Below are 72089 nucleotides of genomic sequence, written 5' to 3'. Positions count from 1 at the left end.
TTTGCTGTAACATGTCTTGACACATAACAGTGCAGTATCTGTTTTTTGAAGAAAAGCATATTTTTTTTTTTTTCAGGTAGGCTACTCAAACACTGAAAACAGAAAGACCAGAGAAAATTGACACAAAGATTAAATGTTTACATATAAGTTGTAAAATGATTAGTGCATTTATGATATATCAGGCTAATATTACGTATTTTGTAGAGACATAAACCATCTCTAACTGGGAGTCCATTTCTCAGATTTTTTTATTATGTGCAGGCAGTACAGTATTTACCTATGTCGAGTATCTATTATACCTAGGGGTGAGAACTAGAAGAGCAAATGGTTTTCTGGTTCTCACCCCTCGATTTATTCTCATTGGCAGCAGGTGAAGCTGTTTGTGTTTAATCGTCAAACACTCTTTTCACACCATTGACAACACCATGTACAACTTTTTCCGGCGCCTTGACGATCTCTTTCGCTCCTCCGGCCACCGCGCCGGTCACTGGAGACACCAAAAGAACAGCAGCAGCGCCGACGGCTTCAGCGGCGGAACCCGAGCTGAACATTTTCCCGCCGGCCTCTACGGTGCTGTTCGCGGCTCCTTTCACAATCCCCAGCGGAACGTCCGCCACGGCTCTGATTTGTCAACTGATTTCAAAATTGATAATCACTGAAGACTGGAGTAATGATGCTGGAAATTCAGCTTTGTATCACCTAAATACTTTTCAACATTTTTTAAAAAAATAGAAAACTGTTATTTTAAATTATGATAATATTTCAGAATATTACTGATTTTAATCTAATAAATGCAGCTTTTCAATAACATAAAGGAATTCTAATGGCCCAAACACTGAATATATAGTTACATGTACTTTACTCTACAAAATTAATAAAAACATTTAACTCATGGGTGATTACATTATTTATATTTTATGTCTTTTTTTAAATATTAATCCATGGCACAATATTCACATTAGTTTTAAATTAATTTTAACATATCATAGATTTCTTACCGTCAGCAGACACCCTCTCAGGAGCTGAAAAGTGTAAAGTTGCTTTTTATAAACCTGTAATGTACATCAAAATGAGCGTTTTGTGAAAGTTATTTTGCATGTTAAACATGCTATAGGCCTACACATCCTAAACAAAGTCCTAAACTGACAAAGTCAAATGTTACCAAAAAGCCTGTCAATACTAACCGGAGGTCACAGATGGTGTTGAAGTTGGTGTTTATCAGCTGAGCTTCTTTAAATCAATGTCGAGTGTCTCTCACAGATCATCTCAAGGGTCTTTAAAGGCACAGTGGAGGAACTGAGATCAAATGGTGGGTTTCACTGATGCAAATTGAAACCCCTGAGTAAACACATTAGGGAAGCTGATGGTCAAGATTATTTTAGACTCAGAGGAAGCTTTTCTTTGGTTTTCCAGCATCGGGCTGATGAGAAACATGATCCTCGTCATCCATGAGCCCATCAGATTGAATGAGACACCACCAGTTGAAATGTTAGGAGAAAACCACTGATCCTATATGATTATTTGTACTTTCACAGCCCTTCCTGTAAACTCGGGTGATTAATAAAGCTGTTCTTTCTCCATTTCATGGGGGAAAAAAAAAAAACTACATTTGATGGAAGGTGCTTATTATCTATGGGGTGGTTTTGTTCACTCTTAGCATAAAGGAGAAGTCCACTTCCAAAACAAAGATTCACATATAATGTACTCACCTCCTTGTCCTCCAAGATGTTCATGTCTTTCTTTCTTCAGTCGTAAAGAAATGATGTTTTTTGAGGAAAACATTTCAGCATTTTTCTCCATATAATGGACTGATATGGTGCCCTGATTTTGAACTTCCAAAATGCAGTTTAAATGTGGCTTCAAACGATCCCAACTGAGGAAGATGGGTCTTATCTTGTGTAATGATCAGTTATTTTAATAAAAATAATACAATTTATATACTTTTTCATGCCAAAAGCTCATCTTGTCTTACTCTGCCTGGACTGTTTTTGTTCTGGTTCATGACAGTTAGTGTATGTCGGAAAACTCCCATCTCATGTTCTCTCTCAACTTCAAAATCGTCCTATATGCTGTTTTACCTGTTTTTTAAGGGTGTTTGATCTTCTTTGCATGCTGACTTTGCAAATACTGTGTCCGTACTTCTGCAGTGATGTGAAATGATTTGTGATGTGCAGTGATGTAAAATGATAAGACCCTTCTTCCTCAGCTGGGATCGTTTACAACCACATTTGGGATTGTTTAAAGCTGCATAGGGCACCATACCAGTCCATTATATGGAGAAAAATGAGGAAATGTTTTCTTCAAAACACATAATTTCTTTATGATTGAAGAAAGAAAGACATTAAGATTTTGGATGAGTACATTATATGTGAATTTTTGTTTTGTAAGTGGACTTCCTTTAAATAAAAGCTCAAAGAATTCTGCTCTTATCAGAAAAATCTGAAAATCCCTGACATATATTTTTATTCAGCTCCACAGTCTTAAGTAACTAAGGTTTTCACACAGTTAAGACAGATGGGACGATGTCAAAAGTGGTGCTGAAGTGAATGTGTTCCTAATATTATGGATTTAGAGTTCTGGTATTATGAGAGAAAAAAACAACTCTGTTTTTACAAAGAAGCCCTAATCTGTCCCCAAAATCACTCCCATATCCTGTTTGGTATATTGATGTTTATTGTGTTATGTCTTACATTGGCTACATTTGCTCAACGCTTCAAAAACACATTTAAATCACTGATCAGTGATCACTAGTTGAAATACAAACCCATCTCCAGAGAGCAACGCACTGGTACACTAGTTTGCTAAATTTGCAATGAAATACCATTGTTTCTATTGATTTGAGGTACCGGAAAGGTTCTCTCAACTACAGTGAAAACAGAGAGACTAGAAACAGTTTACACAAAAGACAAAATATTTGACATTGTTTAATTAGCATAGCATAATTGTGAAAGGATCATTGCTCACTAAGGTGATAAGTTTGGGTAATTTATAGAAGCAATGTCAAATCATTATTACCTCTGTGTGGAGCTATAAAACATTGTCTTATTCATATACATATTCATTCTTACAAATGTTTGTCAAATTTTAAGATGATTTCTCAGAAAAAAAAAAAGTTATTGCATGGCATTTCTACATAATATGAGTTTTAAAGGTTTATTAGAACAAAACTTTCAACTTTCAAACTTCTTAGTCATCTAAAACTTTCTCAATGCCGTCTGCAACACCCTGCACAACTTTTCCTGGTGCCCTGATGATCTCTTTCGTTCCTCCAGCCACCGCGCCGGTCACGGGAGAGGCCAGCAGACTGAAAACAGCATCCACTCCTTCACCAGGTGAGCTGACCCTGTCAATTTTACTGCTGGCTTCTATGATGCTATCAGTGGCTCCTTTCACCATCCCCACCGGAACGTCCACCACGGCTTTGACCACGCCCACCGTTCCCTCCGCCAGGCCCGACGCCACTGCGCCCACTGCTTTGAAGAAATCCATCAAGTCTCGGGATTCCTGCGAGACAGCATGCATATTTAATTATTAAATGTAGTTTTTTTTTTTTTTTTTTTTACTTTTCTACTATAATATTTGTGTCCCTATTTTGTTCACCCTTTCGAATTCCTGTAGTCCTGGAAATATTAAGGAGTTCAGCAAGTTATTTAATTACTTAAAAAGTCGTGGAAATTCAAATGTTTCTGTTCTAATTAAAAGGGCAGAAACTGCATGTCCTCCACAAAAGTTCTATTTTTTATATTTATTCATCATCATATTGTATTGCACACACACACATGCACATATACATATACTGTATGTAGCCTACAATGAACAAAATTTATTTTTTTAAATGAAGACAACATTTTTATATTAGGATGAATTATCCCTTTAACAACTAAGTATTAAAACTAATAGATTTCCTACCTCTAGATAATATCTTGAGAGTTTCAAAAAGTCTTCGTAAAGGGTTTCTTAAACTTGAATACACCTGTAAATACAATAAATAAAATTAAATTACTATACATTCTAAACATGCTGTTCTAAACATGATAAAATCACCTACAATGTACAGTGTGTCAGTACTGACCTGAGGTGACAGATGGTGTGATGTTGGTGTTTGTCAGATGAAGTTCTTGAGGAGTGAACTGACTCTCAGATCGTCTCAGGGGTGTTTATATACACTGAAGAACTGAAACCAATTGGTGGGAGTGATCGTGTCATGGTAATTTTTCTTTGGAGTTGAGTTTTGGACGAGGATGTGAACTATTAACCCAGCCAGCACCTGTAAGGCTCTGTGTTAATGTTTTAGAGAGAACAAACAGCATCAGCTCTTTCACATTAACTTTAGTTCATCTGCTTAAGTTTCTTAAATGCACACGGCAGTTTTTCTGGCATCAGGCAAATTTGGCTGATGAAGAACAACATTTTGAATGATAAAAATGTTAATTGTGAGGAAAATGAATAAACTTAAATTCACTGTCACTTTCTGTTTCAGTGCTGCTCTTTCACCTATTAAAAGCTGATATGAAAGTGAAGTAACCTGTACTTAAGTTTTACCTCAGATAAGTAATTACTGATGCAACAACATTAGCTAATAAATTCATATCAATAAATTCATGATCAGTTCCTATTACTACAGTAAACATAGTAAAAACAAAACAAAACAAAAAAAAAAAACACTCTTCCAGTGTTCTGTAGTTTAATTCACTTTATTTTTGCCTGCAAGTGGTCCAAGTGTTGTGTCTTAAAATTTGGTTTACGTCAGATAACTGCCTCTTTACCTTTCTCTAAAATCTGAGTCAATAAAAGTCAATGCAACCATTACATGATCACATTCAGGAATGTAAAACACAACTATTTACTTTTTTTCCAGTGGCTCAATACACACAAAATAACAACTTGTGATTTTAGTATCATTTCATCCATTTATGCTTAATAAACATTTGTAACTGTAAGTGTGCAGTCACAATGTGAGTGTCCAGTTTATCTCTCCAGCCTAAATAAACACGCCTGAAACAGCAGAAGCAGGCTAAACACAAACGAGATTAGTTGCATCAGTGAGTGTGAATCATTAGCTGATAAAGCAGTAATCAGGGATCAGAAGATAAGATACAGCATATATGGCATCAAATCCCCGGGCAATTATGTGACCGCGGGTGCATTACCAGTGACATTGTCATCAAGTTTATGCTTCTTATTTCTTTATTTGCTTTTTAAGAGTGCATATCTTTCGCGTCCTCTAAGAATCACCCACTTACCCATAATCCTTTACACATAATCCAATTCACATAAAAAATTTGATGGACTCAATGCATGCTGACTGCATATGTATTTCCACGAAAATCTCAGTTCTTCACAAGCTTCTGGTATATTGTGTTCTCCCATAGAAAACTCTGGTTGTAAAAAAAAACTGTTTCTGTCATATTTCGAATAACCCCAATCACATGGAAATACATTATAGTTATTATACTATAGTATAATACACTGTTAGACCTTACCGGAATTGTTACAGTAACATACTGGCAACACTGTTGCCAGCTAGTTACTGTATGTCTTTTTACACTAAATTACTACAACTGTTTGAAGATACATCATTAAATTCTCACTAGAGGAGAATTAAACAAAAACACCATTAACATTTAGTACAGAACCACTTTCACTTCATTTCTGTCATCTGTTTAAGATCTTACTGAGAATTAACAGCGGTTTAGCTCTAGTTCAGTGTGGTTTGATTATGTTTTTAAGTCACCATTATGTTGATTAGTCTTTAGTTGGATTTCTGACCCTTGACTTTCTTTTGCATTGTTATCTTTTTCTCTAAATGCACTAGTGTTTTGCAATGTATATATGTTTATGCCATGATATTGAAAGAGTTGTGGAAATTGATAGAGTTGTAGCTTAATGTTCTTCTGGTGACAGAAGTTGCATCAGAAAGTAGTTAATTTAAATAATAATAATGTTAAAGATAATATATTTTTAGAGAGACTGGTAAAAGTAATACAGCTGTTGTGATGGAAAAATCTCTGTAAAAGTTCTTTTTTGGCTATTGAGACACAGTTACACTTGACTTATAAACCTTACCAGTGGTAACAAACATGAGTTTGGTACTATGCACTTAGCATGCATTGCAGCATGTAGCTTTTCAGTTGATTGATACCATTGCTGAGATTCATACATATTCATATACACATTATCAACTATACAAAACACAGCATTTTGGATAACGAAGGGCTGATTCTCTAAGTTACAGTTTTCTAACTGAGATGTGTCCACTGTCTCATAGGCTACATCTTGTTTGGAGAAGCTCCAAGTGTTACATATGTCAATAACTCTACATATGAATTACATATGATATTGTTCCTTTGTGAAAGGACTTCAAAGTCTTTGAAATTTTCTCTTGTTTTGTTTTTTCTTTGCCATTGTCTATGTAAGTGAGAGCCTCACCCAAATCCTGTTTGTTCATGCTTCTGTCACGATATTTGTACAGGGCTCATTCCACAAAACCGGTTCCTTTTGAATCCCTTAGAAACAATAATAATAATAAAAAAATATATAACAACAAATAAATGTGCAATTATAACAATACTATGTCATTTTAATTAAAATTTAAATAGCATTTACACTGGTAAAGGCAAGGTTTTTGGCCTATCCTTCACTGTTTTTTTCTTTTTCAGCAGGATCAAACTGCATATTGTTCTAAACATAGTCTCATTGTTAAGCAACATTTTTGCATCATACAATGTCAAAACTGTTACTATTTTTAACATGTTAGTTTAAACAAAACAAGTAAAAATCCTTTCAAAATGTACAATGTGTGGTTTTGTAAAATTTGTTTGAAATTGTCAAACCTGTTACTTTTTAGAGTAAAAAGTTTTGACATGTGGGTAACAGGGATGACTTAGATTAGGTGTCACCCTGTTTTTAAAGATCATCTGTGTAAAATTCAAGCATTTTATACATAAAGGTCACCCTCGGTATATTATTGAGCTAATGCCTGTATCATTCAGTAGAATATGAGTTCTAATTAAACTACAGTATCTAGTAATGCTTGAGTCGGTAACAGGGTTGACAAAAATATCAAAACAGGAAGAAAAACAGTCATAAAATAATAAATTGCATAGCCTGAGATAGCACAATGCAATTTCTTGACAATTTAAGGTGTCTTCATTTCATCTATTTATTTATTTATTGATTGATTGATTGATTGATTGTATATAATTTTTCACTTTTTCCAAGTGGAAAAGTAACCCAAATTAACCCTCCTTACTCAGTAAACTGGTTCTGTATTTTCTTCATGATTAATAAATACCTTTTATCTGCCTGCTAAAATGATAAGAGACTATTTTGCAGTGAAAAGTAAAACTGAAAGTACACAGTGCTCTGCCTGACAGAAACAGCCCTGATTTACAAGAAGAGACCCCAAAAAAAAAAAAACAGGCTAAGACGTTGTGTAGGAAAATACTGTTATAACACAAAATGTGATGCTTTAATCTTATTCATCTCCAGGCTTATCCACAGAATTATATTGATTATATTAGAATATACTTTAACTAAAAGTCATTCCTCCCTCAATTTTGTTGTTAATTTTAATTTCTACTTTTTATTCTTCTGCTCTCTGTATTCTGTCAAAGACCATTTTCTCAGGAAACACTCATTATCTGCAATTAAATTTCATCCACTGAATATCATTAGTTCTGTCATATTTGGATATGAGCTACACGCCAGTAAAATCATTACACATATTTTATAAACCGAATATGCAACCCAAAGTAACCCTCCCTACTCAGTAAACTGGTTATGTATTTTATACATGGTTAATAAATACCTTTTATCTGCATGCTAAAATTACAAGAGACTATTTTGCAATAAAAAAGTGAAACTGGAAGTACACAGTGCTCTGCCTAACAGAAGCAGCCCTGATTTACAAGAAGAGACCCACAAAAAAAAAAAAAAAAAAAAAAAAAAGGTAATTGAGTTTCTTCCTCATTTTGTTTTGACACTATTGAATCAGTGGCCTGTAGTGCAATAATGTAAGTGAGAGACTCTTATATCCTATAAAGTGAAATAGATTTCCTGCAGTGTAAAGGGAAAAGGAAGTAGTCTGCAAGTTCTCTGTGGAACAGGAATTAGCCCTTGTTTACAAGATGCATGAACATCAGTGCTGTGTCAGTGGGCTCTTTCACTGTGTTGGTCATTTCACATGCATTGTTCTCTAAATAGGATGAAAAAATGCCGATAACATCATATGTAGCCCCTGAAATACGATTTTAGCAGGGGAAACCCGAAAAAAAAAATGTGTATTTTATCCACTGCAATGCGATTTTAATGGGGACTCCCCAAATGCCATTGGGTTCGTTTTGAGAAGCAACTGGGTGGGTTTTGTTGTGAAAATCTTTTGTTGTGGCAGCTCTGATCAAAACGAACATGCTCTTCGGCCACACTTCTTCTGCCCAGGATAACGGCATAGCCTGTGTTGCGAAACTGAGACACATCTGAGTATTGTAAACAATGTCAAGTAAGGAGGTAAGCACAATGTTCCGCCATCTTGTTTTTGTAGAGCGGTGTGGGAGTCACTTTCTTAAGGGAGGGTTTCACTTACAATAACAAACACCTGTCCCAACTGAACACAAAAGCAAATAGCAATACCAAACAATAGCAAATAGTTGCCTGCTGATTCTAGGTTCATGTATAAAACTGTATACAGCATTTTCTATCTTAAATGCTTATGTGTGTTCATGGGTCAGAATTAATACACTGCAAAAAATGCTTTTCTTAATTAGATTTTTTGTCTTGTTTCCAGCTAAAATATCTAAAAATTCTTAAATCAAGAAGGATTTTCTAGACAAGTAAAAAATGACTGATGCAAGTCAAAATTAAGTGAGTTTTTGCTTGAAACAAGCAAAATAATCTGCCAGTGGAGTAAACAAAATAATCTTGTTTTCTTCTTGAAACAAGAAATCTAAGAAAAGCATTTTTTGCAGTGTACATAATCTTGTTTTAAGACTATTTTACTTACCCACTGGCAGATAATTTTACTTGTTCTGAGTAAGATTCACACTTTTTTCCCCTCAGGAAACAAAATATCATATATCATATTGCTTATCTAGTGAATGCATCTTGTTTTATGGCTGTTAGCAGTTTTTGTTTTTCTCTCTCCTTCTGTGCTCCGAAGGACACAAGACAGTGTTATATTATCTGGGTTGATCATGGCATGATATTTGCTCTCCATTCATATTGAAATCAAAAGTAAAACCACACTGAATACAGACAAACACAGACCTCCATAAATTTACAATCATAGTTATCTGACCACATATCATGGGTAGTTAAATACACGTGCAGCCTTTGGCCTATATTTGGTATACTGTGTTTATTGTGTAAGTTTTGTACCTGTGAAAAGCTTCCCCATTACACATTCTGTTTTCAGCATTGAAACAGTAGTGAAAAGTTGAAATTACACTAAATTGCACAAGATTGCAAAAGATGTTTTTCTTAGATGTTTTTGTCTTGTATTAAGCCCAGATATCTAAAAAGTCTTAAATCGAAAAGGATATTCTAGACAAGTAAAAATTACTGTCTTGTTTTTCAGAAAAAAAGAAAGAAAAAAAAAAGTCTAAATGAAGTAAGCAAAATAATCCTGTTTTCTGTTTAAATTAAGAATATTTTGCTTACCCCATTGGCAGATTATTTAGCTGTTTCTGAAAATAAGACAATAATTTTTACTTGTCTAGAAAATCCTTCTTGATTTTTAAATATTTTGGCTAGAAACGCCAAAAAAAAAAAAAAAAAACTATGTAAGAAACACTTTTTTTTTTACAGTGAAAGTCTGAAAGTCTTAAATGTGGCTTTTGATGTTTATATTTATGCATATTAATTTAGCAGATCCTATACAAAGTGACTTGAGAACAATCTCCAACAGCTGCTGTTTATATGAAAAAAAAAAAAAATAGACTTAGCTTGTTATACTTATGAGTTAATACAGGGTTAACAGTGCCACCTACTGTTAGAGATACGACATTGCACATAAACCTATCCTGAGAGCCATCTCTTCAATACCAGGATGGAAATTTTCAAGAACAAAAACAATCTCCAAAAATGCAGACACAACCCCAAAGTGATAATAATACCAACAGACACAAGTCCAAGCATGTTATCTGTCATCTTTAGGGTAGAAAATAGAGTTTTCAACCTGATTTCAACTTGATAATGTACAGTGAATGTACACAGAAGTTCTGCTTAACTTTATCTAGTTTGACTTTATCTCCCAACAGCAGCCTTGACCGATCAACAGCTCCCACGGGGCCTTGGAGTTTTTGATATCGGGCAGGATGTGAGTTTGCGAGGCAGGTCTTGTCTTAATTTTTACCCAACAGCTGAATGAATTGCATTGAAATTCACTGAATGTCTGAGATGCGTTGAATCGCTTCTTTCATTTTGAAGGCCGCGGGTCTCCAGCGCTCCACGAGACATTGAAACGCGTGTCCTCGCTGAGAGCTGTCGACCACAATGGTGTTTTCATCAGATGATTATAGCATAATATCTCACATTAAAACCATGAATAATCATAAAGGGGCAGAGTCCTTATTTCAGGCCTGTTCTACACAAACAACTCATTTGTGGAGCAATGCAGCGTTCAGGGATGTTTTTAGAGGAAGTTGCCCATTAGCGTGATGATGTGGATAATGTCACGGCTCGTGACTGAATGTCTCCCGTGTCATTAAACACGGAGTAACAAGCAAAACCCTTCATGTGATCGGTGAGTAACAGAAAATGGCTGTATAAATAATGGTGGAAATGATCATAACGAATCAAGCTCATTATCTGTCTCAACAAAACAGACAGAAATTTAACTGCAGGCATCCAGTCTAATTTTCATTATATTTATGTAATGAATTAAATGCATTCAGCTATTTTAAGACATATAGGCATACACACAGTGTATAACTTGAAAAAAAAATGTTGCATGAAGAAAACAAATTTCAGTATTCCTAAAACAAAATGTGTTTTATATTTAGATTTTGGTGTGAAAGACCCAGACATGTTCTCAACAGGTTTCGTGAGAAACCTCGAAAACAGTAATCACAGAGGCTGACCCTCATTCGTCTCTTTGTACCTTGTTTTTTTTTTACATTGTCTATGTCCTGTCATCACTTCTTTTCTTTCTTCCACCGTTCATGTGTGATTAGATCTCTGTCTGGCCTTGCGTGCCAGTCCTTTTCCTCCTGCCCTCCATCGTCTCCCGCAAACACCTGTCCGTCTCTCGTCTCTCCACACGCCGCTGTGCTTCTGCGTAACTTCAGCTTATCACAATGACTTCAGTTTGATCTGATCCAGGCTTTTTACGTAGTATCTGCATGAGTCAGCAGAGCAGACCATGCACAATTTAAGCAGGAAAAATTGTGTAAAATCATAATCAGTTGTTATAGGATCAAACAGCACAATCATCTTTTTTTTCAGTACAGGTTAATAAACTTCACATCAGATGAACACAGAATAAACGCACACACGGCTGAATGTTTCATTTGACAAACAGGTGTGAATATTACTGACATTTAACATGGTGTTATAAAACACACATAGAGCTGGGCTGCTGTTGTTTAAGGCCTGTTCACTCTGAAGGATCTGAGGATCCTCAAATGTTGTGTTTTACTTTCTTTTTATTGTTCATTCATTAATTCATTTATTAATTTATAATCATATATATATATATATATATGTATGTATGTATGTATATATATATATATATATAATCATTAGTCATTTATCATTTATAAAATTGTAATTATTTTATCACTTATTCACTTATTATTTTTAGTATGTTTCTATATTTTATATTTCTTATTATTTTCCTTGCTTATTCATGTCTGTTACTTTTTAGTCTCATGATTGTGGGGTTTCATGACCTGTTTTGTCTGTATGAATATGAGATAAGAGGGAATGTTTATGGAAACTCAAGGTTCGTGGGATGTTGTTGTTGTTCAGTATAACACTACTACCCTACTGCTGAATTTGTGTTTGTCAGATGAAGTTTGAGCATTGAGACATATGCAACTCAGATTGCACAATAAACTCTGCTGCTTTTTTACCATCATCACTTAGAAGATAGAAAATAGAAGAATGTTAAACACTCGTTTTGGGTATTTTTTGGTACCTTGCTTTTAAAGGAGAGGTCCATTTCCAGAACAAAAATTTACAGATAATTTACTCATATCCTTGTAATCCAAATTGTTCATGTCTTTTTTTCTTCAGTTGTAAAGAAATTATGTTTTTTAAGGGACTGATATGGTGCCCCGATTTTGAACTTCCAAAATGCAGTTTAAATGCAGCTTCAAACAATCCCAAATGCAGTTGTAAACGATCCCAGCCGAGGAAGAATAAGACTATGTAGTGAATCGATCGGTTATTTTCATTAAAAAGATACAGTTTAAATACTTTTTAATCTCAAGCGCTCGTCTTGTCTTTCTCTCTCTGAACTCTGTGTATTCTGACTCAAGACAGTTAGGGTATGTTGAAAAACTCCAATCGTATTTTCTCCCTCAACTTCAAAAATCATTTCAAAATCATCCTACATCGCTGCAGAAGTACCGACCTAGTCTTTGCAAAATGAACATGCAAAGAAGATCAAACACCCTTAACAAAAAAGGTAAAACAGTGATATAGGGTGATTTTAAAGTTGAGGGAGAACATGAGATGGGAGTTTTTCGACATACCCTAACTGTCATGAACCAGAAAAAAAACAGCCCAGGCAGCGTCAGACAAGATGAGCGTTTGGCATTAAAAAGTATATAAATTGTATTATTTTTATTAAAATAACCGATTGTTACGCTACGATTGTCTCGGCTTATTTAAACTGCATTTTGGAGGTTCAAAATCGGGGCACCATATCAGACCATTATATGGAGAAAAAAAATGTTTTCCTCAAAAAAAAAAAAAAAAAAAAGTAATTTCTTTGCAACTAAAGAAACAAAGACATGAACATCTTGGATGACAAGGGGGTGAGTACATTATATGTGAATCTTTGTTTTGGAAGTGGACTTCTCCTTTAAACATGAGAAGAAAGGGAAGCAGACACTTGAGTGGCGCGTGAAGGACAGTCCGTGTCCCAGGCACATTGCAGAGGTTCTGTTGCCATGCCTACAGCACATCGCCACAAAAAACAAGGTAAAAAAAATGGTAAATAGAACCGCTACTGTCCTTATCATCTGCGCTACACACGGATACACGTGCAAGTATCTTGTGATGAAAGTTTTTCTTCAGAAAGAAGTCTCACATGCGTTTCATTTAGGGTTTCAGATGTCGACAGTGTCTCAGATAAGATCCCAAAAGATCAGAAATCTCCAAATGAACTCAGATATTACTGACTGCAGCCCAATTATTGTCTTTGGAAATATCTCAGAAGTAGCTTGTTTTTGCATAATATTTACTGCTTCACATATTGTACATTTACGTGAAAATATCTCATCTACTTTAAAATGTATGGGTCAGTTTAAACATACTGAAACATCTTACTTAAATTCTCAAATATTATGCAAATGAAAACTCCAGTAAAGTCTCCTGAGGTATGAAAGAGCAACTTCTGAGCAATAAACTTGTTCCCTCTCTCTCTGTGGTTTATAGAGCTCTGTCCTCCTGCATTATAAGTGAACTACATTCAATCAGCGATGACCTTCACGTACACAAAGCGCTCCTCCTCTGCACATACATTCACAGAGTTACAGGCAGATGTGTGTGTAGGTGTGCAGGTACGGGATGGATGGAGGCTGAATGTGTTGGCTGTTAGTCTCAGACTGTTTGTTTGTGTTCCTCATGTGTTTGGCAGCCTGAAACAAACCCAGCGCCGCTCCAAACAGCCTGCTGTGGTTTAATTTCTAGGGTCACGACGATTCCTGTTGCATCACACCTGAGAGGAGAGACTGAACATTTTAACAAGCCGCTGTAATTACCAAGCATCTGTGAGATCAGATGTGCTCTAAATGTCTCTTGCAATCATCCGCAGTACAGCTCAGTCTCGAACAGATGAGCAAAACAAACTCGGTGCTTACCTGCTAACCGCATAGGCTGTGTGCACTAATCTATTGCAAAAATAGTTTCCTGCACAATATTTACTGCTTTACAAGCTGTTTTACAATAAAATATGCTGTAAGCAAAACATTTTGAATAAGTCAAGATATACTAAAAAGCCCAAAAATATTGCTAATAGAGATTTTAAAATGTATTTACATATATTTTTGATAGGTTTTAGTTACTTTACCCATATACAGTATTTTGCCAATTTTTCAATCTACTGTAAGCATGTAATTGAAAATCATTAAAATTGTTCCAAATATATTGCGAAAATATAGCTGCAAGTGATTTTCCAGAATTCAAACATTTTTAAGGCATTTAAGCAAATATGGAAAGTACATTACATTTAGCCAGCCTGTAACCACCTAAATCAATGATAAAAAAAACAAAACAAAACAGGTAATTTGCCATAGAAATGTTTATAGCCACCTGTAATTAGATCTTTGTTTAGAATCACCTGTCGCATGTGCTCACCAGGTTTTCGTGAAGTTTTGAGTTTTCATTAAGGCTTTATAGGATTTTGTGTAAATTTGTTTGGACAGGCCTCTTTTCTAAACAACCCTGTTATAGCTTCCCAAAAGGTTAATTTCAACCGATTTTAATAACTATTGACCTAGAGAGTCCAGAGAATTGCACTGCAGTGTTTTTTTCCAAACTTAGGACCTAGCAAAAGTAGCTTTTTTACTTCTCTAGAGGCAAAGTTGTCCGGAATGGGGAGGTCTATATCATATGATATGAATATCGCGTACATGTACAGAATATCGCGTACATGTACACATGTACACAATGTACAATTGTTTTTTAGTGATATGCACCCCCCCTCCACCCCAGTGGCTGATTTCTTTTAAATTTCTCAAAGACCATTGGGGCTGTGAGTCAAACAGACCCACCAAGTTTCGTTCCAATTGGCCTCTGTTAACCTTGTGTAATAAGTGCTCAAACTTCATCGGCCAATGGCGGCCATTGGGAGTTATAGGCATTTTACTAAAAGTGTCCCTGCCCCTTTTGAACATTTTAGTGTATTTAGTGTTTACCCTTTGCAACGGTGAGTTGAAAGTTCAACTTTTTTTTGATGATAATTGATATTCACTCTCCAGAGAATTTTTCTGCACTGGTTTGGTTCAGATCACGCAAAAATCCTAGGGCTAGTTCACAAAATTACGTTTTTCAAAAAATCCAAAATACCCAAAAATTTCAGGCCAATTGGAGCGAGCCTTGGTGACGTTGTAGACGTGTGAGTACTACTAGGGCTGCACGATTAATCGCACGATGTCGTGAGGCGCGTTTAGTCAATGAAGCCGGTACTTTGATTAGTAGTAAAGCTCCATCACGTGCGTTCAGCTGGAGCGGCAAGTAATACACAGAGCCGTAAAGCACTGACAAGCTACGCCAAAATCGCGCTCAAAATCGAATTCGATTTTGAGCGCGATTTTGGCGTAGCTTGTCAGTGCTTTACGGCTCTGTGTATTACTTGCTCTGTGTACTGAACGCACGTGATGGAGCTTTACTACTAATCAAAGTACCGGCTTCATTGACTAAACGCGCCTCACGACATCGTGCGATTAATCGTGCAGCCCTAAGTACTACAATCCCACCAAGTTTCAAGTCTCTACAACTTACGGTTTGGCCTGCATGATCAGTTTTACATGGAGATTGCTGATCCTTGGCTATTCTAACAATTACAACAGAGTCTCTGCAATACACGCTTGAGCTCCTTATAAAACTCAAAATATTTTTTTAAGATATGCTTACAACTATTTTTTAGTGAAATGCAGTTCATGTATTCCATATGAAAGTGTTCATACATACAGCATATTTCATAAATTGAGCAAGCATTATAGTCGTATGCCATATCAACCGTGCTCAAGGCCAACGAAAACATCAGGATGATCTTTAGAAAATGAAACAGTGATCGTCCTCCTAATAGTGGGTCAGTGTTTCATCTCAGCGCTCTCATGTATCTAACCCATCATTGTGTCCACAGATCTGAATAGGTGTAATTATGAATCTACTCTCCAGAGGACGAATAACAGCCTCCACTGCCTTTCAGTCTATTCATTCGCATAAATGTCAGCCGGCGCAAAAACAAATATCCGACTCGCTCTCACGCACATTAACCCTCCACAGACTGAACACGGATCAAAGCTGAGGGTGACAGAAACATCCATACAAACCAATGAGATGATGACAGGCCTGAATGTGACAAACATATAGAAATACTGCATAAAGTTCACGCATGGTTTCTTCTTTACATGATAGAGCTTTACCCATGCATTTGTGGATGGAGCAGGAAATTGTGTTCACAGACAGTGATCTCTGAGCCCATGGAGTGATTTCCACTGCAGATCTGTGTCTGTTTTTAATGCAGGGCTGAAGATCACAGGCATCCAGTACTGATTTTTTGCACTTTTGCCACTTAATGATATTATGTTCTGCAGATGATGAGATTTTTGAAGTCTTTGCAGTTTTACGTTGAGTGCTGGTAGTAACTGATTACATGTAATCTGGATTACATTATCCAACAAAATAAAGGGGAACTATTAAACAAAGACCACTTTTATAAGGTGTTTGAACACAGTTGAGTGGCCGCACTGTGTGAAAACAACCAGTCTATACTGGCAAAAATCCTGAGTGAGAACCCTGATTGAGAAGCAGCAGTCTGCCATTACTGTTTTCTTGCTGTAGCTGTAGTGTTGTGTTTTGGGATGCACTAATGAACACAGGCGTCTCCTTAGACTCCCTCCATCTGAGCCGCTGAGGACACTGGTTAAATTCCATTTTCGAAGGAAATGTCCTGGAAAAAAATTGGTAAAGTTCCCTGTATGACATTTTCAGTGTGTAAGATCTTTTCTATTTTGTTTTTGCTGGCTCTTGAAGCTCCGTCCTCTTCTGAAGAGGGGGCCAGGAGAACCAGCTCATTTGCATTTAAAGGGACAAACACAAAAACAATGCGTTTTGGCTCATACCCCAAAAGTGGCCATTTTAACAATCTATAAAAAATTATCTGTCGGGTATTTTGAGCTAAAAACTTCACATACACACTCTGGGGACATCAGAGACTTATTTTACATCTTGTAAAAAGGGGCATAAAAGGTCACCTTAAAGTACTAGTAATTAGAGTATATTACAGATTACAGTTACTTTTTTATGGATTACATGATTACATTTTATTGACACAAGGGCAGTAAATTACTCATTATGTATTGATTCTTATTCTTTTTTCTCTTTTACATTTTCCTTTCTAAAAATTGTTTTTTTTTTCTATGTCATAATTGCAAACCATGCTTCTGAATTTGAAGGAAAAAAAACACTTCTCAAGCAATTAGACCGTAAAACAATTAATTATGCAAGTTACTAAACACTGCTGATATAGTTGTGAAACACTGTTGTCATCATATCCAGAGTGACCTTCATTAACTATTGAGTCTGGACAAAAATATTTTTAGGCTTGTACGTGTTTGTACAATGCAGGGATTCCCATACATTTTTTTTTCAACATCAAGTATTTACTTAAAATATGAGGAAGTTAATATTTTAATATTTGATTTTTTTTTTTTTAGTTTATTTTACATTTTTATGATTCATCAATTAATAGCTTTTTATTAACTCACTATTTACTCACAATCAGCTCTGCTGATGTAATGTTTAATGTATGTTTTATGTTGTTGATATAAATATAGTATAATATAATATAATTGATATAAATATATAATATTATTTTTTATTTATTTATTTATTTATTTATTTTTATTTTTTTTTTTATCAGAATGGTACATTTAATGGTAAAGTTTGATTTAAAAAATGTACACATAGGTAAACTACAGTTTTCATCATGTAATCTGTAATCAGTAACAGACTACAATTGGTAAGTAATCTACCCAGCACTGGGAACATTATTCGATGCAGTTTTTCACAGAATGGTGAACCTCTGCCCATCTGTATTTCTGAGAGTCTCTGTGTCTTAAAGGCCCTGTCCACACAAACACAGGTCATTTAAAAACCACAGCTTTTTCTATGCAGTTTGGCCATTCGTCTACACACAAATGCAGTATAGGTCACTGAAACCAAACCTTTTTGGAAACTTCTGCCAGGGTGGAGAATTTTATAGACTCCGGTTACAGTGTTGCTGTGTAGCCAGTGAACTGGAGATTTTGGCTTGTGATGTTGGAATGCGCACATTTTTGAGGCTTCTGATTGGCCAACATGACTTTGTTTTTTAAACTGAGGAAAAATTCGAAAAATCTTGGTGAGATTAGGCCTAAGATACTCTTTTTGTACCCAGTCATGTTACTGATCTGTTGCCAGTTAACATAATTATTTGCAAAGTAGGATTTCCTTTTTAGTAACACTTAATTTTCCAGTAATTTGCTGCACCCATCCCACCTTTTTGAGATGTGTTGTGGCCATCATATTCAAAATGACTTTTTATTTATTTAAATGGTGTATTTCCTCAGTTTAAGCATTTGATGCTTTCTATGGTCTATTGCAGATAAAATATAGCTTTTGTAAATCACTGCATTCTGTGTTTATTCACATTTTACACAGCTTTTTTTTGGAATCAGGCTGATCACTCAAAGCAGTAAGTAAATTGTTTTACTTGCCTTGAAAGCTGTAACTTAATAAAACCTACTAAGTATAGCAACTAAGTAAAGATAACTAATTATATCTAAGCATAAACTATTGGATTTTATAGATAGATAGAAAGAAAGAAAGTACAGCAGCAGTTCTCCGTTTCTTCTCTTTCTCACAGCACATCCTGTGCGGTAGCAGCATGTAAAGAGTCTTATGCAATCAGAGAGAGTCAAGGCTCTATCATTTCATCTAAACGCCCACAGGCTCTCAATAATTTATTTATTTTGAATGAATGAATCGTGACACACTTCTCGCTACTTCATTACGCGGGTGAGGTGGCATCTGTTAGCACAGCTTTTCACCGAATCATCAGACTGACTCATGACGTCAGGCTTTGTATGAAAATGTTTTATTCAAAATATAATACAGGATCACATGCATTCAACAAACCAATCTCTCAACAGGCTTTTCAGTCATTCTCAGTGGATTTTTATCAGAAAGACACCATAAAAACGAGGCTCTGAGCAATAAAAGTGGCCTCAGGCCAATTCAGTTTGTCATGTCTCAGACATAATCACAGTATTTTCATTCAAGTCATTAAATATGGCCTTCAGGTCTTCAGCAGGGTTTGTAATGAGGATTCTTCAATTACTGTTTGATGTTAAATCAATATCAGTGCTGCATTGTTCCTCCCAGATTAAAATGCACTAAGCAGAATAAAATTGTACAAGTATATGACTCCGTACATCAGTAAAAATGGTTTTAATTGCGTTGCAATGTCAAAGTAATCATTAAAATGCAATGGTCAGTTTTATATATATGTAAAAAGGATTGTGGTCCATCTTCAAAGGATGAAATATTGTCAGTGTTCTTTGTTGAAAGCTGAAAGATCTCTTTTTCTCAGTCTTGATTGCTTTATTGAATCTGACACTTGTCCATCGCTTTGCTCTGTTTTCTGTTGCCTTTGGGACCGAGGACCAGCCTCAGGTCTGTGCCGAAACTCGGTCTGCGGGCCAAAGGATAGAGCGCCCCGCACGGAGCATCGCAAACGGCCGGTTTGCTCCCTTTCTCCACCTGCCGCGCCGCCCGGAGCGCCTGGTACGAACGGATGGACACTTTACGGTGCTGCGAGGGTCCGGTCTCGACGGGGAGCCCGCCGCGCCGCGCCAGCGCCTCGAACACCTGCTCCAGATTCACACTGTCTTTGGCGGAGGTCTCGAACAGAGCACAGCCGTTGCCAAACGCGCGGAGCACTTCAGTCCGCGACACGACGCGCTGCTCGGAGGGCAAATCCATTTTGTTCGCGCAGACTACCGTCGGTACGCAGACTTTCTGTTTGGATCGGTGCAAGGCCGTTTTAGCAGCGACAATCTCGGCGTGCAGAGCGCGAACTTCCTCAAATGAGCTGCGGTCGTCGAGACTGAAGACGAGCAGGAATATATCACCTGAAAAACACGGAAGAGACGAGAAAGGGTCAATATCTGACGTATGGAAGCATAATTTTCACAAAAAATGCAGTGTTATCGGAAATAAAAGTGCAGATAAGAAGTTGAGATTCAAACCAAAGTTTGACACTCCTGACATCAATTATATGATTTAAGAGGTGCTATAAATGTGTTTATATTAAGTAACAGGTAACATAATTATGATTTATATTCCATGTTCTAAATTAAAGATGCTGATTCGCTCAAATTTACGTTTATTGAAGAAAAGTAGAATTAATTTGATGTAACTAAATTTGTGCTTGGTGCCATTGTTTATGTATTTATCTAAAAACATAAAATCCTATTGCTTTTCTATCGGAAGGTTAATATATATATATATATATATATATATATATATATATATATATATATATATAAAATCTGAGACTGAACCTGTGAATGATACTTAAAGATGATTATAAAACAAGTACATCCATTCTGTCCCCTCACAAATAACTTAGTGTGACACCAAAAACTTCATACAGTAAAAATAAAGCCTTCATAAAGACATATACAGATTCTAAGATAGTATTCGAAACGTTTACGCACCGGTCAGGATGGACAGTCTCCTCTTGGCAGGGAAGCTCCTCTCGCCGGACGCGTCCAGTATGTCTATCTGGTAGGTTTCCCCGCGAATTTGGTAGAGTTTCCGGTGGAAATCTTCACTTGTAGGCTCGTATCGCTCCTCAAAGCCTTCGCGCAGAAAGCGGCGCAGAATGGAGGTCTTGCCGACCCGCGGCGCACCGAGCACCACAATCCGCCTGCAGTTTTGCGGTTTGGTAACTTGGGGTTCATTCGCCAGCGGCTGGAGGCGAGCGTGCCCATGTAGAACCAGTTCGGCCAGTTGGTCCAGCGGGGATTTTTTGTCGACGGGCGCCGGGAGCGCTTTACCCAGACTGGACGCTCGCACCACCCTCGCCTTCTTCTCCTGCTGCTTGAGCTGCGTCGTGGCCAGTTTCAGGATTCCCATTCCTGCTTTGGAGAGCGTGCTGACTTTCAAGCCGGTCGCGCCGAGTCTCTGCGTCGCGTTTTTGTACGCCAGCAGGACGCTTGGAGAGCTGGTGCTTGGCAGAGAGCGCGTCTGGTGCTGCTGGATCACCTGTAGGGCTGCAGCCGCTTTAACACTCTGGTCCATGACGGGACACATTGAAGACAGGCAGATCTGTTTTATGTTTATCGGATACATCCACCTCTACCTGTGCGCTCTGGATAAGTACTTCGGTGAGCTCGGCCGACGCGCTACTTATATACCCGCGCGCACGTCATCGGTATGATTGACAGGTGCGCCACGCGTGTACCAGCAAGGAACAAAACGTTTTGCCGGAGCAGTGCACGGTGATATAGGCCAGCTATCATAATGAGTACAGACTACAGCTTTGGGGGGTCACTAGACCCCTTTTACTGGGGCACGTGCCCCAGTATAAATCTCAAGTTTAGGTTTTAACAATTTACTTTATTTGTCATTCATTTACATTTAATCTCGGCATAATCTCGGCAAAAAACGCAATGTAGTAACCTAATTCACCGAAACCACAAACTCGTGCCGTCCACGTCCGCGCATCAGGCTTTCAAGAAAAAAAGTGATACAAAAAGTAATGGGGGCCTGTGCCCCACAAGAGCTTTAGGTCTAGCAACGCCCTGCTACAGCTGTGATAAAGTCTGTTTGCTGGGCTTTAATTAGGTCAGAAACTAAAACTAATATTAAAAATAGCATTAATAACATTCAAATAAATAAATAAATAAATAAATACACAACCTCAAATAGAAAATGTAATGGAAAACATCAGATTAGAAAATATAATGGTTTAATAAATATTACAACTATTTTTTCCTTGTAGTTTTTTTTTTATTTTTATCGATATTACCTAAACCAAACGTGTCTTTTTTACGTTTGTATTTGAAAGACTGGTACGTAAATAAATAAATAAATAAATAAATAAATGCAATCGTGTGGATTCTGCAGGGGTCCTGTTTATTTATTTATTTATTTATTAATTATTTGTCACATGACACAAAATTGCCTCCTATTAAACTACATTATTTTTAGAATTTTAATAAGACTTTTTGAAATACCAAAATAGCTAAGAATTTGAAAACGTGCGTCATAGGACGTCATTTTGTATGAACTGCGTTGTAATGCATTTTTAAATGTATATATATATATATATATATATATATATAAATGCAATTGTTTGGTTTCTGAAGGGGTCCTGTTTTTTTTATAATTATTTATTTATTTATTTTGTAACATGACACAAAATTACCTCCTGTTGAGCTACATTATTTGTAGACTTTTAATAGGACTTTTAAAATACCAAAATAACTAAGAAATTAAAAACGTGTCTTTTTATTTATTTTTATTTGTTTATTTATTTATTTATTTATTTATTTATTTGTATGAATTGCGTTTTAATGCATTTTAAATTTTTTTTTTTTCAATAAATAAATAAATATCTACGATATTAATTAAAAAAATAATTAAGAAATTAAGAAAATGAATACATTGGAAACACAGTGTGTTTCTGTGGTGCTGTACCCCTTTTTCTCTTATTTAAATCGAACATCTACAACGGAGAAATACTGTAAAATATGATTTTAAAACTTACCTCATCCTACCTAGTAATTTTTTCGCCGTAGCTGGAACCTGAGCGCGCATCTGTTGCTACGGCAACGCGTCGGTTTACGGAAGTGGTGTGCAGTAAACAGCAACAGCAGCAGGTGTAAACTTTCACTACGATATTGTCTGTATGCTGGGTTTTGCTAATTAAACAGCTCTTTACCAACATTTAAGAATCACGCCTGATGTAAGCTGAAGTTTTACGTCTTGCTTTGTTTGTTTGTGCGTAGCTGTGGTTTGTTTGAGCTCTGGCTTCATGGCGAGTGTCGGAAAATCAACCAGCAGGATTTCTAAAAGAGAAACGAGGCCTCGATCTCCATCGGGTATTGTTATATTAACTTTTTAACATCTTAAGTCCTTCTCAAATAGGTCTAAGTGATAAAATCGTCCAGTTTTTGATCCAGTTTATAATCATGGAAGATTAACAACAAACCTTAAGTCAGATCAGAGAGTCAGTCTGTGCTTGTGCTGTTTATTTGATGTAAGTGATACTTGTTTATCGTCCAGTTAAATGATCTGAAGACATTTCTAAGTGTCAAAGTACTTTTTGCGGTCACTGTGTGTATATAAGCTGTGACAGAGACACTGATGTGTGTGTGTGTGTGTGTGCACCTGGTATTTATCACGTTATGGAGACCAAATGTCCCCACAAGGATAGTAATACCAGTAAATTTTGACCTTGTGGGGACATTTGTGAGGTCCCCATGAGGAAACAGGCTTATAAATCATGCAGAATGAGTTTTTTTGAGAAAGTAAAAGTGTGCACAGTCTCCTGTGAGGGCTAGGTTTAGGTGTAGGGCGATAGAAAATAGGGTTTGTACAGTATAAAAACCATTACGCCTATGGAATGTCCCCATAAAACATGTAAACACAACATGTGTGTGTGTGAATATGACAGGATATGAAGACATGGTCTCCGGTCACTCTCACTTTCTCACTTCCCGCAAACGGTCATTGTGGTCCTGTCAGAGAGAGAGAGACAGAGCAAAACAAGACTTCTCCTCATTTGTTGTCCTCTTGTGAATCCTCCATATTTTGAGCTCAGTCTCACCTCTTTTCTTTTTCCTCCGACATCCCACCTGTGAAACAATACAGGATGTTCTGCCTCCTCAAAAGGAAAGACTGGCAGCAGCAAAGGACATTGGGATGTGTGTGTTTGAATAGGGGGAAAAGTTATTGTGTTTTTACCATGGCAACGCTGAACCTTCTCCAGAACGCTGAGGATGCGCAGGCTTATATAACAGCATGCCAACTCTACATGACTGTGTGTGTGTGTATGAGTACACTGGGTCAGCTAGAGTCAGTGTGGAGCTTTATAGTGACTCATTAGTATTCGCTCTCAACTGTGTGGGCTGCTCTTCTCTCTCTCGGTCTAATAAACACACACACATTTGTTTATCTAGTGGGAATCTCCATGGACTTCTATTGTTTTATAATAAACTAATGATATTTTCCATGCCTTACCCCTAAACCTAACCTTCACACAATTATATTATATTATATTATATTATATTATATTATATTATATTATATTATATTATATTATATTATATTATATTATAGTATATTATGTTTTATTGCACTAATATAAATTTTAAATTCATTAATATTAACTTTCTACATTTCTTTTAAAATATATTGTCAGTTTTTCAATTTCTTCAGATTATATTTGGAATATTTATATGGAATTCCAATTGTATGGACTATTTATATGGAATGTATATATTTATATCCATAATATAATCATTTTTGTTAAATCGCACTAATTTAATAACAATGAGTTTTAAATTCAGTAATACTAACATTTTAATTTTTTCATTGTATATTGGCAGTTTTGTAATAGTTTGCGATATTTATATAGCATATTGCAATAAAATGTAATCATGTATTGTTATATTGTGCTAATGTTATTTTTTATTGTATTAGCGTTATTTTTAGTTGTTGTCAAAGTTTAATATATTTATTGTATTTTTTTTTGTTCAAGGCAATATTATAATTGTAATATATAATATAATATAATATTATATAATATAATATTTTTGTTATATTTTACTAATGTAATAATAATAATAATACACTTTGAATTCAGTAATATAAATTTTTCTTTTCATTATATATTGTCAGTTTTGTAATATTTTGCAATATTTATATAGAATATATTACAATAAAATGGAATAATTTGTTATGTTGTGCTAATGTTAATTTTAAATGTATTAACATTTTATTTTTGGTTTTGTCAATGTTTCATTTGTTTATTGTCATTTTTTTGACAATATTATATTTGCAACATAATATAATATAATATAATAAATATATATTTTTTATATTGCACAGATATAATAATATTTTTTTAGTTCAGTAATATTAACATAATTTTTTGCATTGTTTATTGTCAGTTTTGCAATATTTTGCAATATTTATGTACAATATATAATACAATAAAATGTAATAATTTGTTATGTTGTGCTAATGTTAATTTTAAATGTATTAACATTCTTTTTTGTCAATGTTTCATTTGTTTATTCATCATATTTTTTTTGTTCAAGACAATATTATATTTGGAATATATAATATAATATAATATAATATAATATAATATAATATGATATAATATAATATAATATAGTAATTTGTTGTTATATTGTGTTTATGCTAATTGTTATACCCTAATTATTATTATTATTATTTTTTTCCTAAATGCAATATGTTTGCTAACTGTTTATAATATATTGAAAATACATAAATTAATTTTTAATTTGTTTTCCGCCACTTTTGGGGAATATTTTTTCCCCAAACTGGAACTGAATGTAATCACACACATAAAAGGCTAATTTACAGCCGTTGTCTGTTTCCATGCGCCTTCGAGGCATTTCCATAGCTAAAAGGCGCTGTCATATTTGATCATATATCAGATGTCATTATTTGCCCTCATCGCTTTATGTCAGTGTTTTTGTCTCGATGCTTTGATAGTCACTTACTGACATTTACACTAGCAGTGCTTGTGTTTTTCTCCTTTTGTTGATATATGTTTTGTTTTCTCTTTATCGTAAGAGGCGTTGTTTATAGAAATGACATACTGCGATGATCTTTTAGCAGTAGCAGTGTTTGTGTGAATATAGAGTGTTTTTATATGTGTCTAATAAAGTTTAGATCTCTGAATATTTGTTATGATGAATGAGGAAAGTAAATTTGCAACCATTCACACTATGTTCAAAAGTTTGGGGTCACATTTGTACTATTTTTTTCATTCAGAAAGGATGTATTAAATTGCTGCCAGTAATGACTTTTATAATGTAAGTAAATGCTGTTTTGAACTTTCTACTCATCTGTGAATCCTGAAAAATAAAATATGTCATGGTTTCCACAAAAATATGAAGCAGCATAGCTGTTTTCAACTTTGATAATAATCAGAAATATTTCTTGAGCAGCAAATCAGCATATTAGAGTGATTTCTAAATGATCATGTGACTGAAGACTGGAGAAATGATGCTGAAAATTCAGCTTTGATCACACAAATAAATTACATTTTAACAAATATTCACATAGAAAGCGGAGATTTTAAATTGTGATAATATTTCACATTTTTTGAGTATTTTTAATCAAATAAATGCAGCCTTGGTGAGCAGAATATTCAAAAATATATATAAAAAAATCTTACCCATCCCAAACTTTTGAACAGTGCAGATTATAGAAAAAATACATGCATGTTTTTGCATAAGTCAAAGTGTTTGAAAAGCAATTAAAAAATTTAAATGAATAACATTAAATGTCACAAAATCTTGATATTAATCACAATATATTATTATAATTGATTGACAGCCCTGGTTTAAATATTCATATATTCACACATCTGTGGGTTTGTGTTTTCTCTCGTCCTCCTCTCCTCTCGTGTGACAGATAAGAAGCTGACGAGAGGCTGTGAGGAGATCTCATCATCATCCTCATGTGTGGGTGAGGAGGATCACAGTCCCGCTCTAAACGGACACGACATCCAGAGTCTGGCCATCACAGCTCAAGACCTGGAGAGGGTGAGCGTGTGTGTTTACACCTCATTCACACTCATACTGATGTTACGGTTGGAGATGTTTCTGTATCTTCTCTTTCTTCTTTCTTTGTAGCTGCGAGTCCCTAAACCACCTTCAGATTCCCAGAAGCCCAAATCGATGACCCGCGCGTACGTCCGTAAGACACGCCCACCAGACGAGGTCAGCAGAGCGGTTAGAGTCACTGTAGCGAGGCCCCTCCCACAGGACGATGCCCCGCCCCATCCGTTTGAATATGCAGGTTGGTGGGTGTGGCTTCAGGTCAGAACACTAAACGAAGTGTGATTGATGTTTTAGTTTCTCTCTCTGTGCAACAAAGGTCCCGGTGGGCCGCGGTTTGATGCACACGGGATGGTGCTGCCGCACAGCATTCTGGGAAGCCTGGAGGATTTCAGGATGGAGATGCAGCTGCGAGGAGAGACGGAGGTGAGGGTCACGGACAGCTGAAGTGGCACGTCATTTCAAACAAGCCAGTGATATTTTAGGGAACACAATGGGTTATGGGGTTGCAATCATTATTCTCGTCCTAAAAGTTTTCGGTATTGTACTGAAATCTCACGTTGCACTCCTTCTCAGCTGGTGCAGCGGATTCCAAACCAACAGAAACGGCCCCCTCTATGGATGGAGGATGAGAATGACAATTATAAAGCGGAAGTTCATTCAGAAACGGGGTGGGACCATCAAAGCCACGCCCTCCAGCACTGGTGCCGCCACATGACGGAGAGACGCAGGCAGCAGGACTTCATTTCACGTGAGTCCATCTGCCGTTTTTCTGTCGTAGGGTTAAAATTCTCCAAATTTGATTACATGTACATTTTTTTTATGCTTCTCATGAAATGTATACTGATTATTTTACTGAATCACTTTTTTATTTTAATTTTTATATTGCACGTATTTCTTGTAAATTATGTATGTGCTGTTAAAAAAATAGAATAAAATCTGCACATAGTTTTGTGTCACTTTTGACCAATGAGTCTTTGCAGAATAAAAACATAATAATAATTTCTTAAAAAAAAAAAAATAAATAAAAATAAATATATATATATATATATATGCACATATTTTTGTGGGGGTAAATATGTTTCAAATAATATTTGACTTTGATGAATAGGTGAATAGAAATTTCAAAAGAACAGCATTTATTTTAAGCATAAATATTTTGTACCATTATAAATGTCTTTACAGTCACTTTTGACCAAAGAGTCTTTGGAGAGTAAAAGCATTAACAAAAAAAAAAAAAAAAAGAAGAAGAAAAAAAAAATGGAAAGAAACTGCACATAGTTTGGTGGGGAAAAAAACTGGTAAGTGTTAATATGATATAAGATATGCTGTTAACTTAATAAAAAAGTAAATATATTTTAAATTTGCCTTGACAGTATTGCGTATAATTTTATAATATATATACATATACATCTATTTAATAATTTAGTCATAACTTATTAGTATTTATTTATTATTTAGTATTATTAATATAATAATAATAATAATTATTATTATTATTATTATTATTGTTGTTGTTATCATAATTTATTCATTTTATTTAATACATTACTATTAAATAATAATTTATTCATCCTGGATGCATTAAATTGATCAAAGACATTTAAAGTGCGCAACAATGCTGTTCTTTTGACCTTTCTATTTATCAAAGAATCCTGAAAAATAAAATGTGTTACAGTTTCCACAAAAATATTGTGCAGCACAACTGATTTGATATTGATAATAGTCAGAAATGTTTCTTGAACAGAAAATCACCATATTAGAATGATTCATGAAGGATCATGTGACACTGAACACTGGAGTAATGATGCTGAAAATTCAGCTTTGATCACAGAAGTGAATTACATGTTAACACATATTCACATAGAAAACAGCTATTTTAAATTAAAATAATATTTCACATTTTTACAGTTTTTACTGTGTTTTTGATCAAATTATTGCAGCCTTGATGAGCAAAAGAGACCTCCTTCATAAACATTTAAAAATCTTACCGACCCAAAATTTTTAAATGCTTTTGAATCCTATTTTGGGGTGTTTTGGCATTAAAAAACAAACCATAGAAGACCACCTCTCAGACCACTGAAATGATGCATTTTAAAGTTTCTAAGTCTTTGTCTGATGGGCTGCGGTATGTTTATATAACTAGTCCAGTGGTCAGGTCTCTTCTGGTCTCCATATATGGAGAAGCTTTGCTGAAGTGATGAGTCAGTAAAGACTGCAGCCTCTCCAGACCATATCAAAGGCCATTTCCTATAGCGAACCGTAATATGTGTTATTACATAAAACACTATCAGACTCCTCAGACAGGGTGTTTTGTAACAGGATTATTTGCAGTAATGGTCTGTTATGATGATATTCGTCTGAGCTAACGCATCAACACAAAGGGCCCGTGCGGCGGCTGCTGCTGTTCCTGTCGTCACGCGCCGCTCTCATGCTGTTTGTTTTGTAGGGTTCCTGCAGAAGCCGGCGGGGTCTTTACTGATGAACCGCTCCAGCGCATTCAGACGGGTCCAGGAGCAGAGGGATCTGATCAGCACAGCGCTGCCCGCTCTGAGCGCAGGACATGTGAGGCTCCGTCCCGTTTATACTGAGTCCAAAACGCGTGTCGGGTGATAAATCTCCTTAGTGCTGATCTGCGAGCAGCGAGAAGACATTCACAGGCGCTGGAGGTCACGACCTGGTTTCCATGCATCATTTTAGTATTATATCACATCGTGTGGGAAGAAATCGATCGTGTGAAACAGTGACTCCTTCTCCTCTTGCTTGCTTGCTTGCTATATATATTTTTACCTTTTCTAGCTCTACTTGAGTTTGGACTAAAACTGGAATGTTTCCAAGAGAGAGTTATCTGAGTTTTTGCACCAAGATTTATGTGGGAAAAAATGCTCCTGTATATTTTAACATCTGATGTATTTCCTAACCTTTTATTCTAGGCCTAATTTTTAGCATTCAAAAGTTTGGGGTCTGGAATATTATTTGAATATTTCTGAAGTCTCTTTTGCTCACCAAGTCTGCATTTATTTGCTCAGAAATACAGTAAAACTGTAAAAATGTTAAATATTATTAGAATTTAAAATAGCTGTTTTCTATGTAAATATCTGTTAGAATGTAATTATTTCTGTGATCAGAGCTGAATTTTCAGCATCATTACTCCAGTCTTCAGTCTCACATGATCAGTCAGAAATCATTATAATATGCTGATTTGCTGCTCAAGAAACAGTGTTGAAAACAGTTGTGCTGCACAATATTTTTGTGGAAGTCATGACTTTTATTTTTCAGGATTCACAGATGAATAGAAAGCTCAAAAGAACAGCATTTATTTGAAATAGAAATCTTTTGTAACATTATAAATGTCTTTACTGTCACTTTTGACCAACGAGTCCTTGCTGAATAAAAATATTAATTTCTAAAAAATAAATAAATAAATAAAATCTGACCCCAGACTTTTGAACGGTAGTGTATAATCACATAAAACATGAATTGATACTGATTTTATTTTTTATGTAACAGCCTAATTTAACATATCGAACATTCATTTTAAAAAATGAATTAAATTCGCTTCATTTTTATAAAATTATTACATATAAAGGCTCATACTGGCTCAATAAAAATAAATTAATAAAATAAGTAAAAATTAATAAAATAAATAAAGTTAGTAATAAATAAAATTACTAAATCAATAAAAATATAAATTCATAACATAAAATTTAATAATAAAAAACAGTAAATGGTGCTAGTAATGTCAAGATCATGGATTTGATTCACAGGGAACATCTAAACTGACCAAAGAGAGACCAAATGTAGATTTTTTTTTTTTTTTTTAATTGAGAAATTGAGATTTACACATCATCTGAAGGCTGAATGGATAAGCTTTCCAACGATGTATGGTTTGTTAGGATAGGACAATATTTGGCAGAGACACAACTATTTGAACATCTAAATATTAGGAAAATCACCTTTAAAGTTGTCCAAATGAAGTTCTTGGCCATGCATATTACTAATCAAAAAATAAGTTTTGATATATTTATGGTAGGAAATTTACAAAATATCTTCGTGGAACATGATTTTTACTTAACATCCTAATGATTTTTGGCATAAAAGTTAAATCAATACAAATGTACACGTGCTACTTAGGACTGGTTTTGTGATCCAGGTTCACAAATGCGCTGTAAGTCAGTTTGTACTAGGTTGTAAGTCATCTTTTCCTATATCACACCGAATGAATGAAGTTTCAGTAAGTCTCCTGTCCATCATAATATTCATGTTCATCATTTGCTAAAGCTCATGTTGTTGCTGGTGTGTGTTTCAGGGTCGTCGTGTGGGCAGTGAGTTCTGGAGCGTCCCGCAGCATTACGGGGACGAGATGAGCGGGATCACAGCCACTCTCACCCAAACCCAGAGAGGAAACTGCCCCGCCGTCACACGCGTCACACAGCCGCTCAGCACACGCCTGGAGACAGGTACACACGCTAACACTAACACTACATGAACCTGTCTCTGATTGATAGTTTAGATATTTTTATGAAGTAAAAGCTCCTCAGTCAACTGGTGCTTCACATGTCTGTTTGCTTTCAAATCTTAACTGATTTTTTTTTTTTTTTTCAAGTAAACAAGAATAACTTTAGTCATATTTCCAGATGAGCACTTACTGGACTGAAGCAGGTTGGCTTTACTTGTTTCTCCATCAAACAATTTTTAGAAAAATCAGTGAGTTTTGAGGAATGTTTGTTTCCAGAAGCTTTACTTTCATTGTTCCTCAGTGGAGGAATGATCTTCCCAAGCCTCCAAAACATCTGACATGAGGAATGTTTGTTTGTTCATCTCTCAATCAATATTGGATTGAATTGCATGAGCCATAAAAGCAAATATGAAATCAAATATGATCCTCAAAATGTGCGAAACTTCTTAAAACATATTTTGTCTAAAGGTTCAGTATACTGTTCCATTAAAGTAGAAGTCCACTTCCAAAACAAAGATTCATATATAATGTACTCACCCCCTTGTCATCCAAGATGTTCATGTCTTTCTTTCTTCAGCCATAAAGAAATTATGTTTTTTGAGGAAAACATTTGTAAACGATCCCAGCCTAGGAAGAAGGGTCTTGTCTAGTGAAACAATCTGTTATTTTCATTTAAAAAATACAATTTAAATACTTTTTATTCTCAAACGCTCGTCTTGCCTTGCTCTCGTTGAACTCTGTGTATTCTGGCTCAAGACAGTTAGGGTATGTTGAAAAACTCCAATCGTATTTTCTCCCTCAACTTCAAAAATCATTTCAAAATCATCCTACATCGTTGCAGAAGTACTGACACAGTCTTTGCAAAGTAAACATGGAAAGAAGATCAAACACCCTTAACAAAAAAGGTAAAACTGTGATATAGGATGATTTTTTTGAAGTTGAGGGAGAACATGAGATACCCTAACTGTCATGAACCGGGACAAAAACAGTCCAGGCAGAGTAAGACAAGCGTTTGGCATGAAAAAGTATATAAATTGTATTATTTTTATTAAAATAACCAATCATTACGCTAGATAAGACCCTTCTTTCTCAGCTGGGATCGCTTACAACCGCATTTGGGATCGTTTGAAGCTGCATTTAAACTGCATTTTGGAAGTTCAAAATCGTGGGGCACCGTATCAGTCCATTATATGAAGAAAAATGCTGAAATGTTTTCCTCAAAAAACATAATTTCTTCATCTATGACAAGGGGGTGAGTACATTATATGTGAATCTTAAGGAAAGGAAAGGGAAGGAAAGGACGTGATGTGACGTGCGGCCAAGTACGGTGACCCATACTCGGAATTTGTGCTCTGCATTTCACCCATCTAAGTGCACACACACAGTAGTGAACACACACACACACCGTGAAGACACACCCGGAGCAGTGGGCAACTATATTGCTATCGCTATTGCCCGACTCCCTAAACTTAATTTTTGGTTTTAAAAAACAAATTTATAAATTATAAATTCATATTGTCTTTCAAGCTCACAGAATCAGGCTTTTCTCTGGAAGATCTCACCGGTGTTGCATAAGCACAACAATAACTGCAGAATGCACATGTGTGTCTTGAGAAAATGAATGTTTTTCACGGATGAATTTGTTCTTTGTAAACAACAGTGCATATTTGTAATCTGTTCCACATGTCCTGTCTCTATAGCAACAGTCGCTCCGATTAATGGCGGCGTTTATTCTGAACCTGTTCATCACGACAAATGAAAACCCATCATGGTCATCGCCCATCAAAGGAAACTGACTGAATTACACCAGATTGTTGTTGATTCACGTCTTTATAATAGACAAGAGGCTAATTTGCAAAAAGATTCACTCAAATAAAAGGAAATTGTTTGTTTGCCATTTCAGGCTTTCATCAACACAAATCAACGCAGTCTTTACATACACAAAATATATGACTAGACAGCTGCTGTGATGTTCTCAGATGTTCTCTATTGTGTTTGTTTGTAGGTAATGTGCCGTGTGAGGCGGTGAACGGCGCCTGGGAGCAGAGTTTGTACCTGCAGAAGCGTCTTCATGAGCTCAAGGACGTGCTGAAAGACTTCAGTCCTCCTGTAAGACACACAGAGCTGATTTCTGTCAACTACTGCATTCTGAACATTTCTGCATTTCTACACGTTTATTAAAGAGCAGGTCATATGGGTTTTCAAAAAATAACTTTTGCAGTTTGTAACGTGGCTATTCTTCACTGAGGATGAAGGATAGCTTGCGAAGTTGTTAATCAAAAAAGTGTATTATACATAAAGATATTGTCTCTCAAAAGAAAGCCTTAACGAGACGTCATATTTTAGAATCTTCTGCCTGTTATCGATCTAGGTCACTGGGTAACATATTAGCATAATCCCCGCCTGTCCACGAAATACAGTCTGACCTGCACACAAATACTTTGGCTAGTTAGTGTGTTTACATCATGTCAAGAAGACGCTGTGAAACCGAGTTTATTTTGCTTTAATTGCCGAAAGATGATGATGTAAAGAATCAGTTGTTAAAATTATTTTTTTTTCCACGATACCACAGCAAAACAATTCAAACCTTTTGTTGTGTGCTTGTGATTTTACCAAGGACTTTTATCTTCGTTAGCTTCTAGTCTTCTTTATTTGGACTAACAAACGTCTCCGAACCACAACCCATATGTACGATTTATACATATGATATATGATTTAATAATTGAGTGCTCAATTATCTATTTTTTTGTGCTAATATGTGATGTATACATAGTGCAGCTTTAGGTTTCCAGGTAAACCATGATATTACTGTCTTACTGAAATAGGTCTGATAATTTGCTGTGAACCCACTATTTCCTAAGAATGTGTTAATTAATGTTGACTGTCATTGTTCTAATTACTTTGTTTAATAATGAATGTAACTTAGACATATTTTGGTTTACAAACTGTGTTGTTTTATCAGTTATTCACATTAACACTTGTAACACACAGGTGCATTAGGGTTGCCAAGTTTTTACAACAAAACCCGCCCAATTGCTACTCAGAACTAACCCAGTCAAGTTCTGGGATCTAAAACACATGCTTTTTGTCTGGGTTCCTCTGGTAAATTAACATTCCAGGAGCTAAATATGACGTTATTGGGGTCGCTTTAATTCGCGGACATCAAAAACAACCGCAGACTTGGCAACACGCTCACTAACAGTATTCATCTCTGTGCCAATCACAACAGGCTTGGCCAGTTGACCAATCAGGGCAGAGTAGGCTTATGGAAGGGAGGGGTTTACAGACATTACATTCAAAGCTGCTTCGAACAAACCGTTGTGAAATCATTGAGAATATATTCTGAGAAAATTACAGAAATTGTTTTCTGACTCCAACACAATATTATGACACTTTAAAAAACCATATGACCTGCATTTTAAGACATTATTATGTCTGTGTATTAGCTGTCATCTGATTTGAGGACTTTTTGTCCTTTTTTAGACATTTGGTCTTGATATGTCAACAAAACCTGCTCAATATGTGAACACAGTCTATTGGAGTGTTAATTGATAACTGGTGAAAATGAAACCAGTTTATGAACACATCTTCATTCCCTATAATAGACAGGTAAAGGATTTAAGCATATATGAAGGGTATATGTCCATAAAGGATATATAAGCATATTTAAATTAGGTGTTTATCTGGTTATGTGTGTGAAATTGTGATTAAATAGACTCATTCCTGTAGCTCAAACACTAGAGAAAGACACAAGCAATGCCAAGGTAATGGATTTGAGTCCCAGGAAATGCATGAAAACCTAACCTTGAATTAGTCATTTTCTATAGAAGCATTTGCCAAATGCATTCCTGTAAAAAAAAAAAAAAAAAAAAAAAAAAAAAAAAAGAAAGAAAGAAATTAACATTTAGATTCTGTATGGCAAATATTTCTAACAATATACTGCATCAGTACGATTTTTTTAAATAATACTTTTTTTCATCAAGGACGCATTAAATTGATCAAAAGTGACAGTAACAACATTTATAATGTTGCAAAAGATTCGATTTCAAATAAATGCAGTTTTTTTTTATTTATCTGTGAATCCTGAAAAATAAAATATATCACAGTTTCAATAATCAAAAATGCTTCTCGAACAGCAAGTCATACTAGAATAATTTCTGAAGGATCATGACACACTGAAGCCCGGAGTAATGATGCTGAAAATTTAGCTTTGCATCACAGGAATAAATTACATTTCACTATATATTCACATAGAAAACAATCATTTTGTATTGCAATAATATTTGCAATTTTTACTGTATTTTTGCTCAAATAAAAGCAGCCTTGGTGAGCGGACGAGAACTTTAAAAAATCTTACAGACTGAACTTTTGAATGCTTCTAAGTTGATGGAAGATGTTCATGCTTATGAAACATAATGGAAAGCAGAAAGTGTCTACAGAACAAAGTTTGAAAGGTATCTGTACATTAAAGGTTTCAAACTACAGATCTTTTGTGAAGAAGAAAAAGAAGAAGAGTCATCTTAGCCATTTCAAGCACTGAAGGTACAATCACAGCAAAGAAACACAGAGTGAATGACAGGTTGAAGATGTTCATTAGCAGTCTATCCTTCACATGTGCCTGTGCCCAATCCATACCTGCACGTGTAAAACGTGCCGTCGCTAAACGCACTGCCTCACACAAGCTTGTTAAAGGACCGCGGCAGCATACGTTATTTATGCGCATGTGATTTCACCTAAATACTAGATGAGTGTCTCTTCTCCAGGTTATTATGTGATGTTCTCCACTCATTTAGTCGTCTGGATGGACTGAACGTATGTCTGAGGCTGCTGCTGCTGCTGTTGTTGTTATTGTGTGAGTTGTATTAGTATTCAGCAGCACACATGTACCCTTCAGCCCCTGGAGAGCAGATCCACGCATCTCCTGCACCGATTACTAGCGATTATCACCGAAACACCAGCTCTAGGATGGGAACACATCAACACACGTCTGCTAGCGAGACGCCGGATGTGCTGTGATCTTGTGTTCCACATATAGACCCTTTAGCTCTTGTTTAATAGGTTGACGACTAAATCATGCTGCATTTTAAGAAGATAATCCCTTCGCTTTTCAATTACTGTGTGTGGTCACTCTGTTTGTTCTCAATGGACTCGTTGTACTTTTCTGCCACTTATCTGCATATTTGATTTCTAAACAGCTCGGTTTTCTAAAACAAAACCTCTCAGCTGATCATCACAAACACTCACGTTCAGCTCGAGTGTTTATTAATCAGTGGATTTATTGAAACTCTTATCTCACAGTAGTGTCTCAAATGTTTCTCCTTTGAGAAATTAAGACCCAAACGAGTCACTAGTTGTCATTCCGAGTTGGGACAGAATGCATGAAATGACTGAGGTGTTATTCTGTGGAGAAACATCTCTGTTGCTAAGCTCTTATCTGTGCTGTTTCTGCTCTCAGGAGGCTGACGGTCTGGAGGTGGTCGGGTCTGGTCTTCCCATCGCCTCATGTTCTCCTCTGCCGGATGAGAGAGAAGATGAGGATGAAGAGCAGAAGGAAAACCAGTATGACTCCATATCCTGTGACTCTCTTCTTAATTTGACCTGTTTGTGTTTGACTTTTCTTCATTCTCCTCCAGAGCCCCTCTGGCGGCGTATGAGGATGTGCTGATGGACGTGGAGCTGCGTCCCGCTCTCAGGGTTTGTGGGGATCTGGCGCCCTGGACCGGCAGCACTTCCTCCCACCAGGTATGAAGAGATAAAATGGCACTGCAGGTCTGAGGTGGGCGGCAGGATGAAGATCTTATATCACCACATGAGTCACTGTACATCACCACAACTCTATATGTCACGATATATAGAATAAATGAACAAGTGAAAGAGACTCCATCTAAATGTAAGACCTTAAAAACTTCAACATTCAAAGTTGAGAGCTTCACAAATTCAAAGAGCTGCAAAATGTAAACTAGATTTACAATTCTGTTTGGCATATGAAAATTATAAATATAAATTTATTTGTTAATTATTAGTAAAAATGATTGCTTAAAATTGCTTTTAAATTTTGCGTTTTAAATTTTAAATGTTGCCTGGCAACTGTAAAAATGTAACTAAGCCTTCAACTTAACAGATTCAAACTTTTGAATTTGAATTTTTTTTAATTCTTTTTTTTAAAAAAATCATTATGCCACCTAAACTTCTAGTTGGTGTATGGTGTAATGGTGTAAAACACCCCTTAACCGTGGTAAAACACTCTCAGGTGGCTCATTGCTGTAGTGTAAACACTAAACACACAAGATTACCAATCATACGGTATGTCACGTGTGTGTGTGTGTGTGTGTGTCAGGGACAGGAGGGCGTCTCTGTCAGGCTGATGTTTGAGACGGTCACAGGACAGAGTGTGAGCGCTGATCTGGAGTTAAAGAACGAAGGAAGTACCGCGATTTACTATAGCTGGGAGAAACTGACGCAAACGCACACACTCACCCAACACTTCTACTTCAACAGCACTACAGGTACACACACACATCAGAAACCTCATTGCAATCATTATTTTAAAATACTCTCTTCTGTTTACTACGGCTGCATTTATTGAATAAAAAATACAGTAAAATCAGTAAAAAAAAGTGAAATATTATTACAATTTAAAACAACTGTTTTCTATGTAATATCTGTTAAAATGTAATTTATTTCTGTGATCAAGTCTGAATTTTCAGTATCATTACTCCAGTTTTCAGTGTCACATGATCCTTCAGAAAATCATTCTGATATGCTGATTTGCTGCTCAAAAAAATCATTTATTATCAATGTTGAAAACCCTTGGTACATTTTATTTTTCAGGATTCTTTGATGAATAGAAAGTTCAAAATAAAAGCATTTATTTGAAAGAGAAAACTTTTGTACTATTATAAATGTCTTTACTGTCACTTTTGATCAGTTGTCCTTGTTGAGTATAAGTATTCATTTCTTAAATCTTAAGAAAAGTCGTAAGGGTCAATCTTTTGAAATTGAGATTTATACATCACCTGAATGCTGAATAAATAAAAAATACTTTCCGTTGATGTATGGTTTGTTAGGATAGAACAATATTTGTCCGAGACTACTATTTGAAAATCTGAGGGTGCAAAATAATCAAAATATTGAGAAAATCGCCTTTAAAGTTGTCCAACTGAAGTTCTTAGCAATGCATACTACTAACCAAAAATTAAGGTTTGATATATTTACGGTAGAAAATTTACAATGGAGCATGATCTTTACCTAATATTCTAATGATTTTTGGCATGGATTTTGACCCATACAATGTATTTTTGGCTATTGCTACAAATTTGAATGAATGAATGAATGAATGAATGATCGCATTTTATATAGCGCTTTCATTGTGTATTGCTATACACCCAAAGTGCTTTACAATCATATGGGGGGATTATTTGCTACTCAAGACTAGTTTTGTCTGGTATTGTGGTCTTATTCTGCACACTAAAACACACTGATGTGTATCTGGTCATCTCTGTCAGCGGTGATTTTGCCCGGCAGCACCAAACGCATCAGCTTCATCTTCAAGAGCGTGTCTGCGGGCATCATGACTGAGGTGTGGCTCCTGAACACACACCCGGTGCTGATGGGCGGAGCTTCACTGCGGGTCACTCTGAGGGGCGTGGCTTTAGAGCAGGACAACAACGCACAGCAGAGAGCCGCACTGGAGGTGTGTGTGTATCATTTAATTCAATGAAAACATGTATTCATTTAAAATGATACTCTGTGTGTGTGTGTGTAGAAGGAGCTGGAGCAGAAAGCGTCCGTGTCTCTCTGTGGACGGATCGTCAGGGATCTGCTGAGAGGAGTTCACACTCCAGAACGGCCCAGTTCTCCTGCTGATCTCTACATCACAGACGAGGAGCTGTTCAACACGCTCAACCCTCACGTACGTGATCACAGCAACATACACAGCATTACACACACACTGATCTCACTGCAGGACGGCCCTCATTACATGACAAAACGACATTATGAAACTGATATTTATAGCTCTGACATCAAATCAGATGAGCTGTGTGTAAAGCTGCTGCATTGTTAAAAAAAATCATTATAAAAAATAAAGGTACATATACATATAGAAATCCAGTTAATGGGCTGCATTCGTTGCCAGAGGAGTTATTTATTGTGACTTTTTTTAAAATAACTTTTAATAATTTATATATAAAACATTTATTTTTATGTAGTATTTTATCTTTTATTTAAATTAAAATTTTATATATTTTCCCTCTTTCTGTCTACAAAATGTACATTTTTTAAATTAAATTAATTATGTAATAATACAATTTATTAAATTAATTAATTAAATTAATGAAATAATTAATGATAATAATTTACTTTAGTTGTTAGTGTTTTAAAATAGGTATAACAATATTATTTTTATATATTTTTGTCTCTCTATATAAAACATTTTTCTATAACATTTTATTTAGTTTTTAGTGTTTTATAATTGTTTATATTCTCTCTCTATATATAAAATACTCTATATAAATAATATTTGTATAACATGTTAAAACATATTTATGCATTTTAAAAAAATATATAATAAGTAGTAGATAGAAGTAGTAGATGCTGTGCGTTACATAAGGGATAAAATACATTGCTGAAACCATCCAAAGACATAAAAACATATATTTAAATCAGTTTAGCATACAGCTTCATGGCATGTGGAACCTTTCAATGCATTTCACCAAAGCTGGATTTTACACGGTAAGAATCAGAAACGCTTTCACCGCAGCTGTGAGTCAGACACCATCGATTTACACAGAAAACCTTGAGATCCTCATCGGCCCTCAATAAAAGCTTGATCAAAAGACTGTCTTCATCACAATAAGCATATATAATTACAAAAACAGCACTGTGGTGAATTTAGTTTGGAAGATGATTACATTTAATGTAACTAATGTACATAATATGTTGATTTCCTTGCTTTTCCTGCCATTAATTGAGTAATGTTTGCACCCTAAAGCCTTACATCACAACTACAACAGCAATCATCTTTAATATGAAAGAATATAATAGTCATTCTGCCAGGTTACTGTGTAACAGAGTCATGTATTATATTTGGCCAGTTGTGTGTTATTACCAAAGCTTTAATTTTTTTTTTTCCATTTATAATGGAAAGAACGAAGGCTTCAAGCACATCCACAGCTTTAGTCTGCTATAAACTGCAATGTTTGAACATGTTCCTCAGTTTTTTTGCTCGTTGTTCGGTCTGTACTCACAGCAGCTTGTTAAACACTGCTCACGTCCACACAAACGGCGATAATCAGCTCCATTAAGCGGATAATTGCTTGAGTCGTGTAATTTAGGCCAGAACATGACTGAGGCTCCGGGTACAGCTCAGCATGTGTCGGTCCCTCATGTTCCCGCCAGAGAACAGCGTTATTGAGCCCTGGAACTGACAGACCATCCTCGCAAAATGAATGCGGCAGAAACATATTGTTCTGATGGTTTACAGTTGCGTTTTTTTGTGTTATTCTATGGCTGATGTGTTTTGGGCAGGTGCAGTACCAGCGTGAACCTGTGGAAGCGCTGCGGGGCTTATGGGAGCAGGTCAATGGGTCAGGACACATGTCGCCGTGGGATCTGTCATTAAACACACTCGGACAGGTAAGGCATAATTCATATGAACTGACTGCATGTGCTTTGAGGGTGATTATCAGGATGCTTAGGCCTCAGTATGTGATTTATAGTTATATATCTTTATATTATATTATATATTATATAAAACATGCATACTCATGTATTTAGATACATGTATACTAATTTAATTAACAATATATTTCATTATTATATTATTATATTTTCAATATTATATATATATATATATATATATATATATACTATGTAAAGAAAACATTCTCATTGCTATAATGTGAAAAAAGCTATATATATATTATTTATATATATATTTCATATATATATATATATATATATATATATTGTAACGAGGTGAAGAATCACACAACAAGGTTTTGACATGAAAGACCCCCGGAGGGTGGATTTAATGATATTTGAGTGAAAAAATAGAAGTGAAGTGGCAGTGATGGGTGACCAGTGGTGGTGGCTTCCGGGTGCTCGTCCTCGCTAGTGCTCTCCTCAGGTGCAGTGGTAAGGTGCAGGAAGGTCTGGAACGGCGTGTCCAGGGCTCAGCTGCTATCTGCGGCAGGAGAGAGAGAGAGAGAGAGAGATTAGGCGTCTTGCTGCGTTGGGAGTTGAAGCTCGTCTGAGGCGTCCTCTCCTCTCTCCCTTATGCGGCTCCGGCGATTGGCAGCAGCTGAGCCGAGTTGGGCGCTGATGAGGTGCGCCAGGTGTGTGTGATTCCGGCCAGGGCAGCGGTGAATGGAATGGACACCCGTCACAATATATATATATATATATATATATATATATATATATATACATATATACACACAGTGTTGCTATTTTTATGATACTATTATTATTGTTGAGTAAAACACAACAAAGTTACTTGAAATAAAATAAATGTTAACCAAAAAAAGAAGAATGTAAATATAAAAAGCATACACTTTTTGTTTAGTATAAGTTGAAATACTAACTTAAATTAAAACATAAAAATGTAGACAAAACAAAAACTATATAGCCATATTTAAAATAAAACAAAAACTATAAAAAAAAAATGACAAAAAGGCACAACAAAATTACTGAAACTTTAAAAGTAAAGTGAAAAAAATTATATAAAATAAAATCTAAATCAAAATATTATTAAAAACTGTAATACTATATCAGGGATACTAAAATAACTCTGGTACTAATTAATTTATGTTCTATTGTGATTCTTTTTATTAAATTAGGCTTCATTTTTGCTTAACCTTTCAGGCTTTAATATTATTTTTATATACATTTTGGTGAGGGATTGCCAAACTCCTTTGAACTAAAATATTTCTTGAAGTCTTCCTGAGATTTTAAATTCATATGTCAATAATTTACCAATACTTTCAATAAAATATTTAATCATTTTTAACTATAAGTTTTAATTTAATTTAATGTATTTATTTATTTTCAAATTTCTATGATTTAATGAGTTACTAGTGTTTCATCAGATCACAAATAGGTAACTCCTAATTTAATGTAAATAAATAAATAAACACAAACACATACAACAAATTTGTATTGTTGTAATGTGCTAAAAATAATGTATGTCATGGCTGTATTTATTGTACTGCCTGCAATTATTATATGTTATATCCTATGCAGTTCTCATTTATATATGTTGATATATATGTTCATATATGATTGATAATAAAATATGAATATAGTGAAACAAATATTTTGTACTCCCAGAAGAAAGTGTGTAGTTCCTGTCATCATTTACCGACTGTCAAATATGTCTAAACCCATATGTCTGTCTTTCTTCCGAGGAACACAATCTTCACACAGCACTTTTCAATAAAATGACAGTTCAAAGTGACCTTGAAAGCTCGGAAACGTATTGTGTAGTTTTATTAAGCTGTATGGTTGTGTTTGTGACGGCCACACTGAAATGAAGCCACTGAAAATCTCTATTCACTGTCACTGCATGGAGAACAGCAGTGTGAACATTCTGTAAAATGTCTCACTTTTGAGTCATTCACACAGGTTTGGAGTGTCGTGAGGGACAGTAAATGATGTTTAGGTGAACTCGGTGTGTGTGTTCGTCCACTAGGTGCTGTTGTCTATGCCTGAGACTGAAGATGAGAGCAAAGAGACGGGTCTGAACCAGTTTAACTCACTGATCCTGGAGCTGCAGCGACCGCAGATACACAGCGCACCTGTGACAGCGCATGACGTCAGGTGAGACACACACACACACACATCTCGTGATGATGATGAAGATGATGATAATGATCACAAGTGTGTGTGTGTGTGTGCAGTGTGCAGTTATGGAGGGAGCTGCTGGACGGTTTGGTCCTTGAGTCTGTGAGACTGAGACACACACTGGGCCTTCAGGAGAACAACACCTGGACCGACACCTGTGAGGACAAAACACACACACACACACACACAAACACTCATGCTGAGGTCTGACATTAACTGTGCTGATCCACAGCGGAGGAGGAGGAGGAGCGGAGTAGAGGAGCACTGCTGATGAAGGACGAGAGGAGACGAGTGAGTGTCAGAGAGCTGCAGGAGACGAGAGGAGCAGCACTGACAGCAGTGGAGGTGAGAGAGAGTGTGATGATGCTGTTCACCAGCAGAGGACAGCAAACCTCACCGCACACACCACTGTCTGATGTGCTGCTACTTTACTGGTCACTGATCAGATGCAGTGTTTCACCTGCTGGAGCAGAAAACAGCTGACACAATCACACTTTTTGAAGGAGGAACTTCATTCTCATCTCCAGACTGGGAGACAGGAAGAAAACACCTAGCAACCACCCAGAACACCGTAGTTACTGCATAGGGACAACTTGGAACACCCTAACAAGCAGTCAGGTCACCCTAGCAACCACCTAAAACACCCTAGCAAATGCACAATAGCCTCCCAAAACACCATAGAAACTGCATAGCAACCACTCAGAACACCCTAGCAACCACCTAGAACCCCCTAGAATCTGCATAGTAGCCTCTCACAACGCCCTTGAAAATGCATAGCAACCAGTCAGTTCGCCCTAGCAACCACCCAGTACACCATAGAAACTGCGTAGTAACTACTCAGAACACCATACACCATACACCAACCCTAACAACCACTAAGAACATCTTAGCAACCACAGAGACGACCCTAGTTACTGAATAGCAACCACTCAGAGCACCCTAGCAACCAGTCAGGTCATCCTAGCAACCATAAAGGATAGCTTAGCAACCACAGAGAACACCCTAGTTACTGCATAGCAATCACTCAGTCAGGTCACCCTGACATTTTAGCAACCACTCAGATTAACCTAGCAACTGCATAGCAAACACTCTGAACACCCTAGCAACAGTAAGGTCACCCTAGCAACCAGCTAAAACATCTTAGCAACTAGAACCCAGAATTCCCTAGCAAATGCACAGCAGCCTCCCAGAACACCCTAGAAACTGCATAGCAACCACTTGGAACACACTAGCAACCTGTCAGGTAACCCTAACAACAATCAAGAACATCTTAGTAACCACCCAGAACACCCTAGTTACTGCATAGGAGCCACTCAGAATACCCTAGCAACCAGTCAGGCCAACCTAGCAACCACCAAAAACATCTTAGAAACTAAACGCCAGAACTCCCTAGCAAACGAATAGCAACCACTCTGAACACCCTAGCAACCAGTCAGGCCAACCTAGCAACCAGCAAAAACATCTTAGAAACTAAATGCCAGAACTCCCTAACAAACGAATAGCAACCACTCGGAACACGCTAGCAACCAGTCAGGCCAATCTAGCAACCACCAAAAACATCTTAGAAACTAAACGCCAGAACTCCCTAGCAAATGAATAGCAACCACTCTAAACACCCTAGCAAACAGCCAGGTCACATAGCAACCATCAAGATCATCTTAGCAACCACAGAGAACACCCTAGTTACTGCATAGCAACCACCAAGAACATCTTAGCAACCAGAACCCAGAATTCCCTAGCAACTGCATAGCAGCCTTCCAGAACACCTTAGAAACTGCATAGCAACCACTCAGAACATCCTAACAACCAGTTAGGTCACCCTGCCAACCACCAAGAACATCTTAGCAACCACTCAGAACACCTTAGCAACCACAACCCAGACTGACTGAATGGTGACCATCCAGAACACCTTAGCAACTGTGCATGTAATCACTCAGAACACCCTAGCAACAACAATACAGCCTCCAAGAACACCCTAGCGATCAGGCAGAACATCTTAGCGACCATCCAGAACTGTAGCAACAGCACAGAATAACCTAGTAAGCAGTCAAAAAGACCTTAGCATCCAAGAACATCTTATTAAACCTCTATCGATCACATAGCAACCATCCAGAACTCCCTAGCAACTGTGCAGCAACAGTGCAAAATACCCTAGGAACCAGTCAAAAACCCTAGCAACCAAAAATGTATTAGCAAAACCCTATCAATTGCATAACAAACACCTAGAGCACCCTAGAAACTGCATAGCAACCACCAAGAAGACCCTAGTAACCATCAAGAACACCCTAGCAACTGAACAGCAGTCAGTCAAAACAGAACATGCTAGCACCCAGGACATCAGTGCTTAGCTACTTCATAACCACACAGAACACCCTAGCAACCACCAAGAACATCTTAGCAGCTGCACAGCAACCCCCCATTGCACTCTGTCATCAGTCGTTGAGTTTCAGTGTTGTTGAGAAGGTGAAGCGTGTGGTTTGGTGTTGTTGTGGGTTTGTAAGGCATCTGATGGCTGACTCTGCTGTCCATGTAGGCTGCTCACTCACTAGAGCACGTCTCTCGCTGACTCACGCTCTGTGGGCGTCATGCTAACTGCTCTCAGCGCAGGACAGCTGCATGCTTTCACACCCGCTAACAGTCTCAACCTGTCTCTCTCTCTCTCTTTCTCTCGCTTTCTCTGATCTGTCTGTCTTTCCCGCACACAAACAGAATCATAGTGGCAGTATAAATACTCAGACTGACTCTACACTCTGACACTTACAAATATGTGCTTTTAATACCCTGTGTGTGTGTGTGTGTGTGTGTGTGTGTAGGAATGTGGGAGCATGAGGAAACATGTGCCAGAGGAAAGGAAGACGGACACAGGAGAGAGAGACTCCAGCTTTACTACTGAACACTCACACACACTACAGGACACATACAGAGCAGCGCTGCACACACAGGTACATGTGCATTAGATTTAGATTATACGGTAAAAACAGTAATATTGTGAAAATATTACAATTTAAAATAGCTGTTTTCTATGTGAATATCTGTTAAAATAAAATTAATTCCTGTAATCAAAGTTGAATTTTCAGCATCATTACTCCAGTCTTCAGTATCACATGAACTTTCAGAAATCAAAAACAGCATTTATTTGAAAAGTAATATATGTATGTATAATATTGTTCTTCCATAGTTGTGTCACTGTAACAGGTGATTGTGACGTCACAGCTATTGTCATGACACACTTATGATACAGACCCACTCACACACTCCTTCGTGATTTTTCATCACACATTCACACCTCGTGATTCATACTGTCATATTAGTCATATTGTGCTGATGTGTGTGTTTCAGGTGTATGTGCTGATGGAGAGGATGGTGGATTCTCTGTGTGATTTACTCGATGACACTCAGCACATTCCTCAGACAACATATTAATACTTCCATCTGTCTTCGTTTCTCTAGTTACATACTGTCAAAAGTGTCAGATCCTCAATGCACATGTCAGTAAATGTAAGTTTGCTTTCCAGAAGAGCCTCTGATGTGTTTCTGATTGTGTTTCAGTGCGCGGTGAGTTTTAAATTAGTCCTTCCAGCAGACTGAAACAACTGAAATGGTTAAGTTTGACACTGAAATCATTCAGGAAGATCATATTAAGGTTTCAAGAAAAGTATGAGCTTGTCCGTCAAAGCTTTCCAAGTCCAAATGGCTAAATTTTTATCTGGTTATCATCAGTATCCTGTTCTGTAACTACACCATCTGAGCATCTTCATTGATGTCCATTCAAAAGTATAGCCTATTCTGATAAAATTTTCAACTTTTTGCAAGTAACATTTAAATGGAAAACATTTCAGTATCTATATGAAAACTAAGGTTTTAATGCAGCAACAAACACTGTTATGTATGCAGAAAATTGCATTATTTATTAAAATAATTACAATTAAAAAATAAATAAACAAATAAAAAGCCTAGTTGGGAACGCGCCAACATACTGTGTCACTGCGCTTAGGGCGTCCTGAGTTCGAGTCCTGCCTCATGGACCTTTCCCCTCTCTCTCCCAAGTTGCTTCCTTTCATCTAACTGTCCTATCATAATAAAGGAACAAAAACGCGAAAAATAAATCTTAATAAATAAAGATATGTTTGTAATACAGTAGAGAAACAAGTGTGCAGGCATCTTTACAATTTTGTTTTTTAACTTCCCTTTTTGCAGTAGCTCTGCAGCATTGCTGTTAAACAGTAGGCTAATTAGCTGAAGTAGGTTTACTTATTGTAGAATTAACAAAAGTTATAATGTGCTTTGTATTGTTCGAAGCCAATGTCATAAATTTCATAACAAATATCAGTAAAACGAACGGTTTATTCATAAATTTGTACGACCTTACCTTCAGACTGTGGAAATACAAACGGAAGACAGAAGACAAGAAGCTCAGCTAAAACGGAGCAAAGCGACATAAGATATATAACAGACCAAACATTTACAAATAGTAATCATTTTTAAACCCCAACCACTGGGTATGTTAGGTAAATTTCTGACGTTGGTACATTTGAACGTTGTTGGATTATTTTAGTCACAGCCCTGCATGGTTCCCGCCAGCGACTGTTTAAAATTATTAACGGTCCGTAGACCGAAACTGCAGTCTCATTAAGAAAGGTAAGTCATATGGGTGGAGTGCATGTAATTCTTGCGAAATTAATTATCTAGTTAAACTTGAAATAGATAATAAAAACTTACATTTTAAAATAAAATAAATAAATACATAAATAAATAAATAAATTCCCTTTTGTCAGCTTTATCGTTCTCCGGAGACTGTAACTGAATACTAGCTGTGGAGTTAGCTCGCTATTAGTGATGGGTCGTTCTTGAACGATTCGTTCATTTTGAACGAATCTTTAATGTGACTCGGGACGAACGAGTCGCCTCGGGGAGAGATTCGTTCAGTCGCGCATGCGCAACATCCTATTAGGTTCTGTACTGGAATTAGTTCACCTGTTTTAGAGTCGTTCGTTCACCTTATGGGGCTGTCACGTGATGAACGAACGACTCAAACCCGAAGACTCAAAAGATGAACTAATCAATTCTCTTTCCGGCTCAGGCTGCATAGGTTAACATTACGGGGATGTCACGTGATGAACGAACGACTCAAACCCGAAGACTCGAGAGATGAACTAATCAATTCTCTTTCCGGCTCAGGCTGCATAGGTTAACATTACGGGGATGTCACGTGATGAACGAACGACTCAAACCCGAGGACTCGAGAGATGAACTAATCAATTCTCTTTCCGGCTCAGGCTGCATAGGTTAACATTACGGGGATGTCACGTGATGAACGAACGACTCAAACCCGAGGACTCGAGAGATGAACTAATCAATTCTCTTTCCGGCTCAGGCTGCATAGGTTAACATTACGGGGATGTCACGTGATGAACGAACGACTCAAACCCGAGGACTCGAGAGATGAACTAATCAATTCTCTTTCCGGCTCAGGCTGCATAGGTTAGCTAATTGGGCTGTCACGTGATGAACAAACAACTCAAACCCGAAAACTTGTCAGATAAGAGGCCAGGTGAGCGAATCATAGATTAAAGACCCAGGTAAATAATGAATGAATCTTTTCTGTTTCTTATAGCATTATAGTTTTGTTTTGTTTGTAGTGTGATCAACGTTTGTGTAAGCAGTAGATGTGTTAGGGAGGTAAAACATAACATTTTAATTATATTTTGCTAAAATGAACGTAATGAACGAAATGACTTGAAAAAAGATTCGTTCATTTTGCTGAACGAGACTCAAAGGACTGAGTCGGTAAAATGATCCGAACTTCCCATCACTACTCGCTATCAGTTATAAAGTAATGAAATGATTCGGTGACACAGTGAGAGCTACCTTTGCATTTTCGCAATAGTCTTATGATTTCTTAATTTTATTTTATTCGTTGACTATGTAATGTACAGGGCGGCAGTAAATAACACTGTCAGTCATATTAAATTGATTTAAGTAGGTAAAGCGATATTTTTGGTTTGCTGAGAGACTCCGGCAGTGAGGCAGTTAAATGCTGAGTACGCAGAGCATCAGTTCCTCTCTCTCTCTCTCTCTCTCTCTCTCTCTCTCTCTCTCTCTCTCTCTCTCTCTCTCTCGTGATGACGGCGGCTCGTGCCTCCACACCGCATGTGTGATCGTGTGTAGATGGATCATTTCACCCACATCACTGGAAACAACGCAGCATCAAATTCGCACAAATCGACGACAGGACGGGCAGATCTATCCGTATTTCCCTCGGCTGCCCTCTCTCTCTGGGTCCGTCTCTGTGGATTCGTTTCGGTGTAGCGGATCGCGGCTGCTCAGTAAGATGCTGCAGGTAAGCGCGGCTCATTTATCTTCCTCATTAACCCTGCAGATGATGCGCATGTGTCTGTCAGTGTGTTATCGTGAACGTCTGATGTCAAAAGTGTGTATGTGTATGGTCTATGTCAGAAGTGTTTCTCTGATGCTGAATGCAGGAGCCGAAGGCCTACTGGAGCATTTACACACAGTCTCGAGTCTATTTCTGGTCTGATGCTGTTGTGTGGGAGATGGTCATGTTGGAAATATGGAGATTCAGAAGTGTTACTGATGTGACATTACTGGCCATATTAGTGTATTAGTTCTAGATATTATCCATTACCAAAATAGAAGCCTATCAGTACATAAATAGCATTGTAAAGAACCAGAACATCAAAAAGTTGTTTTGTGTGACATCACAGAAACTCAATACAGTTCTGCTATGAGGACTTTAAAATGTTGTATGACATCATGGGAACCTAATGGTACAATGGCATCATAACAACTTGAAATGTTTCTATGATGACTCCTTAGGGTCTTCAAATGTTTCTGTAACGTTGTGGAACTCACAAATTTCAGTGACATCGTAAGAATGTTCAGTTATGACTTTATTGTTCTGTGACATAATGGAACTTAAAACATACAATATTTAAATTTAAAATAGTTCTATAGAATCTTTGAAACTTGGTAGCTTTAAAACATTCTGTGACATCACAGGAGAACTTTTCAAAGTTGACATCCCATCAGAGGTTCTTCTGTGGCATCAGGCTGTACAACTATTTTTGGCTGTTCAATCTGTAGCACTGTGAGTGAGATGAATCTGTGATCACCGCAGGAACACGGAGAGGAATAATTCAATAAGGAAAGCATAAAAGGCCATTGACAGAATTAAACGTCTCTGTGGGGATCTGCTTGATGAAAGTGTGTCGTGTTGCGGAGCAGATGTCTCCGCTGAGATCACACTCATCAGTGACTCGTCCCGGACTCACACACACCGTACTGCAGTCATGCTGTGTCTGTTGTTTTCTTCTCGTGGCTACAGCAGATGAACCAGGTCTGCGTTTCCCAAAAGCATCAAAAGTAGATCAGCACCAGTGCTCTCTACGATCAACTTAGGCAGCTCAGGTCATTTGTGCTCCAGAAATTTGGTGGTGAGAACGTTAAAATGGGAATTCCAACTTCTAAATTAAGCAATAAGCAGGTTATTTAAAGCATTAAATTCCAACCAGTGTGGGTTTCTAAGTAGCTGATAATTAAAGAGCAGGATGACTGATGGTCAGTTTAATGCTGATATTAAATAGTACCATTTAAAGGGATAGTTTACTCACCCTAGAGGTGTTGCAAACCTGTATGAATTTCGTTCATCTCTTGAACACAAAAGAAGATATTTTGAAGAATGTGGAAAACCAACCAGGTAGCCATTGACATCCATAGTATGGAAAAAAATACTATGGCCGTCAACTGTTTGGTTATCAACAATCTTCAAAATATCTTCTTTTATTTTTGGGCAAACTGTCCCTTTAATGATAGAAAATGAGCACAATATGTACTCAAAATGGACAAAAATTGCTACTTTTATTGTCCAGGTTGCTAAACATGGTTATTGGCTGATGCAAGTTAATAATCCCAAAATGTCCAAATATCAGCTCATTAATGGTCCTGGATGATATATTAGATGTATTGATGAAAATGTTCTTTAAATGTAGCACACAAAATACTGCTTCTTAATTGTCTCAAAAATTGCACATTTAAAGAATATTTAAACAATATTATGCTCAGACTGCCCCCCAGACCCCCCCAAAAAAAATGTTGTTTGAACCATTATTAGAATATTAGGATTAGGATTAATATCTTAAAGGAATAGTTCACACAAAATTTTATCATTGTTTTCTCACTCTCATGTTGTTCCAAACTTGTATGAATTTCTTTCTTCTGTTGATCGCCAAAGAAAATATTTTAAAGAATGTTGATAAGCAAACATTCGATGGTAGCCATTGACTTTAAATTAAGGAAAAATACTATGGATGTCAGTGGCTACCAGTGACTGTTTGGTAACCAAAGATCTTCTTTTGTGTTCAACAGAGAATGAGAAATAGGTTTGGAACAACTTGAGGATGAGTAAATAATGACAGGATTTTCATTTTAATGTAATGTTTACTTATTTTACCCAGTGATGTTTTGAAACATTCCCTAAAAGTTACATACCCATTCACACATGCTCTTTCTAAATAACGCCTTTTGTTTTAGATGCATCTAACTAAAGTTCCCTGTTGAAGAAAAACAGCACATGCTGGTTAGGTAGGTTAGGTTTTGAAGCATTGATGCTGGTCCTTAGCTGTTTAAGTGCTGGTCCTAAAATGGTCCCTCCTGCTCAGGACCAGCTTAGGACTAGCATACACCAGCTAAAACCAGCATCCATTCTTCAAAACCTACCTAACTAGCATATGCAGCATATGTGGTCATGTTGTGTTTCTTCACCCTGAAGCTCATCTTCATTACTCCTGATGAGAGTGATCTACTTTTGCGTTGGTCTAGTTTTGAAAAAGTAATAATGAAAGTGCTGATGTTAGCGGCTTCTGGTTTAAGACCAGCAGGGACCGACGCAGAACCGAATGTCTTTGGAAACAAGCTGAAAGGATCTAGACTAGGTTAAAAGTCTTGTATGTAAATGACAGGAGCAGATGAACCCTGAGGAACGGCGTGAGCTCTTCACAGCGAGCAGTTCTGGCTTTAGAGAGACTCTATGAAGGACGTGTGGGATTAGGTTTTGCCGCACACACAGAAATACAAAGTCGAAGAGTGCAGCTGTGTGAAGGGCAGAGATGTTCAGTCAGATCAGCTGACGGTGCACGAAAAAATTATTGTGATTTTAATGATAAAAGGCTGTAAAATGCTAGAGTTCTCTTACTCTTAAAGGGTACTTCACTTCCAGAACAAACATTTACAGATAATGTACACACCCCGTTGTCATCCAAGATGTTCATGTCTTTCTTTCTTCAGTTGTAAGGAAATTATGTTTCTTGAGGAAAACATTTCAGGAATGTTCTCCATGTAGTGGACTATAATGCTGCCTGTGACTTTGAACTTCCAAATTCAGCCTTAAAGGGCTCTAAATGATCCCAGCGAAGAAAAAGTAACTCGTATTTTGCAAACATCTCTTCATTCTGAGAAAAAAAGTCAGAATTGCAAGTTTATATCATGCAGTTGTGAGAAAAATGTCAAAATTGTAAGATAGAAAGTCACAATTGTATGTTTATATGTGTATATATATATATATATATATATATATATATATATATATATATATATATATATATATATATATATTCAGTGGCGGAAACAGACTTCCATATTTAAGTAGTAAAAAAGGAAGTAAAAAATAATCATCTTATAACTTACAGTGAAAAACGTAAACTGACATTCCCAGGATTCTTTGTGTGAAACTTAGCTTATTTTTGAAATAACAATACTTGACCTTAGTTTTCAGTTATTAGTTGTGTACATTAGGGCCCTGTGTTACATCTTATGTTGTCAGATGAATGTTTATCACATTATTTTAGTGTCATGTTGGTGTTTTGTATTTGTGTGTGTGACACTGTGCATATTAAACCTTCTATATATTAGCATCAGTGTTGGGGGTAACATATTACAAGTAATGTGAGTTACATAACAGATTACTTTTTCAAGCAACTATTAAAGCAACACATTACTTTTAAATTTACAACAAAATAGATTTTTGCAAATAAGTAATGCCAGCTACTTTGTTACGTAAAAATGTAATGCTTATACTTTCCATAAAGAGTAACTAAGTAACACAATATTGTAATGCATTACTTTATTATTTTATAAGGCAGTTGTCTGTGTTTTTTAAAGATACCAAACAGATTTGTGCTCCTGTATTTTATCACAGTAAATTTCGTGCAAATACAGCTGTCAGTTGTGTACTATTAATTTCACAGATTTTAGTTTTTACAGTGTACCCGTCCTACAAACATTCAGTCATTTCACTAGTGATGTTTGTTTGATGGCTTCTCGTGAATGAAATAATGAGATGTTTCCCAGCTCTCCTGTTAATGTGAAGTGTAATTAACAGCAAACTCACAGCTCCTCCAGATGAAGCTCTGTTAACCCTTCAGCCTCCAGTGTTTTCTGAATGAAACACTTACATGTGAGTTAGAGCGTGAAGGTGCAAACGTGCCGCTGTGATTCACCGCTGATCTGTGGGCTGATGGGTAACAGCGTTTGTGACTCACACCTGACTCAAAGACATGTTTATTCATTCTGAAGGATTTCAGAAGCATTAGTAATTGGGAATCGAACCCAGCACCTTGATGTTGCGAGCGCATAAATGCAGATGTGGTATATGGGCCGTCTGAAGGATGTTTAGGCGCTCTGGATCTGTTTTTGGTGTCTGATGGACAGATAATGCGTGGCTCTCCCGGCGACCCATTTCTTGCGGCCATGTTTTTTTTCATAAGTGCTAACTGGAGAGCCGAGCTGAATTATTGATGATGCTGAAAATGGTAATCGCTCTCCTCTCACTGCAAACGAATAGGGAGGGGGACATTTCTAATTAGAACAGCGTCTGTTTATGTGTTCGTAAAATCTCGTTAACCCTTTACGCATCACAAAAACTACAGCAAATAGTGTCATTCAAACTTCAGATGTCATTCATACATGACTATAATAGGAAACATGTTGTGTTTCTAAATGTTTCTATATCCTTGTTAATAGAAAAAAAGCATATTTATTGATTCAACAACATTTTAGCGCATTCTGAAGTTATTTTAGTTTTATGTATATACTATTATAGTACTTATTAATATTTTGAAATAGCATATTTTTTATTTTCCATTTTCATGTAGTTTAAGTGCTTTTGTTATATATATATATATATATATATATATATATAGTTTTTTATATAAATAAACTATTAAACATGTAAGTATTATATTTAGCTGTATATTACTTTTATAATAATTTTAATACTTTATTTCAAACTCATTTTATATTTGACTTTATTTTATACTTACTTTATCATTAGTTGCCGAAGCAAAATTTCCTTTTTTTTTCTTAATATTTATATTTTATTTTATTTCAGGTTTATTACAATTAACAAAAGTGTTATTAAAGATGTTCCATATACATAAATTGCCATTTAGACATAATTTTACAACTATTTTGAAGCCAAAATGTTGAATTATTGCGCATTTTATGTTATGTTTCTTCTTAAATCTCAGAAGAAACTTCTTAAAATAATACTTGTATTAATCTTGGACACATTACATTGATCGAAAGTGACAGTAAAGACATTTATAATGTTACAAAAGATATATATTTGTAATAAATGATGTTGTTTTAAATTTTTTATTCATCAAATATTCCTGAAAAATAAAATGTATGACGTTTTCCACAAAAATATTGGGCATCACAACTGTTTTCCACATTGATGATAATCAGAAATGTTTCTTGAACAGCAAATCAGCATATTAGATTGATTTCTGACTGATCATGTGAGACTGAAGACTGGAGTAATGATGCTGAAAATTCAGCTTTGATCACATAAATCAATTACACTTTAACAGATATTCACATAGAAAACAGCTGTTCTAAATTATAAAAATATTTCACAATTTTACAGTTTTTACTACATTTTTTAATCAAATGAATACAGCCTTGGTGAGCAAAAGAGACCTCTTTCAAAAGCATTTAAAATATCTTGCTCATGTGTATCTACTAGTGTTTGTTGCCTTGGTAACTAAATTCTGTCCCGTTACAGAGAGTTAAACTAGGATTGCACAAAACTCTATTTGAGTCTATGTGACCGTGTGAAACTCAGAAGCATGTAATAATAGTTTTCTGTGGTGTAAATGTGTGTTTGTGTGTTTCTCTCTCAGCTCTGGCAGTCGTTGGCGTGACCGTCTGCAGGAGGCCAGAGATCCGCCCACTCGCTCACACTCTCGCTGTCGCCATGACGACTTCAGCTCTGCGGCGGCAGGTGAAGAATATCGTGCACAACTACTCGGATGCGGAGATCAAGGTGCGCGAGGCGACCTCCAATGACCCCTGGGGCCCGTCCAGCTCGCTGATGTCCGAGATCGCCGAGCTGACCTTCAGCGTGGTGGCCTTCAGCGAGGTCATGGCCATGGTGTGGAAACGCCTCAACGACCACGGCAAGAACTGGAGACACGTCTACAAGGTGTCCGGATCCATCTAGAGCAGCGCTGATCACTTCACGTGATGTTACATAAGATGTCAAATAACACAAAACAGCTAAAATCAAGAGATTTCCCTCAACAAGTGTGTGTTGCCTTTGAGGAACCAGGATTCACACAACCTCAGAAAACCTGGATATATGAGAAAAAATAATTCCTATTTATTCCAAGTCCAATTAGTGATTTCTAGTGATTTTTAAGGTTTTTAAAAAAATGTATATTATTTTATGTTTAGTTTATTTTTAGATTATTTTTACTCTGTACTATCTATTATTTGTAGTTATTTTTGTTTCTTTGTAGATTAAATAGTGATTTTACCTGATTTCTAGCCTAATTTTTAAAATTCATGATTTTTAGTCTGATTATTTTTTTTACTTATTTTTTAGTCTAATTAGTAAGTTAGAGCCTTTTTCTTTCTTTTTTTTTTTTTTTTGCATTTTTTACATTAATTTATTTGTGTATTTCTATTCTAATTAAGGATTTCTAATGAATTCATTTGTAGCCCAGTTTTAAGTGTGTTTTTTATTTATTTATTTATTTATTTATTTATTGTCTTATTTATTGTCTTATTAATACTTTTCTCTGATACATGTGGTGCAATTAACAGAAACCAGGAGTTTCCACAGATTAAAACAAGTAAATAAATAATTGTAATTATTAAATCCAAATCCAATTTTAAGAAGTAAATGTCTTTCAGAGTTTTATTCAACATATTTACATAACTTTTGCAGGTTTACTAGATTTTTTCTTTTATTTTATTTTATTTTGTTTTATTTTATTTTATTTATATTTTAACTCACACTTTTACTGTATTTACTGGATTTTTGAGTTCAGCATAACTAGAAAACATACTGTTTTGTTTAAATTACAATTTAAATTTTAATTAAAATGAAAAATATTGTATTAATTTCCATGACTTTTTCCTAACTATATTTATTTATTTAAATGTGTGCTTAAAATCACTTTGTAGTCACTATTTTTAATTTATTTCTAGTAAACTAAAAAGTAAAACATTTTTAAAGTAGGCTAGAAATAACTTAAGTGATTTTTGGTCTACTTAATTTTTTTTTTTTTTTAGTTTATTTCTAGTAAAATTAGGGATTTTAATGTGATTGTTTAGTCTGTTACTTCATTTAATTAGGGATTTCAAGTTATTTTAAGCCTAATTTAAAAATGTTTAAATTAAATTAAATTAAGAAGTAAGTAAATAAATAAATAAAATCTAGACCTTGTAAAAAATAATGGAAATCATTAAATTACTATTATTTTTTAAATGAAAAAAATAATTAAAAGTGTAATATTTTATTTATTTATTTTTCATAAATAATGTACATTTACCAGTAATTCTAGTAAAGGAAAAAAAAAACCCACTGCAATCTAGTAAAACAAACGCATGTTAAATTTGTTGATTAAAACCGTGAAAGACATTCATCTCTTAAAATTGGATTCCTGAAATGTAATTATTTGAATTAAAATGATTTTATGTAATTTGTGGAAAGTTCTAATTTTTGTAAATACAGCAGATGTACCAGAGGAAATATAGCCTTTGAATATTTCTCTGGACAATAGTGTCCAAATAATTAAGAGCCACTGATCCCGTAGTCCAGTCGTTAATAATCAGTAATCAGTCCAGTGCGGTGATCTGGTTTTATCTGTGTGCTCAGGCTCTGACGCTGTTGGACTATCTGGCTAAGACGGGTTCGGAGCGCGTCGCCCAGCAGTGCCGCGAGAACGCCTTCACCATCCAGACGCTGCGCGACTTCCAGTACGTGGACCGGGACGGCCGCGACCAGGGCGTGAACGTGCGCGAGAAAGCCAAACAGCTGGTTGCGCTGCTGCGGGACGAGGAGCGTCTGCGACAGGAGCGAGCGCAGGCGCTCAAGACCAAAGAGAGGATGGCGGGCGGCGGCGGCGTGAGCGGAGTCCCTCCCGCGTATCCCAGCAGACGCAGCAGTCAGCCCAGCATGGCGGCGCTCTACGGAGAAGAGTTCAACCACTCCAGAGGATCACCATCATCCTTCAACTGTGAGACACGCACACTTTCAGTTTGCATTCATTTATAAAACAGTTCAAACAGCACAGTATAGTCTAATGCAATATTTGAACTATAGTGATGATACTGAATGACATACTTGAGTTTGAAACCAAAACTGAACGTATTTGTTGGAAAAACATTTGTATAGTTTCTGGGAAGCTGATGCTGTAATTATCTAATAATAAAGAGACCACATTAGTGCTTTTCTCTGCACTGATGAGTCTCAGCGCAGCTGCTGCTGCCATGTGCTCGTGTGTTTGTAGTCTAATGAGGCCGTGACACACACACACACACTGACGGTATAATGAAATCTGAAGTGAGATGATGATGATGATGATGATGTTGATGATGGATTATGACAGTATTAGAGCCCCTCAGAGAAAAGTCAGTCAAACACATCACACACTAAATGAAGATGAATGATCCTCATCTGTTTGTCTGTCTGTCCGTCAGCGTCGTCCTCGTCTCCCAGAGCGTCTGATCTGGAACAAACTCGACCGCAGACCAGCGGAGAAGAAGAGCTACAGCTGCAGCTCGCGCTGGCTATGAGCAGAGAGGTACATGCTGAAAGATAATTTATTTGACATTAAGCCATTATGTATTTTATTACAGTTTATTACATTTATACTAGTGCTGTACAACGATTAATCGTGAATAATCACAATCAAAAAGTTTTTGTTTACATAATATATGTGTGTGCTGTGTATATGTATAAATACACACGCATGCATGGATATATTTAAGAAAAATAGGTTATGTTTATTATAGGTAGGTTATGCATGTGTGTATATTTATATATAAATAATAAATATACACAGTATAATCACGACTAATCGTTGCACGACACTAAAATATTTTTTTATTTATTTAAAAAACATTCATTTAGTTTTTCATATATTTGTCTTTTTTTCTGATAATGTAATATTTATATTTTATTAAGTTATAATTTATCTAATCCACTTTAGGTTTCTTAAAAAGTTGTCATGCATTGTAATATTATAGTTGTATATTTATTTATAATTGTTTAGTTTTAAAATGTCTTGTAATTGTAATTACTATACAATATTTTATAAATGTTATGTCATTAATTTATTAATTTCATTATTATGTTATAATAGTATAAGTAATAGAATTATAATAACAATAAATATTTTTCCTCCTCAATACCTGTTTGTTATTGAGGAGGTTAAATATTGTTAATATATTAAAATAGTCAAACTCTAAATTAAAATGCTAAAAAATAACAAAATCAAGATGTGACCTGAAATGCATTTTATCAAAATTATCAAACATATTATAATATTATTTATCATATTATAATAAATTATAAAAACAATCCAAATTATTTTCCCCCCACAATAACTGGTATCTGAAAATGCCTTGAGATTATGAAGTATTTAAATGAATAATATATTTGATTACAATTTATTACATTTACATTTTGTATTTATTTAAAATACATTATTTTAGCCATTTTCTAAGCTTCTTACAATATTTTCATATATTTTTCATTGTTTTGTTCTGATTAATATTTGGATTTTACATTATAATTTACCACATTTTGTATTAATTTAAAGCTATCTTTTTAACTGTTTTTTGTAGGTTCTTTAAAAGTTGCCTTGTACTTTACATTAATTTTATAATTGTATATTTATTTATAATTGTTTACATTTATATTTTATTATAGATTATAGATGTATTTATTTAATTTAGTTTATTTAGTTTGGTTAGTTTTGCAACCATTTTTAAGTGTCTTCAAATATTTTATTTATTTGTAATTAAATGTTTAAAATGCTTGTCTTTGATTATACATTTTTATTTTTATTATATATATATTTTATTATAATAATTTATCACATTTTAATGAAATTTGTAATATTTTAAAGCATTTTAGGTTTCCTTGTATATTTACATATATTTTAAATATATTTAGAATTATATAATATTTTAAAAATACTTATTTTATTATTTTACTGTCATTTTAGGTCATTTTATTTATAATTATTTTCTGTTTTTTTAAAGTCCAATTTAACGAGTGTTTTATTCAGTTCCAGTGAAGAACACTAACTTTAGGTGTATTATTTGTAGTGTACAGTAATAATCCTGACACACACTCTCTCTTCTTTGCAGTAGATGGTTTCTGTAAACTGCAAATGGTCCTGCAGGTGTTCAGTTACTGTGGTGTTTCAGTGTCTTTTCATTCCCAGCATGCAGCAGCCAGAGTGTTTCCATCTCTGAATCCCCATGGTGTGAGTCGGTCGAGTGTGTGAATATGCGGATGTGCGTGTGGATGTGAGCAGCGCTCCGTAAGCACAGAGGAGGAAATGTGAGGAGAAAGACGAGCAGGAGGAGTTTTCCTGTTGACCTTTCTTGCTGTTTCAGGAATATTTGCGTTCCCTCAGGATGTGGCAGAAGTGCAGAAACCGCACGTGCTGCTGAAAATAACCTTGATTAACCCAAATCCACCGCAGCGTTCGGCTCCGATGTGAGCGCAGACACCCCCTCCACAACAGCCAATCACTGCCTGCCGTTCCGTATGTCGCTCAACTGTTGTCATGAAGACATGGCAGGACGTCCTGTATCTCTGCGCAGGTATCAGAGGAACCGATGCGTGTTTTCAAGGTTCTCAACCGGGGGGGCTCAAGAAATATCTCAAAAATAATAATGATTATTAATGTATTAAAATAGTCAAACTTTAAAAACAACAACAACAACAAAACAACAACAACATGTCCATATACAACTATATATATATATATATATATATATATATATATATATTACAATAAAATAAATAAATAAATATTTTATTTAATAATAATTATATAATTAATGTATTATTATTTTAATAATAACTGTTCAATAACAATCTCTCAATAACTGTTGTTTTTAAATAAAGGGCGTAGTTTTTGAAACTTAAGATGATTAAAAAGTTAATTAAACAGATGAACAAATAAAATAATTAAATTAATAAATTCTTAATAAATAATAATGAAATATTCAAACTCTAAATTAAAATGCAAAACAACAAAATCAAGATGTAACTTTAAATGTATTTTATAGTAATTCTAATATAATATAATACAATATTTAAATTATATATTTTTCCCCCACCAAATATAATAAAATATAGTATTTGTTTAATTGTTGTTAATATATTTAAATAGTCAAACTCTAAATTAAACTGCTAAAACAACTTGAAAACTTAAATGTATTTAATGTAAAAAATATATTATATTACATTATATTATATTACATTATATTATATTATATTATATTTATTATAGAAAACAGAAAAAAATCCACCCACAATAACTGTTGTTTTTAACGGAAATGCCTTGAAATAATAATAAAAAATAATTATTATTAATTAAATAATTTATTAAATTAATTAGATTAAATAACTGTTTTTTTTGTTTTGTTTTGTTTTTGTTTTTTTACATTAAAAAAAATTAATTGTGGTTAATTTAATATAATAATTAAGATATGAATACTAACTAAATTAAAAAAAAAAAAGTGTAAAAACAAACCTATAACAGCAAATGTATTGGATAACATCACTGGTTCCCACAAAGCTAGCAAACCGCTGGATTAAGTATTAACAAGACCTTTTTACCTTTGAAATTTTCTAACATTCTAACTTCTTTGTCCAGCTTGTACTAACCGATTTTCCTTCTTCTCTAATGATATTTCGCTGTTCCTCAGCTGTATTTCTCCTGCAGTGCTGTCTGTGGACGTCCTGTGAATGTCACGGCGCTCATTAACCTTCTGCTCTTTTAATTCTAATTAATCCTTCCACTAACGAACAGCACTGTCTTTATCTTCTCGCTCTGAGCTTGTTTTGTCTCCTGAAGGAGCAGCGTAGCCGTCAAGGGGATGACCCTCATCTGCAAAAGGCTCTGGAGGACAGCAAGAAAGAGCGAGACTCGCGGCCTTCAGAGGTGAGAGACAAACTGAACACCTGCATGATCTGCTGAGCTTCTGACCCGCTGACAGCCACTTTCCTCACACAGTCAGCCATGATAGATCTGGTGGATATATTCGGTCCCACGCCTGCAGTGCCGGCAAGTGATGACCCCTGGGACGCCCCGCCCACCTGCCCCGTGGACTCTGACCCCTGGGAGTCTGTCGGTCGGTGATGAGCACAGTCACTATTGTACAACAAAAATATTTCAAGGATTTTTTGTGAGGATGTTGCTTGATCTGGTTTGTTTCAGCTGTAGTTAAGTCTAGTAACCCGGTGGCTGATAGTCCCTGGGCGACCCGCCCTTCCTCCAGTAGCCCCGCCCACCCGTGGGGAACCCACCAATCACCTCCTGACCCCTGGGACGCCACGCCTTCAAACTCCACCTCTAACATGGATGAAAAAGCCTGGAGGAGCCCAGCGCGACCAGGTACAACAAAAGTCCAAAGTGAGACCAATTTTTTATTTGTAATTGTGACTCTCACATAAACTTGCAATTTGGGCTTTATATCTTGCAGTTATTATTTGTAAAATGTAAACTGTATACTTTCAAAATACAAACGTTTGAGGTTCTTTTCTCTTCATTCCAGTTTCGAGTGTGAAGGACCCGTTTACTATTCCAGAGGAGGAGGAGCTTAGAGTGGAGGAGGAGGAGGAGCCTATAGTAGAGAAGGCGGGGCCAAACCAAGTGTTCAGCCCTCGCTGTGAAAGTCCTGCAGGTCGTCATCGCACCAAACCAGACCCTCTCAACATTCGTTTTGCTCTCTGAGTCGAGCTGAAGCTCATTCTCATCTTTCCTTTCAGATGCCGATCAGTTTGGCGAGTTGGTGGTGGGCGTTCAAGTGAATGGACGGGGAAATGACAGTCCGGAGACCTTTGACCTCTCTCGTCTCGGGCCTCCTCTCGACGCGGTGACCCCCAGACAGTGCCGGACCCCCGAAGCGTTCCTCGGCCCCACCGCTGCCTCCCTCGTCAATCTAGACACGCTGATTCCCAGCAACCCACCGGTCAAGAGCAAAAACCCCTTCCTGTCAGGTAGGAAAACTTCACTCGCACTCATACATGCTTATTATTTTGGGGTATTTATAGTTCTCTTGAATGCTTTTAAAGCTTTTTGAGTGCTTGAGTGCATTTGAGTAATTATGCAATTACATTTCCGATTCAAATGACTTTACTTGCTCCTTTTTATTTATTCCTCACAATTTTGTTTGGACCTTTAAAATTTATTTTTGATCTTTCATTTAGAAAGAAAAAAAAAGTTTCACGGGTCATCTTGATTTAATATTTTTTTTTATAAAAAAGCTTTTTTTAGCATCTTATTTGTCCATCTTACAACATCATGTTGCATTTGATTTATTTGTTTTCTTAATTAATCAAAAACAAAAAAAAAAGAAAGTTATCTTTTCAGTAAATAGTATTAAAAAGATGTTTTACAGAGTTGATTTTACTGATGAAATCTGTTCTGTTTCATCAGAAAATTAAAAAATGAATGCACAGCATAAATATAACAAAGTTTAGTTTATTTGGTTATTTTTGTAATTATATTTATTTTTGTGTTTATTTAGATTTGTGCTTAAAAGTGTGAAAGAAGAACGAACTTTATTATTAAGATGTTCTCTGAAAAGTTGTAATATTGCATGGAATTTTGCTTCTCAGGTACATGAAGTTTGGGGTTCAGTAAGAGTTTTTTTTTTTTTTGGAGAGAGAGAGAAATTACTACTTTTATTCATCAAGCATGCATTAAATTGATCAAAAGTGACAGTAAAAACATAAGTGATGTTACAAAAGATTTCTATATCAAATAAATGCTGTTCTTTTGAACCTTTTATTCATTAAGAATCCTGAAAGATAAAATAATCAGCAGACAACGTTTTTCACTGATGATAATCAGAAAACAGCAAATCAGCATAGAATGTTTTCTGAAGGATCATTTGACACTGAAGACTGGAGTAATGATGCTGAAAATTCAGCTTTTTTAACAGAAATACATTTAATTTGAACTTATATTCACATAAAACACAGCTATTTTAAATTTTACTGATTTTGCTGTGTTTTTGTTCAAATAAATGCAGCTTTGGTGAGCAGAAGACACACTAATGATATTTTGCACTGTGTGTTTTGCAGGTCTGAGCACACCGTCTCCCACAAACCCCTTCCACTGTGAGCAGCCCAGACTGACTCTGAATCAGATGCGTCCTCACTCCACATCGCCGCTGCCAGCTCACGCTCTGTCCTACAGCGCCTCCCTCCCTCTGCCCGTCGTGCAGCAGAAGCCACAGACTATTCCCTCGTCCTTTACACAGCCGTCCCACGGCCTGCTGGACATGCCCAGCAACCTGCCGCAGCCGCTGCTGCCCCTCACACCCTCAACCCGACAAACAGAACACCCTGGGCAAAGCCACAACCCCTTCCTCTAAGGAATTGCAGTTACATGTGAGAAACGGAAACTGAAACCGGATTAAGGTGATTCGGGTTTAGTGTGACCGGACCGGACTAAAGGGCTGATTTCAAGCCTAAAGAATGGGAAACGGAGACTGAAACTGGATTATGGTGATTCAGTTTCAGTGTGAACAGACTAAAGCTATGATTTAAAGCCTAAAGAATGGGTATCAGAGACTAAAGCCAGATTACAGTGATTCAGTTTCAGTGTGAACAGACAAGATCTGATTTAAAGCCTAAAAAGCCTGAAAAAGAATGGGAATTATGGTGATTCAAAAGATTAAAGAGCTGATTTAAAGCATAGATAATGGGAAACTGTGATCTAAACCAGATTACAGTGATTTGGTTTCAATGTGAACAGACTGAAGAACTGATTTTAAGCCTAAAGAATGGGAAACAAAGACTGAAACTGAATTATGGTGATTCAGTTTTGTTGTGAACAGACTAAAGATTTGATTTAAAGCCAGAAGAATGGAAAAAGGAGACTAAAACCAGATTACAGTGATTTGGTTTTAGTGTGAACGGACTAAAGATCTGATCTAAAGCCTAAAGAATGGGTAACAGAGCCTGAAAGCAGATTACAGTGATTCAGTTTCTGTCCAGTCTGTTTTAAGTGAAAGTACTTTTCCAATAAGATGATACACATTTAATGCTGGCTGACTTTATTAACTTACGTGCATTCGTCTGTTTTCTGCGTGATAATAGCTCAGCCTGGATTGTCACATTTATATTGAGCTTAAAGTCAACATGAAATACCGACTCTGTTTACTATCCTAACACACAATCCTGATCTTACAGTGCACCTATTGTGTCATCAGTGCAAAACTATTGGTCATAATCAAAATATAATAACATGCTCTGACCCAAAAATCATTTTCCAATTGGCTAACATAATGTAGATCAGGGGTTTTCAATTATTTTTTAGATGCCATTGACCCCAGAAATATGATCATCCTCATGTGAGAGAACCCCATTATAAAATTTGAAATACATATATATATATATTTTCATGTTTAAAGACCCAATTTATACTGTGAAAAATAATATTATAAATATGTGTGAAATATTTTTTGGAAAATATTTAGTTATTGTATTTCATTATTTATATAGTACTTTAATTGGATACACTTGGTTTATTTATATATGTATTTATTTAAATATTTTTTATAAAATCATTTTAACAATTATTTAATCAAATTCATTTGTTTATTCTTATTTTTACAGTGTTTGCACTGTTTTGTTTGTTTGTTTGTTTGTTTGTTTGTTTGTTTTTTTTTTTACTTTTCAGTGTTTCCCCTAAAACATCCTTACAACTCCCTTAAAATAATCTTAAAATAATCTTAACTGATTATTAAAATAATGTTAAGTATTGTATTTATTTATTTTAAATACTTAATAAATAATATTAATATTTTTAAATATTTAATAATAATAATAATGTTTTAATATTTATTTAAACTTAATAAACAATTTAATAATTTAAAATATTTATTTATTTGTTTATTTATTTATTCATTCATTCATTCATTCATTTGTTTTGCAGTATTTACACAGTTTTTTTGTAAAGTTTTCCAAATGTTTCCAAAACTGTCTTATGGGCCTCTGGGAGAAAAATAATCTTAACCAATAGCCAAATAGTTACCTGGGCCTTTTTAAGACTACTAATATAGGTAGTTTTTTGCAAATAGTTAACATAGTAACTTAATGCTGGTTAATATAATGCAAATGACAGCAATAATAGCCATTCTGGTATGCAACGTCCACTTTCTATCATCTGCTCTACTCCTGATGGATAAAATCCCAGTTGAATATCCAGAATGATGTCACATCGTGAACGCCATTTCATGTTGACTTTATGACGCTGACTTGACGCTTTGCTCTTCTGCTGCACAGGAACAGCATGCTGCTAATGAACTTACGGAGGGTTTAAATACCAATATTTCAGTCAAAAACCCTGTGCTGTCTAAAAGGAGGTACATTTCAGGAACACAACAGAACTCATGAATCACCTTCCACCCTCGTTCCTCAAACATCTCCCTCTTCGTTTCCTTTCTGTTGCCTTCAATCGATGGATCTCACGCGATAAGATCCGGCACTGATTGTAACCGAAGCTCCTCCACGTGCCTGTCTCACCGACAGTCCCACAATGCACTGGGGCTGGCGCCTCACTTCCTGTTCGGATCTCAGGAGCGCCACCCACAGGAACCCGCATAGCCAATTAAAACTTGCTGACACGGTCCATCTGAGAGGACGAGGACAGATGGACGTGTTTTATAATCACTACGGACGATGCTGAATTATCTGATGCTGTTATTTCGTCCACTCAGAAAAGTGATTGAAGTACAAGTACCAGCTTTACTGTTGTTAATCACTTCTAATGAGTATGCCATCCCGTTTGTCCTAGTACAGGAGAACCAGGTTAATCGTTTAATCTACTATGAGTTAAATGGTGTATATTAAAGACACTAATAAATGAATGTTATTCACTTTTAATAATTTTCCTTTTCTTTCCATCAGCTCTAGCAGGTGTGGCAGGTGTCCAGCAGAGGTCGCTCTTTCATAATTAGCTGTCTAGTATTTGGATTATGAACACAGAGCAACATTACAATTATGTACAATGAAATAAAGGTGTTTAATATTGAGATATTTAACACCCTCTTAACACTAGACAAAAAAAAGTTATTTATTCCAATGAAAAATTGTGTGGCAGCTGAATATATTATGTAGAATATTTTAGCTCCGGGTGTGAAATATTTGAACTTGTGCAGCTAGACTGTAGTTGATCGCCAGACTGGATGTGATTCTAATAAAAACAATAAGGTGAGAAATACTTACATTAACACGTATTTCTTTAAACATTACCACTGCATCTAAAATCGAACATTTCTCTACTAGTACCTGAACGACATACTACTTCTGACGATTCTGAAGTGTGCATTTGATGGACACTTTACCATCCCATGAGGCCACAGGAGAGGATTTTATGAATGAAGCAGTGAAGTGGTAGGTAGTATGTATGTAGTACGTCTGCATTTCGTTCATACTACTCATATTCATAAGGAATGTACATTTTTTAATGGTCGGAATGTAAGTTCAAATTCAAATGTAGTTCCTACATGATTTTGGGTGGACTGTATTAGTGAAGAATAGGCAGATTTGAATAATTATGCTTGAATTATATGTATTTTGTTTTTGTGTAATAATTTAATTAATTGATGTTGATTATCCATATAAATGAGCCGAAGCATTGCAGAGTTTAGTTCCAACCCTGCTGCAACACACATACCATGAGTGCTTCTCGAACGGAAGGCTGCATACTGTATCTTGGCTGCCACGTCATCAAACATCGCTGAAAGCCATCTCAATCGGAAGGATCCTTGGAAGCCAGCCTTCTGCTCACTGCTCACTGGCCAAATTTAGTAATATAACTATATATTTTTTGACACACAGGGTAGCCATTTAGCATCACTTTTCAACATGCGGGGTCCTTCACTGTTTTCAGTTGTATGCCTTAATTTAATGCATAAAAATAAAAAAATATAACTTTATATAAAGTTACCCACTTCTAATCAATATAAACCACGGTCAGGCAAATATAAGTACAGTCACAGGTATGTATTGCAAAACCTGCGTGTATGTGAATGGGTTTATGTGTACTTGCTGATTGTTTTGATAACTATATGATTGTGTGAATTGTAGCATCAAGGCATCAGAGTGTGTGAAGGTGGTGTGAGTGTGTGTGTTGCTGTGTATTCACTGATCTCACATCCACTATGGCTGTTTCTCACTATAAACCAAATCATATTAATAATAATTTCATTACCTTCAATGTTTATAATGCATTAACATTAGAATTTGTAACTCTTAATTTAGCTTTGAAATGCTTGCACAAATTTCTCAACCTGTTATACAACTAATACATGAGCTTCTTGCTAAGACCTGATGTCCATTGCGATGGACAGTAAAAAAAACTCATGTGTTCTGCAACTCTGAAAGATTTTTAAAATAACTTTGAATATTATCATTTAATAGTCTTAAATTTACAATTGTTGCAAGTTGATGAGGCTATCATTAACATAACTCTGCATATACAAGGTGAAATATGGGGTTCCTCCTCTTCCTGTCTAGTTGGTTATCATGTCTCTCTTTTGTGATGTCTGTAGCTCAATCAGATTAAGTTAGGAGTCAGATCTTCATTGTAATTGGTTGATCAGAGACCAGTCAGTAACCAGGCATTGCTCATATTTTAAAAACTACATTTTATTGGTTTAAACAAAAAATCATGTCTGAAGGGGTCAAAAATAAGATAAGATAAGATAAGATAAGATAAGATAAGATAAAAAATGAATCGTTTTTGTTTTATGCTTGAATCAGGTCTTCTCTAGATGGCGCTGTCACAAAAAAATAGGGTCCTAGAAATGTGGTCTTAGAACTGCGGTCCTGAAACTGCGGTCTCCGGTTGTGCAGGAACATACTATTGAAGTTGGCAGAACTTGTCAAATTGAGTTAACCAATACTCAGGTCATCTATACAAATCCTCTAGTTACCTAAAGTTGTAGTAAGCTATACCAACGTTTAAAAAAAGAAAAGAAAAAAAAAGAACAAATTTGCTTGAAAAATTTGAGGCAATAGGCCTATTTCACAATATGGCGGCCGAGAACGGAAGTAGGGTAGCGGTACTTCCGGTTGCGCCTCCGCCCGTCACGATCGTCATTCATTCATTCATTATCAGTGCCAGTGCGAAGTCGTCTTCTCCCAATCATTAACAAATTTACCAACAATAAGAATAGCAGATGTTGTCCGTTTTGCTGATAGTTTTCAGGGAGACCTGAGGCGATCAAAATTGCACAGGGGTTATAAATACTTTTTACAGCAATTTATGTTTGATTATCAAGGTATGTGTGTTATGTTAGACAGCTGTCATGATATCTCCGAATTATCAATGTTGTTTTTGTATGTTTATGTGTGTGTTTGGACACTTCAGTCTCAAACATTATTGTGGTAATTAGGGCAGGTGTTATAGGTCATTAACACCTGAGAAACCACATCAGCTTAAGATAAATACATCAGGATTTAGGTAATGATTGTTTAGAATGCATTACTTGTCTCAATGTAAATGGTATCAAATCAATGTATCAAACGTAGCGATTAATTCTAGCAGTAAGAGCGCCATCTGCAGTTAGGATATATATCATCAGTACACAGAAGTACTACAACGATCTATCACGCCACATTAAGAATCGCCAAAACGGTATTTATTGCTTGAATTTCCTAATGAAATTGACAGAATTTGAAATGTGAGACTTTCGTATTAAACAACACAAAGCCTTCCGGCTCGCGAACGTCAGGTTGTGAAATAGGCCTATCAGTAACTTTCAGTGTTGAGCAAGTTACTCTGAAAATGTAATTACTGATTACTAAATACTTCATTTAAAAGGAATCAAATTACTGTTCTGATTATTTCAAAAGTAATTAGTTATATTACTAGTTACATTATTTTTTTCTGTGCATCCACGAAATGTACGTGAAATATTTAGTTTGTGTGTTGCCTAACAAAAATATTTGTTAAATATTTGTTATTAAAGCATCAGCATTCACAAAGCGCTGTTATTTTTAACTAAAAGCAATAGGCTGCTGCGTGTGTTTGCAGAATGCGCGGCATTTCGAGCGGTGAGTGGATTCTCTGATTGTCCATTGCATTTCAGAAATCAGCATTGTGCAAACACGTTATAAATAGAAACTCTGCCTATGCTTACGTGTCGTTTTAGTTTTATATTAGTTGTTCTTGTTGCTTTTGTGCAATACATGAATAGCAATCCATTTGTTTTAGATATGTTATGTTTAGATATTTCTGTTTTGCGGGAGTTCTGCAAACCCTTTTATTCTGTTGCTTCCCGCACACACGAGTCTCCGGCCGCCCGCGCTCGCCCATCAAGTCTTGTCGCTCTGGACTCGACGCAACAGAGAGCGGAGCGGGACAAGACTTGATGGGCGAGCGCGGGTGCGGGCGGGCGGAGACTTATGTGAAGACAATAGATGTTGATGCGTTCCTCTCCGTTCTCAATAAGTTTTAATGTGCCGTGTTGCCCTTTCAGGTGTTTTAAATTGTACATGGAGTTTTTCACGGTTGAAAAGGTTTTCTTCCCTTCTAATTGACAACGCACGATAATGTTCTTGCCTTTGACAGAAATAATGATTGTATTTCCAGCTACAGAACGCGTACTTTCCTCTCTCCATGCTGACTTTGTTTTCATTGGTAGTATCCGCCTCACAGGCGCTTACCAGTCAAGTAGTTCTCAGTTAGAGGTCGTCGCGTGTGCTAGCCAACACCCTTTTTACAATCTAGATGATAAAACACATTCTGTTGGCAATGATGTAACGCAGCGGTAACGCATGCTTGTAACTATACTCTAATTACTCATTTGGAAATTCTAACTATTAAATTACTCCGTTACTAAAAAAATTATCAAATTACAGTAATGCGTTAAGTAATGCATTACTGCCTAACACTGGTTACTTTTTACTATTACTTTTTATTGACAATAACTTTTGCTGTTGATCCTCCTGTTAGAGCTGCACCTCCTGTGATTAAAGCTACAGGCAGAGCCAGTCCACCAGTAGCAACACCAAGTAACGTTCCTCCAGCTGCTGCTGCTCCTACACCTGCCACACCTGCTCCTACTAAAGCTACATGTTGGGCCTTTTTCAACATCATTTTCCTCTGAGCTTTCTTGTACATCTCATTTGTGTAATGCTGCCCTCCATTCTCTTTCACCATTTTGTTGATCTTCTCCAGCAGTCAGTGACCTGTGATTGATTGTCTTTGTCTTTGTCTTTATCTTTGTCTTTGTTATTGAAAACATGATAACCTCCTTTACACTGTTCAACTAGCTCATTAATCTGCTTGTTTTTGTTGAGAAAGTCCTCTATAGATGTTTCTAACTGATCTCCTCTAGTGAACAGGACAATGGTGTAATGATCAGCATCTTTCCCAAAGTTCTCCTGAATCCATTTCACTGTGTTTTTCTCCTCATCTGTGAATCTCACATCCAGTCTTATGAGCAGCAGAAATGCATGAGGACCAGGAACAGACATCTCTACACACTTCACCAATTCATTCTTCAGCTGTTCTTCACTGATTGACGTATCATACAGTCCTGGAGTGTCAATCACTGAGATGATCTGATCGTTCACCTTCTTCTGATGTTGTTGGCATATCTTAGTCACAGATTCAGCAGATGATTCTTCTTTAAACACCTTCTGTCCCAGGATAGTGTTTCCTGTTGCACTTTTTCCAGCTCCAGTTTTACCCACCATCACAATCCTGAGATCTGACGTGATAAAACAAGAGATGGAAAGTAATAAATGTATAAAGGTATATGCATTGTAAAGGTATATGCATTGTAGTTTCTAGAGTAGGGGTCTCCAGCCCCCCTCTTGGAGAGCTGTTGTCCTGCAGAGTTCAGCTCCAACCCCAAACAAACACACCTGAATCACACAGCAAAATCCCCAGGGTTATATTAACAAGACAAGTGATAATTGAGCATTAGTGACGAACACTTGCTGTTCTGTGCAAATCATAATTTAATTATTAACTTAATTATCTCATTAACTTTAACTCTTTGAGGACTTGTGATTTGACATGAGACTTGCTTGTGACTTGAAAGGAATAACTTGGACCCACCTCCTGGCTGAAAAACTGTGCTAATTAGCAAATCCAGGTGATTGGAACAAAATACTGAGGAGGACTTTTACCCCCGGTTTCAGAGATAAGGCTTAAGCCTTAATAAAGGCTTAATAAGGCTTAATCAAGGTCTTTTTTTCAGGGTTGGAGCTAAACTCTGCAGGGACACCGGCCCTATAAGATCGAGGTTCCCCACCCCTGTCCTAATTGATCTATGGCATAATCTTGATTTAGTCTGATTTAGTCCTGTGAAACCAGGCCTTATTTTCTGAACCTGGACTTTACACCTTTGATCACTCATAAAAGTAAGATGACACAAGTTGCGTTCTCTTACATTAAATTGTGCATTTTTTAAACAAAATTTAAGTTGTATGAAAATTT

At 36.0% G+C, this 72089-nt stretch overlaps 3 protein-coding genes, 1 long non-coding RNA gene and 1 pseudogene across 8 annotated transcripts; 2 read left to right on the top strand and 3 right to left on the bottom strand.

Annotated features, from left to right (window-relative positions):
• Positions 1-19008: 19008 nt before the first annotated feature.
• rasd2b (RASD family member 2b) lies at positions 19009-21302 on the bottom strand. The gene is made up of 2 exons (XM_051121503.1): positions 20655-21302; positions 19009-20066 (listed from the first exon to the last, which is right to left on the bottom strand). The coding sequence occupies exons 1-2, from the start codon at positions 21289-21291 to the stop codon at positions 19537-19539; spliced, it is 1167 nt and encodes a 388-aa protein (XP_050977460.1). The 5' UTR covers positions 21292-21302; the 3' UTR covers positions 19009-19536.
• Positions 21303-22779: 1477 nt separating this feature from the next.
• Positions 22780-46555, top strand: mycbpap (mycbp associated protein). Of its 2 annotated transcripts, XM_051121473.1 has the most exons (20): positions 22780-22823; positions 22953-23045; positions 26620-26750; positions 26841-27006; positions 27085-27191; positions 27342-27516; positions 29215-29330; positions 31075-31225; positions 33230-33333; positions 36680-36783; positions 36858-36966; positions 37562-37730; positions 38730-38917; positions 38990-39136; positions 40753-40860; positions 42917-43044; positions 43125-43225; positions 43301-43413; positions 45882-46010; positions 46408-46555. In XM_051121473.1, the coding sequence occupies exons 2-20, from the start codon at positions 22979-22981 to the stop codon at positions 46489-46491; spliced, it is 2397 nt and encodes a 798-aa protein (XP_050977430.1). In that variant the 5' UTR covers positions 22780-22823; positions 22953-22978; the 3' UTR covers positions 46492-46555. The 2 variants fall into 2 exon arrangements, with proteins under 2 accessions (XP_050977430.1, XP_050977438.1); XM_051121481.1 differs by lacking the exon at positions 22953-23045 and having other exon boundaries at positions 22784-22909.
• Positions 46556-49188: 2633 nt separating this feature from the next.
• epn3b (epsin 3b) lies at positions 49189-64262 on the top strand. 4 transcript variants are annotated; one of them, XM_051106613.1, is made up of 10 exons: positions 49189-49408; positions 55269-55570; positions 57251-57611; positions 58075-58178; positions 61482-61562; positions 61635-61752; positions 61839-62033; positions 62176-62304; positions 62390-62620; positions 63710-64262. In XM_051106613.1, the coding sequence occupies exons 2-10, from the start codon at positions 55343-55345 to the stop codon at positions 64000-64002; spliced, it is 1740 nt and encodes a 579-aa protein (XP_050962570.1). In that variant the 5' UTR covers positions 49189-49408; positions 55269-55342; the 3' UTR covers positions 64003-64262. The 4 variants fall into 4 exon arrangements, with proteins under 4 accessions (XP_050962570.1, XP_050962488.1, XP_050962642.1 ...); XM_051106531.1 differs by having other exon boundaries at positions 61479-61562; XM_051106685.1 differs by having other exon boundaries at positions 61476-61562; positions 61839-62015.
• Positions 64263-64376: 114 nt separating this feature from the next.
• Positions 64377-66630, bottom strand: LOC127173060 (uncharacterized). The gene is made up of 2 exons (XR_007828706.1): positions 66512-66630; positions 64377-66424 (listed from the first exon to the last, which is right to left on the bottom strand). It is a non-coding gene; the product is annotated as an uncharacterized LOC127173060 (long non-coding RNA).
• A 3517-nt stretch (positions 66631-70147) lies between these two features.
• LOC127176484 (GTPase IMAP family member 9-like) lies at positions 70148-71359 on the bottom strand (annotated as a pseudogene).
• Positions 71360-72089: the final 730 nt, after the last annotated feature.

Source organism: Labeo rohita, chromosome 1 (assembly GCF_022985175.1).
Source record: "Labeo rohita strain BAU-BD-2019 chromosome 1, IGBB_LRoh.1.0, whole genome shotgun sequence".
In the NCBI taxonomy this organism is placed as follows: Eukaryota; Metazoa; Chordata; class Actinopteri; order Cypriniformes; family Cyprinidae; genus Labeo; species Labeo rohita.
This window is presented reverse-complemented; position numbering and strand designations above follow the sequence as displayed.

Excerpts from the sequence above, each read along its gene's own strand:
- rasd2b (XM_051121503.1), bottom strand. The coding sequence starts at position 21,291 with ATGTATCCGATAAACATAAAACAGATCTGCCTGTCTTCAATGTGTCCC. Across the intron at positions 20,067-20,654 it reads GAGACTGTCCATCCTGACCG|GTGATATATTCCTGCTCGTC; the intron begins GTGCGTAAACGT and ends CGTGTTTTTCAG.
- mycbpap (XM_051121473.1), top strand. The coding sequence starts at position 22,979 with ATGGCGAGTGTCGGAAAATCAACCAGCAGGATTTCTAAAAGAGAAACG. Across the intron at positions 31,226-33,229 it reads CAGCACACGCCTGGAGACAG|GTAATGTGCCGTGTGAGGCG; the intron begins GTACACACGCTA and ends GTTTGTTTGTAG. Across the intron at positions 33,334-36,679 it reads TGAAAGACTTCAGTCCTCCT|GAGGCTGACGGTCTGGAGGT; the intron begins GTAAGACACACA and ends TTCTGCTCTCAG.
- epn3b (XM_051106451.1), top strand. The coding sequence starts at position 55,343 with ATGACGACTTCAGCTCTGCGGCGGCAGGTGAAGAATATCGTGCACAAC. Across the intron at positions 55,571-57,250 it reads ACTGGAGACACGTCTACAAG|GCTCTGACGCTGTTGGACTA; the intron begins GTGTCCGGATCC and ends CTGTGTGCTCAG. Across the intron at positions 62,034-62,175 it reads AGGTACAACAAAAGTCCAAA|TTTCGAGTGTGAAGGACCCG; the intron begins GTGAGACCAATT and ends TCTTCATTCCAG.